This window comes from Salmo trutta, chromosome 6 (assembly GCF_901001165.1).
Source record: "Salmo trutta chromosome 6, fSalTru1.1, whole genome shotgun sequence".
Lineage (NCBI taxonomy): Eukaryota > Metazoa > Chordata > Actinopteri > Salmoniformes > Salmonidae > Salmo > Salmo trutta.
In genome coordinates this window covers 49,086,609-49,158,697 of record NC_042962.1, presented here as the reverse complement: position 1 = coordinate 49,158,697, position 72,089 = coordinate 49,086,609, and the positions used below count along the sequence as shown (strand labels likewise).

General features: G+C 43.5%; 1 protein-coding gene across 3 annotated transcripts; it reads left to right on the top strand.

The window, feature by feature from the left end:
* The first annotated feature begins 27,732 nt into the window (after window positions 1-27,732).
* Window positions 27,733-62,745, top strand: LOC115196102 (fidgetin-like). 3 transcript variants are annotated; one of them, XM_029756662.1, is made up of 4 exons: window positions 27,919-27,929; window positions 28,793-28,823; window positions 30,431-30,467; window positions 58,647-62,745. In XM_029756662.1, exons 2-4 carry the CDS (start codon window positions 28,821-28,823, stop codon window positions 60,833-60,835), a joined length of 2,229 nt encoding a protein of 742 aa, XP_029612522.1. In that variant the 5' UTR covers window positions 27,919-27,929; window positions 28,793-28,820; the 3' UTR covers window positions 60,836-62,745. The 3 variants fall into 3 exon arrangements, with proteins under 3 accessions (XP_029612524.1, XP_029612521.1, XP_029612522.1); XM_029756661.1 differs by lacking the exon at window positions 30,431-30,467 and having other exon boundaries at window positions 27,747-27,929; XM_029756664.1 differs by lacking the exons at window positions 28,793-28,823; window positions 30,431-30,467 and having other exon boundaries at window positions 27,733-27,929.
* Window positions 62,746-72,089: the final 9,344 nt, after the last annotated feature.

Here is a 72,089-nt window from a genome sequence, read left to right as displayed (position 1 = left end):
ACATAATGATATCAAGATACATGATTATTTAGCGGCAAAAACCACCTCTGGTTATCTATGTTTTTATTTAAAAAACGAAGAAAACATTTTCTCCATTACCATGGTATGCATGCAAGCACGCTCGCACACACAAGCACATCCACATGCACGCACCTACACACACAGTCACAAACACACGTACACACACACACGCGCTCCCGCACGCACGCACACACACACACAGCATCTTCGCTGCCATTCACTAAACTGCAGGTATAGCTCATCTCTGCTGAGCCAGAACTCAAACCAGGAAGTTATAAGCCAGTAGAAGAATCAGGGGGATCATGGGAGGAGTGGGTCTGAAAACACTCCAACACCACTGGAGACCGCCATTCCGTCAGTTAGGTCCACTCGCATTCCCTAATTCCAGTTGGAAACCCCTCACACATGCATGCACAAACACACAAACACACACACACCACCCCCACAATTCCTTTCTGTCAGTTTTTCAGACTAAAGATCATATGTGCCCCTAGGGACTTAACATTGGTGGTGATTGGGAGGAGAGGAAGGCTTGACACAAAGACAGACTGCAGTCCTTTACACCTGCTGAGTGCTCTAAATAAACTGTACCAGGAAGAAAGATCCACTGTCATTGTTGGTCTGTCTCTTGTTGATTCATGTGTGTGTTGTCTATGACTCTCTCTTTTGTTCCCTGCTCTCTCTCTCTCTGTCTCTCTGTCTCTCTGTCTCTCTCTGTCTCTCTCTCTGTCTCTCTCTCTGTCTCTCTGTCTCTGTCTCTCTCCTGGGTGCCATTCTCTGCTACATGTGGTGACGTGACACCTCCATGCCTGACCAGGAGAGCTCATGAGACATGGACCATAGACCATGCATGCGCACACCTCACACCCCTGCCCTCTGGAGTGTTCCTGAGAGGTTCCCTGCTGGGAGAGATGACAGGGAAACAGGGGTCTAGAGACCAGTGTCCGTCTGGTCCTGTAGCCAGTCATTTCACATTCACAACCTTTCAGGACATTCTAATACTTGGGAACTCGTACTTCCATCAGCATACTACACAACAGCCTGAATGTTACAGTAGTAGAAGATACACACCTGTTTTGTGTTAACCTTCAACGATTAAACCACTGGCATGCAACAAATTGCATCTCACTATTGTGTGTGTAGTGTATGTGTGTAAGTGTATGTGGGTATGTGTGTGTGTGTGTCCTTTTCCTGAAAACAATCAATGTTACCTTTCCGCTCATGGTCATTTAGAGAGAGAAAGACTTTGTGAATGAATTAATTACAAATTATTCTAAATGTCAAGTATAGATAAACCTTAATACCCTGGCTCCTCCTCGCTGCAGCAAAGAAGCTTTTAAATGGCTCGCTGCCAGTCTCTATCTGCCAAACGACACCAAGGTTACCGGCAAAAGCGGAAATATTCATAATATATGCAAAACCGTCCGGCGCTACCCATGGACAGTGTTCATTTGAATTCAAGAGCTGATCTCAAACCTTTGACAACTGCTTAAGTAATTAGTTGGGCGAAATATTATGCTGGAGACAAAAAAACAGACTAGAGAATATTTTTCACGTTTTATCTTTGGCTTTGATTCTAATTGAATGTGTTTAGGAACTTTCAGGTTTGATCTGGGTTTGATCTTATGGGCTGTACACATAGAGAGAGGATATGATATCATTTGTTTTTACTTTTAGCAGATAAATAGTGTATGAAGAAAGAGGGGCCGAAGGTCCGGCTGCCTTCTGAGAATTTGCAGGTGATCGAATAAACCCCCACTTCCCTCCATTCTGCTTGCAAACGGGCAATCTTTGGACATTAAAATCGACGAGTTACGCGGAAGATTAAACTACCAATGAGACATAAAAAACGGTAACATCTTATGCTTCACGGAGTCGTGGCTGAACGACGACAACATCAACATACAGCTGGCTAGTTATACGATGTACCGGCAGGATAGAACAGCGGCGTCTGGTAAGACAAGGGGCGCCGGTCTATGTATTTTTGTAAACAACAGCTGGTGCACAATATCTAAGGAAGTCTCGAGCTATTGCTCGCCTGAGGTAGAGTTTCTCATGATAAGCTGTAGACCACACTACCTACCAAGAGAGTTTTCATCTGTATTCTTTGTAGCTGTTTACATACCACCACAGTCAGAGGCTGGCACTAAGACAGCATTGAATGAGCTGTATTCCGCCATAAGCAAACAAGAAAACGCTCACCCAGAGGCGGTGCTCCTAGCAGCTGGGGACTTTAATGCAGGGAAACTTAAATCAGTTTTACCAAATTTCTATCAGCATGTTAAATGTGCAACCAGAGGTAAAAAAAATTCTGGACCACATCTACTGCACACACAGAGACGCTTACAAAATCTCCCTCGCCCTCCATTTCGCAAATCTGACCATAACTCTGTCCTCCTGATTCCTGCTTACAAGCAAAAATTAAAGCAGGAAGCACCAGTGACTCAGTCTATAAAAAAGTGGTCTTACCAGGATATGTACTCCGAGCATGTGCTGACCAACTGGCAAGTGTCATCACTGACATTTTCAGCTCATTTAGTGCGGTTTTAGTTCCAACTTCACTCTGTGGTGGTATACAGACAGCTTTGAAAAAAACTGATAACTCTCTGGGTAAATAGTGAGGTCTGCAGCTTATCATGAGATACTCCACCTCAGGTGAGCAAACTTTGAGACCTCCTTAGATATTGTGCACCAACTGTTGTTTACATAAATGCATAGGTCCCTGCCCTGTGTCTTACCAGAGGCTGCTGTTCTGTCTTGCCAATAGTGTGTATAACCCACCAGCTCTATGTTCTTAATGTTGTCGTTCATCCACGACTCAGTGAAGCATAAAATATTATAGTTTTTAATGTCCCGTTGGTAGGATAAATGCTTTCAGTTCGTCCCATTTATTTTCTAGCGATTGAACGTTAGCTAGCAGAACGGAGGGTAAGGGCAGATTAGCCACTCGTCGCCTGGTCCTCTTAAGGCACTCTGATCTTTTGCCTCGGAATTGCCGTTTCCTTCTCCTGCGAATCACGGGGATCGGGGCCTGGTTAGGTGTCAACAGTATATTCCTCGTGTCTGACTCATTGAAGAAAAACTTTTCGTCCAGTTTGAGCTGAGCAATCTCAGTTCTGATGTTTAGAAGCTCTTTTCGGTCATAGGAGACGGTAGCATAAACCTTATGTACAAAACATGTTACGAACAACGCAAAAAACAAACAAAATAGCATGATTGGTTGAGGGCTGATAAGACGGCAGACCAACCCACCGGCCTCATCATTTAAACAGGCAGGAAGCACCAGTGACTAGATCAATAAAAAAGTGGTCAGATGAAGCAGATGCTAAGCTACAGGACTGTTTTGCTAGCACAGACTGGAATATGTTCAGGGATTCCTCCGATGGCATTGAGGAGTACACCACATCAGTCATTGGCTTCATCAATAAGTGCATTGATGACGTTGTCCCCACAGTGACTGTACGTACATACCCTAACCAGAAGCCACGGATAGGTTAGAGCTGCCGCTTTCATGGAGCGGGACTCTAACCTGGAAGCTTACAAGAAATCCCGCTATGCCCTCTGACGAACCATCAAACAGGCAAAGAGTAGATACAGGACTAAGATCAAATCGTACTACACCAGCTCTGACGCTCGTCGGATATGGCAGGGCTTGCAAACCATTACAGATTACAAGGGGAAGCACAGCCGAGAGCTACCCAGTGACACAAGCCTACCAGATGAGCTAAACTACTTCTATACTCACTTGAGGCAAGTAACACTGAAACATGCATGAGAGCACCAGCTGTTTCGGAAATATGTGTGATCACGCTCTCCGCAGCCGATATGAGAAATACCATTAAACAGGTCAACATTCACAAGGCCGCAGGGCCAGACGGATTACCAGGACGTGTGCTGCGAGCATGCGCTGACCAACTGGCAAGTGTCTTCACTGACATTTTCAACTTCTCCCTGTCCGAGTCTGTAATACCAGCATGTTTCAAGCAGACCACCATAGTCCCTGTCCCTATGAACACTAAGGTAACCTGCCTAAACAACTACCAACTCGTAGCCATGAAGTGCTGTAGCCATGAAGTGCCTTGAAAGGCTGGTCATGGCTCACATCAACACCATCATCCCAGAAACCCTAGACCCACTCCAATTTTCATACTGCCCCAACAGATCCAGAGATGATGCAATTTCCATTGCACTCCACACGGCCCTTTCCCACCTGGACAAAAGGAACACCTACGTGAGAATGCTATTCATTGACTACAGCTCAGCGTTCAACACCATAGTGCAATCAAAGCTCACCAATAATGGGACTAAACACCTCCCTCTGCAACTGGATCCTTGACTTCCTGACGGGCCGCTCCCAGGTGGTAAGGGTAGGTAACAACACATCCGCCACGCTGATCCTCAACACAGGGGCCTCTCAGGGGTGCGTGCTCAGTCCCCTCCTGTACTCCCTGTTCACTCATAACTGCACGGCCAGGCACGACTCCAACACCATCATTAAATTTGCCGATGACACAACAGTGGTAGGCCTGATCCCCAACAACAACAAGACAGCCTATAGGGAGGAGGTCAGAGACCTGGCCATGTGGTGCCAGGACAATAACCTCTCCCTCAACGTGATCAAGACAAAGGAGATGATTGTGGACAACAGGAAATAAAGGACCGAGCACGCCCCCATTGTCATCGACGGGGCTGCAGTGGAGCAGGTTGAGAGGTCCTTGGTGCCCACATCACCAACAAACTAACATGGTCTAAGCACAACAAGACAATCGTAAAGAGGGCATGACAAAACCTATTCCCCCTCAGGAGACTGAAATGATTTGGCATGAGTCCTCAGATCCTCCAAAGGTTCTACAGCTGCACCATCGAGAGCATCCTGACTGGTTGTATCACTGCCTGGTATGGTAACTGCCCGGCCTCCGACCACAAGGCACTACAGAGGGTAGTGTGTACGGCCCAGTACATCACTGGGGCCATGCTTCCTGCCATCCAGGACCTCTATACCAGGCGGTGTCAGAGGAAGGCCCTAAAAATTGTCAAGACTCCAGCCAATCTAGTCATAAACTGTTCTTTCTGCTACCGCACGGCAAGCGGTACCGGAGCACCAAGTCTAGGTCCAAGAGGTTTCGAAACAGCTTCTACCCTCAAACCATAAGACTCCTGAACATCTAGTCAAGTGGCTACCCAGACTATTTGCAGTGCCCCCCCCACCCCCCCACCCCTCTTTACAGCACTGCTACTCTCTGTTGTCAACTATGCATAGTCACTTTAATAACTCTACCTACATGTACTTACTACCTCAAATAACCGATGCCCCTGCACATTGACTGTATCAGTACCGCCCTGTACATAGTTTTGCTATTGTTATTTTACTGCTGCTCTTTAATTACTTGTTACTTTTATCTCTTGTCTGTTTTTTTTAACAGCATTGTTGGTTAGGAGCTCCTAGGTAAGCATTTCACTTTAAGGTCTACACCTGTTGTATTCGGTGCAGGTGATTATTAAATTGGATTTGATTTGGTTGTGTGAGAAGACTTTCTTTATGCCTTTAACCCAGATAATTCAGCAAGTATTGCATTCCTCGTTTTTACATGTCTATTCTAATTCAGTAACGATCGATATTTGATCATCAACCACAGGAGGTTGGTGGCACCTTAATTGGGGAGGACGGGCTCGTGGTAATGACTGGAACGGAATAAGTGGAACGGTATCAAATACATGGTTTCCATGTATTTGATGCCATTCCGTTTGTGCCGTTCCAGCTGTTATTATGAGCCGTCCTCCCCTCAGCAGCCTCCACTGTAATCAACATAGAGTATGCAACAAACCAACATTGCTCTATGTTTCTCCATTTTCCTAGCAGGAGAAAAGCAGCTTTGAGTACAGTAGCATTGACTTGCAGATTTTGGCCAATGCATAATTAATATATGACAACACAACATCCTGTTTTGTTGTTAACAAAAGCCAAGCTCAGTGTCGGACACAGGATAGTGCTGTTATTCTATTGTTCTTTACTGTGCAGGCCTGTTCACAATGGTATTATTAGCGTCTGCCCATATCTCCCAGGTTGGGTGTCATAGTCCTATAATGAGAATCATACTCCAACTACTTGGAACTAGGCCAGAACCCATTGAAAGCCACCCTCCATGCCTAACACATTACCGCAGTGTATTAATCTAAAGAGACTCCGTGTTTGTGTTTACCGAGCTGGATTCACTTCCAATTAGAGGGAAATAATTACACTCCACAGGACAAGGGATGCAGCCGTGTGACAAAATGGGGAAGGGACGAGAGGTTGCTTGTGTCACATTGAGAGAGAAAAAACAGGAAGCAGGACTTTAACAATTCGATTCGATTTAAAGGGGAGCGTTTAAACATAAGAAAGATAAATGCGTTCTGGGAGTACGTCTTTCTTTGACACTTACATTTTCATTGATTACAAAAAAATATGATTATTTATTATTAGTTTGGAGATATCCAGGGGAATTGGTGGTTAGTTGTCCTTTTATGTATTCAATATATTAAAAACATATAATTCACATTTTAGTCCTTTAGTACACTCTTAGCGATTTACTGTAGTGAGTGGATATATTTTGATATTGGTCCCCCATGGGAATTGAACCCACATCACTGGCGTTGCAAGTGCCATGCGCTACCAACTGAGCTACACGGGACATCATCATTCTTGTTTATAAGAAACACACTTGAATAAACAAATATCAGCAGTTTTTATCGACAACACTGTGATACCAGTATTGCATTAAATTTGAATGCCCTTGGGAATACTCAGTTTAGAAAAGCACCATGGCTAACACATAACACAACCCCACAGGGACCCCAGCCACGAGCTGTTCACTCACTTACCATCGGGCAGACGCTATCGAAGCGTGAGGTCCAACAGGCTCAGAGACAGTTTCTATCTACAAGCCGTCAGACTGCTGAACACTTGAACTGGACTGACCACCTGCTCTGATTCTCCACATCTTATATATATATATATATATATATATATATATATATATATATATATATATATATATATATATATATATTATTGCTAAACACATATCACAACTACTGCTACCAGAGTCTAATTTATAATAATGCACAATTTAAACACGTGGCCCCCAATCCCCTCTTCCACGAAACATGTGTAAATATTGGACTATAAATTGTGCCTTCCTGTACTACACTTAAGCTAAAATGTTTATTCTATTCTACTGAGTCATTTACTTTAAGTTTTTATTCTTATCTCTTATTATTTATTGTTGTTGCATTGTCCAGAAGGAACCTGCAAGTAAGCATTTCTTTGGACGGTGTATACGATGTGCATCCTGTACGTATGACTATTAAAACGTGAACGTTTTTATTTTCAGACTGAATGTATGCTGGCTTCAACAGATAACTCTCTAAGGAGAGAACATACAGCAACTCAAGGTATATGGAATGTGCCTTGTTAACATTGCAAAGACATTACAATGTAAAAATGCATAAAACAGATAACTCACCAACAAAATATACAGTAGCTAAAAGTATGATAATGTGCTTGACCAACATGGGTCCAACAGGCACTATTTGTAAATATGTGCGTGATTGAACCAACCCTGTTAAGAGCTCAAGTGTCCTTGTCTTTGGGACACCAAGGGCATTGTGACCTCCCTCCACGCTAGCTCATCCTGGATGGCCGTTCATTCCTACGTTCCTCTATAATAACATCTCCATCACATTAAACCCAGCTAGGCTGGAAAAACCTCCGCATTTCTGCCTCTGCTTTTTAAACAGTGTATTGCAGCAAGCGCCATCCGAAAAGCCTTGTACAAGTCAGTGCAGAGAGCGGGAGAGACCAGATGTGTACGAATGGAACAAAAGCACACCGGATTTTCAAACTGGGACAGCTCAAGGGAAGTGGAGCGGTTAACGTATTCTGAATGGTCAGTAGCGAGGCCAGTGCTCCGATCCGTCTTTGGATCCACCCAGTGGAGGCTGACAAGGTTGGCTTCTATTTGATTCAGGGACGGCCGCGCGAAGATGAGGAGGCAACATACTGTAACATTCTTCTGGACTCACGTTTCCTCTAGAAAACCGGCTCTGGAAACCAGACAGCTGTAGAGTTAGATGGATCCACGTTTTGAAATAGAGAGCTGATGGCGAAAAAGATACGGACAGACAGACACACATACATCTATATTGGGATACTACACACGCATACACATGCGCAAGCACACACGCACACGCACACACACACGACGCTGATTGCCCTGTGTTGTGATAGCAGCCTTCTCTCTCCTCACACACACCTGGGGCTCCTACAAGGTTGCTACGGGGTTGCTACGGCGTAGCTGTCCCGGCCAGTCGCCATGGCGAGGGATTGATGACACCCATTGGCTGCTGAAGGTGTATACATCATGTCTGTCCAGGGCTGCAGTAACCAGATGGACCCTGACCATCCATTCTCTGTCAGGGACACAGCTGCCCTGCTCCGCCCAAACCCCCTCGCTCTTGGGGATCTAACAAGTCTTCATTGCTCCATAGGAAGGTGGCAGGGATATATAGTGTGGGATATAAGGGGGGAGGGGGATGAGGGGGCGAAAGAATGCAAACTCAATCACCAGGTTTTCTGGGGAAGATGAGGCACTGTGTATCAGAGTGGAGATTCTTTAGTACCAGGATTTTTGAAGTACAGCCTTTATTTGTGTTTTTTCCTTTTCAAACAGCAAATGTGGATAAACAGTACCAATTGTGTTATGTACTTTCCAAGGTTTTGGGCTTTTTGAGTGAATACTCAGAACAGAGAAAGTATCTGGTTAATTGTATACTATTTTGTCAGCTTCATCTTCCCCCAATGGCAGTTTTAAGAGAAAGCCCTTTCCCTTTGTTTGACAATGACAAACTGTAGTGTTCAGAGAAGGAATGCTTGCAGAAATATACTGCTCAAAAAAATAAAGGGAACACTAAAATAACACATCCTAGATCTGAATGAATGAAATAATCTTATTAAATACTTTTTTCTTTACATAGTTGAATGTGCTGACAACAAAATCACACAAAAATAATCAATGGAAATCCAATTTATCAACCCATGGAGGTCTGGATTTGGAGTCACACTCAAAATTAAAGTGGAAAACCACACTACAGGCTGATCCAACTTTGATGTAATGTCCTTGAAACAACTCAAAATGAGGCTCAGTAGTGTGTGTGGCTTCCACGTGCCTGTATGACCTCCCTACAACGCCTGGGCATGCTCCTGATGAGGTGGCGGATGGTCTCCTGAGGGATCTCCTCCCAGACCTGGACTAAAGCATCCGCCAACTCCTGGACAGTCTGTGGTGCAACGTGGCGTTGGTGGATGGAGCGAGACATGATGTCCCAGATGTGCTCAATTGGATTCAGGTCTGGGGAATGGGCGGGCCAGTCCATAGCATCAATGCCTTCCTCTTGCAGGAACTGCTGACACACTCCAGCCGCATGAGGTCTAGCATTGTCTTGCATTAAGAGGAACCCAGGGCCAACCACACCAGCATATGGTCTCACAAGGGGTCTGAGGACCTCATCTCGGTACCTAATGGCAGTCAGGCTACCTCTGGCGAGCACATGGAGGGCTGTGCGGCCCCCCAAAGAAATGCCACCCCACACCATGACTGACCCACCGCCAAACCGGTCATGCTGGAGAATGTTGCAGGCAGCAGAACGTTCTCCACGGCGTCTCCAGACTCTGTCACGTCTGTCACATGTGCTCAGTGTGAACATGCTTTCATCTGTGAAGAGCACAGGGCGCCAGTGGCGAATTTGCCAATCTTGGTGTTCTCTGGCAAATGCCAAACGTCCTGCACGGTGTTGGGCTGTAAGCACAACCCCCACCTGTGGACGTTGGGCCCTCATACCACCCTCATGGAATCTGTTTCTGACCGTTTGAGCAGACACATGCACACTTGTGGCCTGCTGGAGGTCATTTTGCAGGGCTCTGGCAGTGCTCCTCCTGCTCCTCCTTGCACAAAGGCGGAGGTAGCGGTCCTGCTGCTGGGTTGTTGCCCTCCTACGGCCTCCTCCACGTCTCCTGATGTACTGGCCTGTCTCCTGGTAGCGCCTCCATGCTCTGGACACTACGCTGACAGACACAGCAAACCTTCTTGCCACAGCTCGCATTGATGTGCCATCCTGGATGAGCTGCACTACCTGAGCCACTTGTGTGGGTTGTAGACTCCGTCTCATGCTACCACTAGAGTGAAAGCACTGCCAGCATTCAAAAGTGACCAAAACATCAGCCAGGAAGCATAGGAACTGAGAAGTGGTCTGCAGAACCACTCCTTTATTGGGGGTGTCTTGCTAATTGCCTATAATTTCCACCTGTTGTCTATTCCATTTGCACAACAGCATGTGAAATGTATTGTCAATCAGTGTTGCTTCCTAAGTGGACAGTTTGATTTCACAGAAGTGTGATTGACTTGGAGTTACATTGTGTTGTTTAAGTGTTCCCTTTATTTTTTTGAGCAGTGTATTATTCAATATCATAGTTTTTGTGTTATTTATATTTTGAATTAAAATGACACATTTTGTGATATACCTGATGTATTTGATGTATCATGATAAGTGCAAACAGATCATAATGTGGATGTATGAGTGTGTGTACATGTGTGTTGTTTTGTGTGTGTGTATGGGTCTATGCAGCTGTGTGTTTGTCTGTGTTTACGTCTGCCCCCCTGAGTATATGCGTGTGTACATATGTGAGTGTGTGTGTTTGAGTGTTCATGTCTTGCAGGTGAGGGTTAGCGCATCTCCCGCCCGAGTTCATTGGTGCACCCTGTGAGGAGCGGAACGAGATCTCTAGATCTCTTAACACAGAGGACCGTGTGGAGTTCTTCACTGTCTACCCACTCCATTATAATAGTCTGGCTCAGCGTGACTGACAGAGCCTCTCTGTGCTGTGATTGAGTGTATCGATCTCCACCGCCGGCCGCACTACTCCGGACGCCGGGGAGGAGGAGACCAACAATCAGATCCTTCACGCGCAGAAAAAGCCTTCCTCATCTGCCTTAATCATTCCATCAATGATTAGCGGCAGGCTACTGAGGGCTCTGACAAAGACATCTCCCACTGAAAGGGTTTCTTTTATTTTTTCTTCTATTCCTCGACTATGCCGCCTGCCCCTTTTTTTTCATTGGCCTTTTTTTTGGTTTGGATGGTGTGTGTGTGTGTGTGTGTGTGTGTGTGTGTGTGTGTGTGTGTGTGTGTGTGTGTGTGTGTGTGTGTGTGTGTGTGTGTGTGAAGGGAGGTTTACAGATGGGTTTAGGGGCTCCTCCTCCTCACTGAATAACCCCACCCAGTTGTCTGCCAATTGCCAATCCCACACTGCCCCTTCCTTCCGCCACACCCCATTGTGCGACACTCAATGAACTGGCAGCGGTCCAAGTCCATTCCCTCCACAGTGCTCAGTCAAAGCTGTTAATCAGACAATGATCCTCCCTTTTATCTGTAGTATTAGAGCTTATGTTTGTGGAAGCAAGATATTGTGACTGATTAAGAGATGTGGACGGGGTGGGATTTCGATGATATTGTTATAGGATTATTACAGATCTTGTGGGATCTTGTTTGGTGAATAAACAGGGCATACACACATGGACATGCAGTCAACCCTACAGTTAACTGCATGAATCCTATTGGAAATCTATCTCTTGCCCTCAGTCCTTCGCAAGGCCTGTGTTTACACTCCTTATTCAACAGGATAAAAATAGCATCACTTTCTCCTTTAGTTTACCAAATGTATTGACCATATGAATATCTCTCACTGGCCTTTTTGGTGACCTTTCATTTTACTCAGGAGTATGGTTCTACATTTTGTACCAGTATATTCATACCTTGATTTTTTATTTTTTGAAATGTCCACAAATACTTTTGGGGACATACTTTCCTTCAAGCTTATATGTTGCGGTTCCAAATGACAAAGCATTTATTCAATGCCTTATTGATTTGCCGGGATTTACGGTGCGGACATGCCATTGTACCACTGTTATGAAAAGCAGCAGAGAGGACTCCTATTGTGTGTCAACACAATCCCTCTCTCCTGAGTAGCTCTCCTACCACGACAATAGGCTCTTCTCGCTCCACATCAGCCCGGCCACTCCTCCACTTATTCACTTATTTTATTCACTCTTCACTGATAGAATTGGACATTTGTCTCACTTTGGGTGGAAACTCAAGGTTGCAGCTCCTCTTGCCCACCTAACTCAGGTTCGCAGAATACCCATTATCGCCCCACACTCTAACCACACGCTGTCTGAAGGCTGCGGAGGGGAGAAGATAAAAAGAAAGCAGAAAGGTTTAGCTATAGCTGCTACAGCACTTGTGAGATCTCGCTGCATCTTAATTCCTCTCTTCCCCCGAGTCTGTTGAATAGGGAGATTCAGAGGCAGCGACTACAGAGGGAAACGGAGACAGAGGAAGAGCACTGGTCGAGTTAATTAACTGATTGGTTAAGTCAGTGGCTCAGTGACCACAGTACGGTGCACTACTCGCTGTTCAATCCTTTATTAATCTTAGTTTATGGGCTGTAAGGTCCAAAGTTTTTCCTGGTCAGGCCCAATTATAATGACACCAACAGCTGTGTGGCCATAGCAGATTTGACCATGTGGATGACTACATGGTAATGATTAGTAGTCTAACACAAACACTCTACTGGAGACACACATAAATATGAAATGCTTTTGGATAATTCTTATTATCCAAGTCATATTCAAGAATAGTCTTTGTTCGGCTTCACTGTCTTTGTTTTGCCTTTTTTCTTTCCATATACAATTTTCCAGATAGGTGTGATATTATTATTTTCCAATTTGCATTGAGATCTAGACGTGGAATAAGAGCATTTGTTTGATTGACTGAGAAGCGTTCCCTGGTTCGTCACAATAGGAAGTCTAGCACATGATTATACCATGGCCCTTCATCCAGGAGGAGAACACTAGTCGACAGCCCAAATGTGCCCATTTTCAATTACCTCCTATTAGGAATTTCAATATCCACCCGCACTACAAGAGGCTTCTCAAACCCACCCTCTAACCTACACACACACTCAATACAGACCCCAAATGGGCCACTACGAGCCACTACGAGCCCGCAAAAACATGGCCGTCATTAGAGCGATGCAGTTATGTAATTCTGGAGACGGGTAATTGAGTGGTACTCTTCTCAGTGGAGGTCCCGCCTTCGTTCCCTCGCGAGGAGGAGTGGGAGAAGATACAGGAAGGTAATCACTGCTTTTACAAGCTCCACTTCTTACGGATGGAGGCTGGTCCTTGTCTTTGGTGAAAGCATCTCTTCAACTTCCTCCTTCAGAAACAATGTTTTACTAGCAAAGCCACAGGTATGTAGTCATGTTAGAGTCATCCTCCGTAGTTTCTATTTCGCTTCAACGGTGTGACCCTATAAGATGGTTTGGTTTGGTTTGGTTTTGGAGGGCTGAGGTGCAAGTGCATGATCAAATAAGAGGAAGGAACATATGTACAGTATATGTATTTTTAGGGCCTATATTTGCATGCATAATTTTGAGCAGATGAGTACAGTACTGTCAAGTATACTTTGTGTTTTGGACAAGCTACCATGATGAGCAGAAAATACTGCAAAATTACAAAATGGTTGTAGGACTAGGCTAACGTTATTAGGGGTTTTCCCTGGACATATTGAAAACACGTTGGGCTAACAAACCAACCAGGAACCAGACTGCGTGAGAGAGTAAACTGTGTAAGTAGTGGCATCAGTCTTCTCTAATGTCCTGCCGCCAGTCTGTTCAGAGTGACACCAGACAATGGCACCTTTCTCTGGGAAACCAAGGTGCATCACAAATACCACCCTATTCCCTATATAGTGCACGACGTTCGACCAGGGCCCATAGGGCTCTGGTCAAAAGTGGTGCACTATATAGGGAATAGGGTGCCATTTGGGACTCGTGCCAGGTTCTTCAGGAAGAAGAGTGGTCAAAGAGATGCTGATCGACAGAAATACAATCTTTCCTCATGACAAACAAGAGGCAAGGGATCCAATTAAATTCACATTTTTAAGATTCTCTCCTCAACCCTGGAGAGCGTAGCTTTTCCTCTAGGATGACTTGTGTTCAACTACGTTGCCTCTGTTTGTTTGTCAGTGGATTAATTAATGAATGGTTGTTGCAGTGGGTTGTCACTAGGGAGGGGTTTGTGGGAAGAATATTGTTGATGAATTAATATATTGTATGTAGTGTATATATGTACAGTGTGTGTGTGTGTGTCCTTTTGAGAAGTGTAACTTAAAAAATAAATGGTCGGATTTGACATCATTTTAACATTCTGTCATAAAGAGCACATGTTAAAACGAATAAAAAACATGTTTTCCCATCTCAAGCGGTTAAATAATAAAATGATTGTAGTAGGTGCCTATTAAGTGCCAAATAATGTAACAGTGTTGACTGTAACAGGGTTGACGGTTTCATCTGAAATCAGCCATAAATCCCCCTGTGACAGGGGGAATGGACACGTGTTGTGTACAACAGGGAGGGGAAAATGAATGGGAGCTTCACAACAAATGGAATTGTTAAAACATTTAGAGTCCGTCTATCTATGGGTAACAGGGCTGACGTGTTATGCTTGACCTGCTCAGTTCCCCACCACAAAACACAAGAAAACGACCGAAAAGAGTAGAACCAGCTCACCTGCGTTTACACTGTGATTTGACTGTTAGATGTTGAACGTTTCTTTTGAAAATAATATTTCAAAATGAATCATTTGCCCATATTAAAACGAGAGTTCAGTTCCAGTAACAGGGTTGACCTTAAAATGAGGGACAGACGTAAACCCCGAATCACATGAAATAAATAATAATGATCAGAAAAGACTTTGTCGAAGCAACAACAAAAAACTAGGACTTTGTGATGTTGGTGAAAACTTTGAGCCATTTTTGAGCTAAGTGGCTTAAGATCTTCCTAAAAGTCACGGAGGGACATGTCAGAATGCTACATTTTGGCACTTTAGCAAGCCTTTATTCATATAAAAAAATCAGAATTATTTAATTCTCCATGCGGTCTATATCAATGGGCACTTAATTTATTGTAACAGGCTTTTACAATTCGATATTTGTTGTAAATTTCTACTTAAACTATCACAGGTCGCAAAAGGCACTCATTTCGTGGAACGACACAGATATTTCTATCCTGCATGTATACATTTACAGCATGAAATACCAGGTCTAGTAATAGCTGTTAACTCAGGTCCAGAGCAGTTCATTTTTAATAAGAATATTACAGACTTGTTGGCAACATTGTTTAAATGGCACATCACATATGGTAGAGGAGCTAGGAGCTGTGAGACCCACTGTTGAATGTGATGGATAGTGAAAAGGCCTTTAGGCTAGCATCATTTTTCAGGCAGTGTCTCTACTTATCCATGACTCATCTCCCATCTCTCTCTCTCTCTCTCTCTCTCTCTCTCTCTTTCTCTCTTTCTCTCTTTCTCGCTCTCTCTCTCTCATATCTCTCTCATATCTCTCTCTCTCTCTCTCTCTCTCTCTCATATCTCTCTCTCGCTCTCTCTTTGCCTATCACTCTTTCTCTCTCTCTGCTTCTCTCTCTCTCCGTCTCTCTCTCTTTATATTAATGCAACAACTACATTGGTGGGGAATGAGATGTGATATAACAGGTAAAATATAGCTTAAAACATTCAGCTGCATTACAATATACTCTAACCCATTCTCTGATATTTCTATACAACCTGTGGACCAGCTGTGCATCTGCCATGTACATATACAGAACGAAACTCTCTGAACTTGGCCTGCTGGAAATGAATGGAGTCTCACAGTGTTCCAGAATACCTGAGAAGGAGGCAGGTTTCATGTTCCTGTCACGCAGGTTTCCTTCAGGACGTAGTCACGTCCACTCAGATTCCCCCCACGCTGATGACAGACCAGCACGCTGCTTCATGGGAATGAAAGGAAAAAGAGGAGGAGGGGGGTGGAGAGAAGAGGAGGGGAGAAGGAGGTGGAGAGTGATGGAAGGAGGAGGAGGGGAATGAGGTGGAGGATGAGAGGATGAAGAAAGTATATAAGTGAAGAGGAGGATGAGGATGAGTGAATGAACAGCAGCAAGAGGAGGGACAGGAGGAGGAATAGGAGGAGGGAGAAAAAGAGAGTGGGGTCTGGAGTTTTGATGGCGGTGCCTTCAGGCTCCTCCGGGCGATTAGAATCACTGTCTTCTGAGAAGTCCCCTACGTCCTCGCTTAGCCTGGGCCCCTGGAGCGGAGAGGAAGAGAGGGGGCCCGCAGGCTGCTCTGTGATCATTAGGATTCACACTGGCTTTGACAGCAGGTCTCCCTAGCCACGGACACTGCATATTTAGACCCAGGGATGGCTCCCTCTCCCCCTGCTTGTTGTGAGGGAGGGCTGGGGAGACGGTAGCCATGCAACAGGACTGAGGAGCAAAGGGCTCAGGCGGAGAGTTGGATTTGAACTACATTTACATCGACATTTACTATACTATTCACTTCTCTGTGTAAGAGAGCTGCTTGGAATGTGCTGTTGTTATTGCGTCGGACATTTGTTCTGTTGTTACTGTATGATTCATGTTGTTTTCTTAGAAGATGCCGTTGGTGATTCATTCTGTATGATTCAGCACTATTCAGATGAGTCCGAAGGCCTTTTATTGCCGTTTTGAATAATAAATATGCAGTGACCAGTAACTGGTTATCATTGTGTGTTGAAACAAATGGCATAAATACAGGATGGAATTCTTGTCTTCCACATGCTGTAAGTGGCTCAGGTGGTTAGAAAAGGACACCCCAAAACATCCCTTACCTCCCCCACCTTCCCCCCTCCACCTCCAGCTACACAGCTGTTGTGCTGGTATCGATTTCTCCGGCCCCACTCTTTCCCCAGCGTCGTTATATAGGCCAGGGGAACAACCATCGGGCCCAGCCAACAGCCTAGCAGATGGACAAACCTTTACCCGAGCTCCTTCAGAGCAGCAGTAGATGGATGGAACACTCCTTCTAGGCCCGGAGAGAGAGAGAGGCCCAGGGAGAGACTCAGAGAGACAGTGTAGTTGTTTTAATTGTTTGTGGTGTTAGTTGGCCTGGCGCTGTAGACTCCGCGCTGCAGGCTGGCTCTCAGGGGACCGGCACCTGGATGCAGGTCGTGACCCCGGTGCTAGCGATGGAGCCTGGCACACAGGAGGATCGAACTCAGGTACATATCAATTAACTACCCAATTAACAGACACAAACAGAGATGCTGGGCCCAGATTCTGAAGGGACAGGACAGGAACCTGGGTAGCAGGAGAACAACACTGAGCTGTTTGTCTATATGGAACCAGTATGTTATTAAGGGCTGTTCAGCTCTAGCCGAGGTGGCATTGATTGTGACTGGAGCATTGGTCTTGAGAGGGCAGGTACATGAAGGTTAAGAGAGAGACTCAATCTGGCCATTAGGAAATATATGCTACAGCTGGTGTTGAAGAAGCTTTTTTGTCAAAGAACGGCCAATAAATTTAGCCGACATATTGATCAGAGCTTGTGGAGTACAGCCTATAAAGGACAATGTTGCTACGCTAAAAGCTGAAACCTTGTTTACTACGTGAAGATGCTCCTTAAAATGCAATCTATGCACTTTATAGTCACTCTGTGACAGGAGGTTGAGTGCTCAGTTAAGGAGCGCTGCCATTTCTGTGGGACATTCAATGCCCACGTCTGTTGTTTGGAAAGGCCTGTCTGTCAGGGAAGCACAGCTCCTGGTACAGAGGAGAGGGTCATGTGGCTGACAGTGCTCAACTAGTAGTTATGGCAGCCCTGCCACGGCTCACTGACTCCACACAGTCACAAGGAAGGAGATGAGAATCATCAACGGTGTCCTCTTCTGCTCCACACACACAGGCACGGCCGTGAGTGGCACACACACACACACACACACACACACACACACACACACACACACACACACACACACACACACACACACACACACACACACAGAGAGAGAGAGACAGACATGCATGGACGGATGCACATCCCACCCAAACACACACGTACTAACCGACACGCACACACATATGCACACAAGAAACCCACAGGCAGAACTCGTACGCAAACACCTTTACTTTGTCTACCAAAATACAAATAAAAATGGCTTGAAATACCTCATCAATACGCCATAATGAATCAGAAGTATTTTAATTTTACTTTGGCCATATTTACAGTAAATCACTATGCTTTTAAGGCCTTTATATTAATTTAATTGTTTAAGCCAGGCTGTGGCGTAGTCGGCAGACTGCTATCAAACTGAAAATATGTCTCACCCCATGAGTGAATGCCCCAGTTATTAAGAAAAGCCAACAGTCCTTTAATCTCCTTTACTACTTAATGCTCCCAACTAAACGCTACAGTGTGGAAGGCAGCGAAGCCTTCAAGTATGAAACATGTATATCTGCACTCAGGGGCTGGCCAGTAAACTCTATTATAATGCATCAGGATCTATCTGGGGACCACTTTGTTCTAAATGTATCATATCATCGCTGTTCAAGACATGACTTCACAATCTTGTGATGTAAGTATTTTTACAATTCATGAAATTCAAATACTTATGTTGGGCCGTTAATTTGAACTATAAGCCGCAGGGGGAGAGATTTACAACTGGATGCTGTGTGGAGTTGAGGGTCGTTTTCATTTTCTTCCATTAAAAGGAGTCAGTAGAAAGAGGGAGAGAAAACGGGAGAGGACTGAGCCGGTGCGAGGTGAGACTGGCTGTCTTACTCGGAACTTCCCTATCCATGTCACTGAGGCATTTACTTACATCTGTTTGAATTGCAAAGGTCAAATTCCTACACATTTACATGTAGTTGTGATAATGCAGCTATCCTAGTTAAGACAGGCTTCTCCTGGCCTCCTGGCTTAGCGTGCTCTGTAGCAAAGCACTGCATTTTGCATGAGCATATAGCCCCTGGAATTCTACAGCATTGTTTACTGATGCTTCCTGAAGACAAAGTTCTCTGTTTCAAACTGGCATCAGCCACTAGATTAAAGTACCGACCGTGGAGGCTCATGGGTGTTGCGGCCAGCCTTTTACAAAACCACGTCTCCTCAAATCAACCAATCACAGATGATTTCACCCTTGTTTGTGGTACAAATGATTGTTTGATGGTTTTAGCCGCTGTTACTGTTGTATTCACAAAGTGCAACGTCGCCTTTGAAATTAATTTGTGCTGCAGAGGTTTTTACGGTGTCTTCTCACAGATCTGTGCTCTTTTGCGTAATGAAAAACGTCACCCTCGGTGATTGCTCCGCAGACAAATCAGCTCATTCTATACCTGTACTGCACCTCCACTCAAAGCCGTGCACATCCTCCAAAACATTGTCTGGACGGGGATTTCCCGACGGCCTCACCTTAACCCACAATAATCTCCCATAAGTGGCCTGTGGTCTCGCATTAGCAGTCATTTGTCAGACGACGCGGGCCAATGTTACGGGTTCAAACTGAAATTGGAAATGCCTCAGTGCACCCCAACAGCCCAGCTTTGCTTCTCTCTTTACTCTCTGTAACCCAGGCCAAGATACCATTATCTTCAAGGTATTCTAGAAGAAATGGCTTCTGAATCTTTTGGTCATTTCAACTGTTTTGGTGAGCTCTTTGTTATCTCGCCAAGGTTCTTTTATTAATGCTCATGCTCTGAGAGGAATGTTTTTAGCGAGCACAGATGCAATTCAGAAGTCATTTCGCAGAGAGATTGGAGAATTAAATCCAGTGTGGTTTTTGAATGTAGTCTCTGGTATCCAACAGCACCATGAAGTGAAAAGACGTAGCATCGACTGCATACAGTGTGTGCCTTGGGTCCTTTTCTACAGACAGCTTGATGACAGCATGATAATCACTATGAGAATGTGAGTCATTTAAAAATCAGAAACAAATGAAAATAGAATGAACTGGAACACTCTCCACTCATACAAGGAGCATATACGTTTCTGGTGGAATGTATCATCACTGATTATCACTATAGCAACATTATTTTTCTTTATTTAATCACATTGTATCTACTCCTATTGTTGGAACACCATTGTTGTTGTGGTTGTGTCTGTATACACATGGTACAGTGTGGACACAGTAGTAGGAAACTATCTGAAAACCAGGTACCTTCCCGCTGTGGACCTGCAGCACTGTTGAACAGCAGCCTTCATTGGGCCTCAGCTATCTGATTGAGTCCATCCAAGTGGAGCGCTATTGAATCAGGAGAGTAAACCTCAGGGACATGGTCTAGCACACCCAGCTACACACACACACACTCGCGCGCGCGCGCACACACGCACACGCTGAGCATACACAGCCTCCTGCTAATTGTGTAGACACATTGGTGACCATGAGATGTTGTGGAGTGCTGCTGTCTGTGCTGCACCAAGCAAAGTAAATATAATACCGTGCTCTCTGTGACCTGTAACCCCCGCACTGTAACAACAGGAGGTACACATTCCAATACTGTATGAGGTAGACCTGCAGTGCACCTGTAATAACCCATCACTGAAATACCATATCTCTAAGAACCAAGATGCACAAATCCACAAATCCTGTAATGTACTCAAACGTTACCTAAAAAAAATGTTGAAATTACACATACATTTGGGGCAAGTCAGGATTTGCCCCTAATTGAAAGATTTGAGTGTGATACTATCAGGACAATCATTCACTCATCATTGTTTTATTCCTTGAGATTTTGACCCATTACCAGACAGAGAATATACAAGATGCCTACTGTTTCAAAAGGACTGCACCACGTCTGCTAAATGGCATGTATTACTGTTATTATCATATGAAAAGGCCAGAGCAGGACTGCACCATGTGAAAAGGCCTAGGTAGGAGACAGAGAGCCATAGCGGTCAACGAAGCCAGCACTCTCCCACTCTCAATTAAGGGAGAACTCAAGAATAGACCTTTCAAGTAGTTAATTAGATGAAGCCAGGCGTTCATTCAGAGGAAGACTACGCCACAAACAATGAAGTGGTTACCAGTCATGGTAAAAAAAATATGGCGTATCACCATGGAGATGTGAGTTGGCTTCGATATCCCAACGTAAAAAAGTCATCAGGTTGAAATGCAGATAGGATGTCATTATCATTTTTTGGGGGCCTAATGACGGTCATTATGTGCCAACACTGATTGAATTCCATTTGTTAGTTCCACATTTGAGCCGAGTTGAAATAATTACCATTTAAGTGTCTCCATTAAAATTAATGTAAAATTGTTCATGGCCCAGACGTCTCTGGCTTTTTTTGAGACTAACATGTTATTCTTTGATTGAGAACTGTTAAGAGGATGTTCTTTAGTTGTGGTTCTGATATGGAACGAAGGGAGAATGTGAAATGGACAGGTGATTTTATGTTGATTTCATTTGAATACATTTAAATTATTGCAGTGTTAAATCAAATATCGTATGAATTAATGTCATTTAATCATTAAAGCATACCACATGGAAAACATTTGACTATTTAACGGTCTACAATGTACAGTGCATTCGGAAAGTATTCAGACCACTTGACTTTTTCCACATTTTATTATGTTACAGTCTTATTGTTAGTCTTATTTTTTTTATTCCCTCAATCTACACACAATACCCCATAATGACCAAGCAAAAACAGGTTTTTAGACATTTTTGCAAACGTTTTTTTTTTTTTTTACAGAAATATCACATTTACATAAGTATTCAAACCTTTTACCCTTTACTTTGTTGAAGCACCTTTGGCAGAAATTACAGCCTCTATTCTTCTTGGGTATGATGCTACAAGCTTGGCACACCTCTATTTGGGGGAGTTGAAAAACATCCCAACATCATGATGCTGCCACCAACATGCATCACCGTAGGGATGGTGCCAGGTTTCAATCTAGGTTTCATCAGACCGGAGAATCTGGTTTCTCATGGTCTGAGAGTCCTTTAGATGCCATTTGGTAATCAAAAAACAGGCTGTTATGTATCTTTTACTGAGGAGTGGCTTCCGTCTGGCCACTCTGCCATAAAGGCCTGATTGGTGGAGTGCTGCAGAGATGGTTGTTCTTCTGGAAGGTTCTCCCGTCTCCACAGAGTAACTCTGGAGCTTATGTAAATAAGGTATTTCTGTCAAAAATTGTGCACAATTTTGCACAATTTGTTGCTGTGTGCAGATTGATGAGGGAAAAAAGTAGTTGAATCCATTTTAGAATAAGGCTGGAAGGTAACAAAATGTGGAAAAAGGGAAGAGGTCTGGATACTTTCCGAATGCGTTGTGTTGACTTCACTATGCATGCTTAACAATTCTGACCTTATCGTGTATGGATTAGACTGCAATCTAATTGGCAAACACTTCTCAATGTGATCATCTTTCCAGTATGCTCTGAGTGATCCACTGTGCTGTATTGATATCATGTGCTGTATTATAAATAATCCAATCAACAGCAGTTGATACAATGACACTTATAGCTACCACCTGAAATCTGACTGACAGGACATGTCTGCATGTTCATGAAAAGGATATGCTTTGTCTGTCGTGTTTCGCAGGCCTAAAGCATGTTTCTATTGAGCAGCAACAACAAACAGCAGCATGTCTGGTGTCCTTGCCCGCTGCAGTGGGAGTCCTCTCATGAGCCTGTCCACCTGAGTGGCTGTAAGTGTGTGTTTGTGTAGCAGGCAGCGTTAACACACACGTACACGTACACACACACACACACACACACACACACACACACACACACGCACACACGCACACACGCACACACACACACACACACACACACACACACACACACACACACACACACACACACACACACACACACACACACACACACACTCCCCTAATACTGCCATTCCCTTGCACATTTACACAGCAGCAGCAGCGGGCGGCCAGCCTACCAATGCACTCGGTGAGGGGATTTGGCCAGCACCTAATCAATCAATGACAGATTACCTCGAAAGCCACTTCCACAGCCATTAAGGCAGGACAAATGCAGAAATGCAACTGAACAACTTGGAGTTTTAAGGCAACAGTGGGACTTCCTGGTTATTTGTCAAAGTCACTGCTGCTGAGCTGCATGACTGGGTGCACAGAGCGAGTGTGTGGGGCGACTCACGTAGCAGACAGAGGCAAACCAGCCAGGCGGGAGAGAGAGAGTGTGTGTGTGTGTGTGTGCCTGAATGTGTGTGTGCGTGCGTGTGTGTGTGTGTGCCAGTACATGCGCGTGTGTGTGTGTCCCTATGTGTTTGCGCCTCTAGCCGTGACTCAGTAGGCCCAGTGGCGTTTACAGTAAATCACTTTGCCTTTATTTCCAGATTTAGTAGCTTATTGTCAATAGGCTCCGTTCAATCTAAGCTCCGACCCATCAGGCTCTTAGTCTCAGTCCATAAAGGACAGCAGGCCACACACCAGCAGAGACACACAGGCCTTTCAGCCTGCCTACTCAGTCTATTTCCTTTCTGATTCTCTGAACATTAGGCATTATGGAACAGTGACTGAGTTTCATTGTAAATACTCTCATTTTTCTCCCTTAGGCTTTCATTGCTTTTGAGGGTGTTATATTTATATCAGTGTTCTCTATTCACTGGGGCTTTCTATGCAATGTAACTGTACTTGATAAGAGACGCCAACACAATCTTATTTCACATAGGTTCTATTACCAAGGGAACGTGTTGTGTTGCACATGTATTGTAGGGAATTTAGAAAGGAGAGATTTGTATGTTAGATTTCAGCTTCCTTCAAATTGTACTTGACATCTTTGTCTGTTAATAAATATTGCAGGTTAAATGTTTGCATAATGATTTATAAGCGAGGAGTACAATTATATCTGTGATTTGAGGATTATAGACATCAAGGAAGGAAAATAGATTTGTATTCTTAATGTATGTAAAACACATTCTCTCAATTTAAATGTTTGATCTGTGTGACAGTTGATAAAAGTACTTTGCCTTTATACAAAGCTACTTGTTTTGTTTTTAAGGACGAGACGCATCTCAAATTAAGCTTTTTAAGATGTTTTTGGATCCGGCACTTCAGTGGCCTACTAAATAATGCATATTCCAATCATAATGTGACACCAGACAATGTTTTTCTTTTCATTTTCATGATGACTGGAAAAGAAAACATCTATTTTTCCTGTAATTGCTGTAAAGCAAAAGTACAGCTTGTGGTCTTGAAGTGATGAAGGGGGACATCAAAGTCCTCGGACGGAGGGGCTGTAATCCAGACAGTCACGTGACTAGGAACCCCTTCTCTAAACCCTGTGAGTGTAGGGAAGGAAAAACGTTGTCAACGTCGAGGGTGTGTATGTGTGCGTGCGTCACCACATGTCACATGCATGTGTGTGTCTACAGTGTGTGTGTGTGTGTGTGTGTGTGTGTGTGTGTGTGTGTGTGTGTGTGTGTGTGTGTGTGTGTGTGTGTGTGTGTGTGTGTGTGTGTGTGTGTGTGTGTGTGTGTGTGGTAGGATGGAAACGAGGAGGGTGGAGTGAACATCTACTGTGGGTTTAGCATCACTGTACACCCCCTCCTATTCAATTAAGAGCTAAAGCTCATTAGTGGTAGCACCACATCATTACCTCTGAAATGGTTAATGACTTCAAATCTATTTAGATTAATGTAGCAGTTAAATCACGGCTAGGCCTGCTCAAATTCAACAAGGCCATGCTTACACATACAGTATTCACACACACACACACACACACACACACACACGCACGCACGCACCCACGCACACACACACACACAGTCTATCTAGCCTATCCATTACTCTTAGCAAATAATATTGGTGGTGGCGGACTGAGCTCTCTTGCAAATTCACTTTCAAATTGGACTTGTGGTTAATTTGAAAACTAAATCCGAATGATAGATGACTTTGGGGGATTCGTACACTAGGTGGTATTTTACAGATTAGTGTCAAATATTTCATGCTACCGTTGAATATTCAGTGTCACCTGAATTGCTGTCTTTACTGCAATTTGCAAATTAGATGCAAATATTCTGCCTACCACAGGAGGGTAATTTATGTGTGGAGCCTACACAGTACTTTCTACATCAAGTCTGAAATAATCTAGGTACTCCACCATTTCCTACAAAAAATTATAATGTGGTAGATCCAACAGAAAGGGACAAAAATATTACAGAAATAGAGAGGAACCAACAAAATTCTGAAGAAATTCGGAGTGTATGTGACGTGTGGATATTATACGGGAAGAAAAGGAGACGTCAAATAATTCCATTTGTCCTGCCTGCTGACACAAGGACAAAAGGCCGGACACAAGGTGTGTGTATCCTTGCGTGCATGTTTGCATGTGTGTGTGTGTGTGTGTGTGTGTGTGTGTGTGTGTGTGTGTGTGTGTGTGTGTGTGTGTGTGTGTGTGTGTGTGCGCTGCATGTGCATGCATGTGTTTGTGTATATTTGTGTGTACGCATGTGTGTTTGTATATGTGTGCATTTGTGTGGGTGTGAGTGTGTGTTTACACACCCATGGCACCATCAAGAATCACAGCAAGGCTGTATCTCAGAATGACCTCCAAGCCAGTCAGCAGCTGTGTGGACCTCACAGCCACGTAGGTACACCATCCCAGTGGCTGGCACACACAAAGGCGAGCCAAAACCCCCTCCATTCTCAGCCCCCAAACCCTCCTACTGATTCAACCCTCTGTCTCTGTTGCATCACTTTCTATCACCACAGCAGTACCACTCCTAGTAGTGTGACTCACATTCAGCTGTGGTCTCCTATCAGCCGCAGTCCAGTTTAGAGTCCGGATTTCAACAGAATGGGGAGGGGGAAATTCTCTCAATCTGTCAAATACTTTTTTTTGCAACAAAATAAAGGTGAGATTTACTCAACATGTGGACAAAACATGCAAATACGGTGAGTGCACAAAACATTAGGAACATCTACCTAATATTGAGTTGCACCTTCCCTTCTGCCCTCAGAACAGACTCAGTTCATCGGGACATACAAAGGTGTGGAAAGCGTTCCACAGGGATGCTGGCCCATGTTGACTCCAATGCTTCCCACAGTTGTGGCAAGTTGGTTGGATGTCCTTTGGGTGATGGACCATTCTTGAAACACACGTGAAACTGTTGAGCTTGAAAAATCCAGCAGCGTTACAGTTCTTGACACACTCAAACCTGTGTGCCTGGCACCTACTACCATACCCCATTCAAAGGCACTTATATATTTTGACTTGCCCATTCAACCTCTGAATGGCAAACATACACACTCCATGTCTCAATTGTCTCAAGGCTTAAAGATAATTTTTTACCTGTCTCCTCCCCTTCAGCTACACTGATTGAAGTGGATTTAACAGGTGACATTAATAAGGGATCATAGCTTTCACCTGGATTCACCTGGTCAGTCTATGTCATGGAAGAGCAGGTGTTCTTAATGTTTTGTACACTCTGTACATATCTGCTTGTCTGCTTGTCTGTCGGTCTGTTGGTCTATCTGTCTGCTTGTCTGTCTGCTTGTCTGTCTGTTGGTCTGTCTGTTGGTCTGTCTGTCTATCTGTCTGTCTAACTGTCTGTCTGTTGGTCTGTCTCACTGTCTGGAGGTGTACCTGGGGACCACAAGGTGGTAGACCTACATTGGAACCTGTTTTGGGAGGTGTGATGGGAACTGGAGCACTGGGATTTGGAATAGCTCCATGCTGAACTGATGATGTCCAAACCAGAGGTCCCCGTAAAAGGCCAGTGAAACCCTACAGTATAGAGCCGGCCCTAGCCAGTCAGTCAGCCAGCCAGGCCATGTGTGATCAGGGGTTAAATTGAAAGGGAACAGAGTGGAACAGATGGGAGCATACAGTGAGAATTGAAGTGATTCTCTGTTCAAAATGGTCATCGAAAGAGCAATCCCTTATGGGGACAGTTTTATAGCACTTTAAAAAAAAGAATTCCCAATTGAACCTCTTTGTGTGTCTAGGTGTGTGCGCGCTCACACATGCGCACCTGTGGACGTTTGATTGCGTTGTGCATGTGCGTGTGTGCGTGCGTGCGCGCGGGTAAGTGTAGACAATCTCAGACTTCTCACTATTTTTTTTTATTAACCTATTCCCTTTATTTCAACTGTATACAAATAAAATGCCAGTCTCTCATTAACAGGACTTTGATTGTGTAAATAAATACATGCAATCAGCCATGACTATTGGGATATTTCAATTGAGCCTTTATTTGACACACTGAACTTCATCTGACAGTTGTTCCATCTTTGATGTCTTGTTTAAATGTGATCTCCCTGCTGATGCTCTGATAGTGTGTTAACTGGGACAGTTCAGCTCTAATTAGGACTCAGATAGATAATTCGACATCGGTGCTATAATTATCATTGGGAAATACAGAACTAGGACTAGTGGAATGAGTGCGTGTGTCTGTGTGTGCGCGCGTGTGTCACACAGCAATCACACAATAGGCTACGTTCCCAGATTGTTCTCTAAATATGGGACAATGGTTATTGATTTCTTATTTGCAATTGTTTCAACAAAAATGATCAGCGCGCTATTATATATAATCCAAAGATTAAAAGTATATTTTTAGACAGATCCAATCTCGTAGCCTACAATAGTCTACTGTCGCTTTTACTTGAACACAATCACGAGCTTCTGCTTATTTCCCAATACAATGTTGCCTCGATGTCTGTTGGTATAACAAGATAATAACCTTGCATAAGTACCCCTTTACGCGGGACTTTGAATTTCTGGTCTTTACAGCTAGACGCATGCGCATTGCGAGGCATACTGGTCAGTCTCCGAAGCAGCTGTTTTAGGGTTTGAAATTCCAACATGGCAGTGGCTGTGGTCAGTGTTGCCTGCGCTAACTTGGAATGGTTTTAAATCCCACGCAGCCTCGCTTAACCCACCGCACAGTCATTCATCAGCAAGCTCTACCGTGGATCGATGTTACTCTAACCCCCGAGGTCGACCTGTCGCACATACAGGTAAGCCTTTCCAGAACTGGATTCGAGATGTCCGCAATTAAAGTAGCCGATATTAGGCGAGTCTTGCCTTAGCAGGGAACCCAAGCGCTTTATCCGTAAAGACACCACCACCCACCGAGACATAATGAATCATACGGGATTTAAGCATTCGCTGTTAAAAACAAGTTTTATTGCTTTTGCAATGCATTTATCAACGAGTTTGTTCGTTTTAGGATCGTAAAGTAGCGCATTTGCGTTTTGGATTAGTGTCACTTAAAACCGCATGGGTATGTTGTGTTCTTATGTAGGCTATCCAATTGCTATTGCTCGGTTCGAATGACAGTGCTTGTGTGTGGGGGGGTTGCTGGGCCGATATTTGAATTGTTTCAAAGTAGCCAACTTTTATACATGCATACGGTGATTACAACAAGTATCCCTATGCATCATATCGTTCGCATCAGCGGATGCAATATCACAGTCCTTGTGACACGCCGTCTATTGTTAAAGCACGAGAGTAGCCTATGCTAGAGCTTGTGTATTTTTTTATCGGGCGAGAGCGATATCGCATGGAACTTTCTCGATAACATAATAACAGCAATCAATGAGCAAATGATCTGGCGTGAACCAAGTGGGTGCACCATCATGTGATTTGCTCCCGCCTCTACAGCGCTATACGACAGCGTTGTGCTGCCAGGGTCCACTTTCCCTGTAATAGTATGCGTGTAGGTTAGATGAGTATTTAGTAGCCCTGACTAGAACGACTCACGTTAAACTGATACGTGAGAGTGGAGAGAAGTGCTTCTGATGTAAAACAACCGTTGGAATTCCTCCTCGTCCAAATTCCAATTCCAATGCTCTCCCCTCTTCTTCCCCGTTATTCGCAGCGAGACATGATCAGTAGCAGCAGCGTCTATGGTAGGTTCTTTTTGTTCCAATATTTCATTTGATTAACTGTTGTTATTTTGTATTTTTTAAAATTGTGTTTGTTTTGACCGTGCTTGTTTTCAAGCATGCGTTTTGTGTCAGTTTCTTTCAAATAATGACAGGAAATATGACTGACGTATGATGAGATATGTTGCATGCGTGCACATTGTTTGGGGAGAGTTTAGCAACGAAGGCCTCTACATGTTGATTTTTCCATGCTATCATCCTCAGGCTTGTGTCCAAATTAAAACAATTAAAAAATCACAAAAAAAAAATCATTTTGCATCATACTCTATCTAGGCCGAATTGTTGCCACTCTCGGAAAACAAATGATTACTATAGTATACATCATGGGATATTCCTGGCATCAGATGGTCGCCGTGAATGCAAACGGACCCTTGACGTTTGTCTGTGCTGCCTTTAAATGCACATAAATATGTTGCCGATATGTTTTCGGGAATTGCTGCACCCAGAACCCCTTTCACAGTAGGCTAACAGGAATGTCTCCCAGGTCCACTTGTTATGTAGGCTATATTCAGAATATATTAGTCTGCTTAAATTATGACTAATATACCGGTAAACGTGTTATACTAATCTTCAAACGTTGTCATTACGGATATAGTACTAGTAAATTAGTATAATCAAATTATTAGGAGAATAGACTGCAAGGTTAGCTTTTGTTAGTCTCAGGTGTGGCAAACAAACTGTAATGTAATCAAAATATATCAGTCATTGATCAGTAATTTGTTTTAATATAATGTTTATCTTAAACCAGAAGCCTACCCTACAAATAAGAATTATAGATAGTAATTATTTATTAACCTCATCAGAAATGGCAAACAGCAGTAATTAAGCAGCTATTAATAGCACATTAAGAGGCCATCTTTGTCACCATTAGCCCTTTATCAACATTGAACACTGAAATATGTAGCCTAGTTAGGCTATTAGACACATATTTCAAATTGATAAAAGGATATTGATATATTTTGCATCAAAACCAAAATATCCCGAATGAGCATGACAATAATTCCACTGAATATGTGAACATAGAAGATTTAGGCCTATCCCATTTCTGGACTGGCTTTGTGACGTTGATCCGTATGCGTCGTACAAACTATTATATGAGGTGTTCATTCCAAAAGGGACAAGAATGAACTTTTATGAAGCCACAAAAAAAGAATGTTTGTTGTTTAGGTAATGTAGTATAACATTCATGGCAAGCTAGGCCAGATAGAATGTTATGCACCAACTCTAATTTGTATTTCTCTGTATGTTCAAGTTAAGCTACCTAGAAATAACAAATAGGACTTAGGCCTACTTTCTTCAACATCAACATGTTGTTCATTTGTCGTGTTAATTTGTCACTATGTTTTCACTTGTTGTTTTATACGTTAGTATAGAGATGAATGTTAATATTAGCCTCTCTCTCTCTCTCTCCCCTCTCTCTCTCTCTCCCTCTCTCCCCCCTCTCTCTCTCTCTCTCTCTCTCTCTCTCTCTCTCTCTCTTTCTCTCTCTCTCTCTCTCCCTCTCTCTCTCTCTCTCCCTCTCTCCCCCTCTCTCTCTCTCTCTCTCTCTCTCTCTCCTCTCTCTCTCTTAGAAACGCATCACAGTTCGGGGTGTAGTTAGTCACATATGTTGGTTGACTATCCTTTTCCACCCCCTTACTTTACTAATTCATTCATTTCATGTAAATCCACTATATATGATAGAATAGATTTGTTTTCATTAGATTAGCCCACATAATGCAGCTTGTTATAGTGTAGGCTAATACAGCCAAGAACTTCTCTGGAATGAAGATAAAGACTGTTTCAGATCGAGATATTCCGTTGCGTTGCAAAAATGTCCCTTGCTGTAAGGCTGTTGCTTGATTCGTTCTCAAATGTATTTTGCTTGATATATACAGCACATCTGTATTCCTGTTTTCGATTCTATTACGCACATCATGGAGCCTGTTTGCAAATCCAAATATCTCAGTTTGGGCCCCTACAGCTGAGCGGTCTCTTGTCGCATAAGTCAAGGCATTAAACACGATTTATTCCTTTTTTTTTTTTTGTCAGCCCAACTATCTGTACTGATATTTACTGGATTTAATTTGGTTATTTCCTAAATAAGGAAGTTGACATTCTACGCTGTTTAGTGTAGTGATGGATAGTTGGTATGCACTGAGCAGTCCCCTAACGGTGTGTTTCTACCCGGTGGTTCTGCTGATAAATTGATAGGGTGAGGGAAGTTGTGGAGGCTACAGTCACAGAGAGTGACTTATACCCCGTGTCATTTATACTGGCTGTTGCTGATGTAATGAGAGTCGTGTGTGTGTGTGGGACGGGGGGTGGAGTGTGTGTAGGTGTGTTGGGTGTGTGTGTGCGTGTGTGTGTGTGTGTGCGTGTGTGTGTGCGTGTGTGTGTGGGGGACGGGGGTGGAGTGTGTGTAGGTGTGTTGGACGTGTGTGTGTGTGTGTGTGTGTGTGTGTGGGACGGGGGGTGGAGTGTGTGTAGGTGTGTTGGACGTGTGTGTGTGTGTGTGTGTGTGTGTGTGTGTGTGTGTGTGTGTGTGTGTGTGTGTGTGTGGGACGGGGGGTGGAGTGTGTGTAGGTGTGTTGGATGTGTGTGCGCGTGTGTGCGTGCGTGTGTGTGTGCATTCACTCTCACATGGTATTATAATGTTATAAGATCTAAACACTAAAGTTCACTATCCACTACACATCCCTACTATATTAGAAACTGAACTGACAGCACCACTGATTCCCCTCATTGTGTACGTAGTGCCTCATTTTATGTCTATGTCAGAAGCGTCGTGGTAGTCGCTCAAAGAGATAATGAAGGGGATAGTAGAGATATTAGAGAGGGTTAAAGAAAACGGTCTTCGCAAACAGAGACACTAATATACAACAGTCTCCTCTCGAGTACTTTGTTTATCTAGCTAGTGATTTTCCCTCTGACTCAGAGTGAATACAGAGAGCGGTTCGGCGTTAAGGCTAGCTGGACTATTCCCTGTGGGACTAAAGACAGGAATTAGCCTGACAGTTTCAAAACATCTGTAATGTTTACCATTAAAGAAGCCCTCTCTCTTCCAAAATGACTCCCTTGCATATACTGAACCCTGGGGAATTACTGCTGTGGAAGATGTATGTAGATGGAGTCCTTGTAATGTTAAAGAAAGAGACACTTGTCAGACGCTCTCTCTCGCAAATATCAGTGGACTTCTCTGCCGCTCCTAACAAAGGCCGGCTTCAAATGAGATCTAGGCAGGGTTGTCATCTTTTAGCAAATATGTTAAGTGTTGTCTTTTGTGCTCTCCCCGTTTCAGCGAGCGAGGAATGACCCCAAGGGAGCCTGGCTCGTGCAAATCCCTCTCCGAGTCTCTCTCTCTCTCTCTGTGTCCCCAAAAACTAGTCCCTGGACTTGTGGCAGCTGGCTATGTTGTCTTTGTGCGTGTCTCTCTGTGTGTGCTGACAACTCTCTCAGTGATCTAAGTTAGAGAGGCACACAGCGCTGGAAACGGGAGGCAGCTGTCTGTTGCTACGCTGTCTGTGAGACGGAGGAGCGTTCGTTCTGCCGCTGCAGAGATGAACGGCCGCCAATCCGTAAATCCTTGACATCCAGCCTGCCCCTCCCCGCTCCCCTCCTCCACCCCCTCCTCCTCTTACTCCTCCTCCTTCATTTCTTTTGGATCAGTCTGTCAGCTCTGGCTGTCTGTTTAGATGTTTTTTTGTGTGTGTTTGGTGTTCCTCTGACTGACAGTGTATGGGCAAAGGCATTCATTTGGAAGGTATGATAGTCCCAGAGACAAACGCCTAAATCCTTCCTCTAGCCATTTGAACAGCGATCTGTTTGTTCTTCCCCTCCCTCAGACTGTCATCATGCTGTTATCATTCTGAATGCTGACAGCCCTGTGTCTTGTGGGGGTTTAGGAGAGAAAGAGGTCTCCTGATGTACAGTATCTGGTTTAGCACAGCAATACTTTTACTGTATCTGGGCTAAGAGCAGATATACATTGCATTGCCTTCAGAAAGTATTCACACCCCTTTACTTGTTCTACCCCATAATGTCAAAGGGGAATTATGTTTTCTGTCATTTTTACAAATGAATAAAAAATGAAAAGCTGAAATGCTTTGAGTCAATAAGTATTCAACACCTTTGATATGGCAAGCCTAAATAAGTCCATGAGTAAACATGTGCTTAAGAAGTCACATAATAAAACCTAAAAAATAACCTCTTTAAGGAATACCTGGGATAGGATAAAGTAATCCTTCTAACCCCCCCCCTTAAAAGATTTAGATGCACTATTGTAAAGTGGTTGTTCCACTGGATATCATAAGGTGAATGCACCAATTTGTAAGTCGCTCTGGATAAGAGCGTCTGCTAAATGACTTAAATGTAAATGTAATGTAAAACAAGCAGACATTTGATACACACTTTGGATGTGTGTATCAATATTAGAGGTTGACCGATTAGGATTTTTCAACGCCGATACCGATTATTGGAGGACCAAAAATATATATTTGTAATAATGACAATTACAACAATACTGAATGAACAATGAACACTTTTATTTTAACTTAATATAATACATAAATAAAATCAATTTAGTCTCAAATAAATAATGAAACATGTTCAATTTGGTTTAAATAATGCAAAAACACAGTGTTGGAGAAGGAAGTAAAAGTGCAATATGTGCCATGTAAAAAAGCTAACGTTTAAGTTCCTTGCTCAGAACATGAGAACATATAAAAGCTGGTGGTTCCTTTTAACATGAGTCTTCAATATTCCCAGGTAAGAAGTTTTAGGTTGTAGTTATTATAGGAATTATAGGACTATTTCTCTCTATACCATATGTATTTCATATACCTTTGACTATTGGATGTTCTTATAGGCACTAGGTATTGCCAGCCTAATCTCGGGAGTTGATAGGCTTGAAGTCATAAACAGCGCTGTGCTTCAAGCATTGCGAAAAGCTGCTGGCAAATGGAGGAAAGTGTGGTTTGAATTAATGCTTACGAGCCTGCTGCTGCCTACCACCGCTCAGTCAGACTGCTCTATCAACTGTCAAATCATAGATTTAATTATAATATAATAAACACAGAAATACAAGCCTTAGGTCATTAATATGGTCAAATCCGGAAACTAATGTTCATTTAGAAAACAAAATGTTTATCCTTTCAGTGAAATACGGAACCGTTCTGTATTTTATCGAATGGGTGGCAACCCTAAGTCTAAAGATTGCTGTTACATTGCACAACCTTCAATTTTATGTCATAATTATGTACAATTCTGGCAAATTAATTACGGTCTTTGTTAGGAAGAAATGGGTCTTCACACAGTTTGCAACGAGCCAGGCGACCCAAACGGCTGCATATACCCTGACTCTGCTTACACTGAACGCAAGAGAAGTGACACAATTCCAGGCACCGCATTGATTATATGCAAAGCAGGACAAGCTAGTTAAACTAGTAATATCATCAACCATGTGTAGTTAACTAGTGATTATGTTAATATTGTTTTTTATAAGATAACTTTAATGCTAGCTAGCAACTTACCATGACTCCTTGCTGCCTGCACTCGCGTAACAGGTGGTCAGGCTGCCACGCAGTTTCCTCGTGGATTGCAATATAATCGGCCATAATCGGCGTCCAAAAATGGTGATTACTGATTGTTATGAAAACTTGAAATCCGCCCTAATTAATCGGCCATTCTGATTAATCAGTCGACCTCTAATCAATATACCCAGTCACTACAAAGACACAGCTGTACTTCCAAACTCAGTTGCCGGAGAGGAAGGAAACTGCTCAGGAATTTCAGCATGAGGCCAATGGTGATTTTAAAATAGTTACAGAGTTGAATGGCTGTTATAGGAGAAAACTGAGGATGGAACATTGTATTTACTCAACAACCCCAACGTAATTGACAGAGTAAAAAGAAGGAAGTGCGTGCAGAATAAAATATTCTAAAACATGCATCCTGTTTGCAATAAGGCTCTAAAGTAATGTTGCAAAAAATGTGGCAATTCATTTTTTGTGTTAATACAACACATTACATTTACATTTAAGTCATTTAGCAGACGCTCTTATCCAGAGCGACTTACAAATTGGTGCATTCACATTATGATATCCAGTGGAACAACCACTTTACAATAGTGCATCTAAATCTTTTAAGAGGGGGGGGGGGGGTTAGAAGGATTACTTTATCCTATCCTAGGTATTCCTTAAAGAGGTGGGGTTTCAGGTGTCTCCGGAAGGTGGTGATTGACTCCGCTGTCCTGGCGTCGTGAGGGAGCTTGTTCCACCATTGGGGTGCCAGAGCAGCGAACAGTTTTGACTGGGCTGAGCGGGAACTGTGCTTCCTCAGAGGTAGGGAGGCGAGCAGGCCAGAGGTGGATGAACGCAGTGCCCTTGTTTGGGTGTAGGGCCTGATCAGAGCCTGAAGGTACGGAGGTGCCGTTCCCCTCACAGCTGAGTACACTCCATATTTTCAAGCATAGTGGTTGCTGCATCATGTCATTCGTATGCTTGTAATCGTTAAGGACTGGGGAGTTTTTCAGGATAAAAAATAAAAGGAATGGAGCTAAACACAGGCAAAATCCTAGAGGATAAACTGGTTCAGTCTGCTTTCCACCAGACATTGAGAGATGAATTCACCTTTCAGAAGGACAATAACCTAAAACTCAAGGCCAAATCTACACTGGAGTTGCTTACCAAGATAACAGTGGATATTCCTGAGTGCCCAAGTTACAGTTCTGACTTAAATCTACTTGACAATCAATGGCAAGACCTAAACATGGTTGTCTAGCAATGACCAACAACCAATTTGACAGAGCTTGAATAATTTTGAAAAGAATAATGGGCAAATGCTGCACAATCCAGGTGTGCAACGCTCTTAGACTTAACTATAAAGATTCACAACTGTAATCTTTGCAGGTGCTTCTACAAAACATTGACTCAGGGGTGTGAATACTTATGTAAATCAGACATTTCTGTATTTAATTTTCAATACATTTGCAAAAAATGTCTAAAAACATGTTTTCACTTTGTCATTATGGGGTATTGTGTATAAATGAAAATAAATAAATGTAATACATTTTGAATTCAGGCTGTTACACAACAGAATGTGGAATAAGTCAAGAGGTATGAATACTTTCTGAAGGCACAGTACTTTAGGTATCACCATATACCCAGTAATAAGGGGAGGGATGTATTTTTTGTATGTATGTATGTATGTATGTATGTATGTATGTATGTATGTATGTATGTATGTATGTTTTCATTATGGTGACGATAGTCAGCACTTTGTATTCATTTAGTATTTTGAGTATGGTATTTTGAGTGGGCCCCATTATTGTAAAATCTATTATTATTCATTTTAACGTAAAATACATTCAACATGTTCGCATAGTGGTGGATCCATTACAAGTGGGTTTCAGGGACTTTTTTTTCTGACGTTGTAATTGTGTATGGTGCAGAAAGACAAGTGTGAGAGCTCAGGTGTGTGTTGAGATTTGTGGTCGTAAATTAGTGGACAAGTAAAGGAATCAGTGTGTGGCCTGGAAGGGGAAGCAGTGTCAGACAACAGTCCACTAGTGACCATATACCGTTTAAAACACTTTACCCATCATGCAACTATACCCATCTGTGAACACTGAGACAGAGAGCACACATCTCGGGAACATCGCACTGTTTCTTCATCCGGAGTTCAGCGAAATTCACCTTGGTGTGAATACAGGAATTAAAATAATATCTTCCCTGTGCATGGCAAGTGCTCAAAGTGTTTGAAGTTCCCCTGTTTTTTTATGTAATGCTCAATTTTCATAGGTTTAATCAAATCGAAGCTATGGATTTTTTCCCCTCTCTTTTTTTCACTGCCCATTTGGAATTTTAATCAGTCATTTCTCACCCCGCGTGGCTCTCTCCTGCTCAATCTCTCCATACTACCCATGGCTAAGATTCTCTCTTAGATATTAACACATTCTACCGAGATGATGGGAAAAGTTAAATATGCTAAAGACTTATTAAAGCTAACGTCCTGCTACCGGATATTCGGCTTCGTTAGATCCACAATAGACCACGGCTTATCCTGTACATTGTATTTTCAAATGAGACCTGCAATTCTAATTAAGTTATTGATATGGACATCTGAGTTAAACGGTGCATTGATATGCGAAGCGGCCTCGCGTTCATTTGCCTGATGAGGGAACCAGTTATTAAACGATGACTGCTTTTTTCAGGGCTGCTGGGGGGGAGAGAAAAAGACAGCAGCAGAGAGAGCGAGAGAGGGAATTGAGTCATCTCTCATCTCTCTTCTGCCTGTGATCTGATCCTATATCTTACTCTGTGCGTCTCGGCTGGTGTACAGCTTGATTAGGCAGACGATCATTGGAGAATCGCGCAATCTCTCTCTCTTTCTCTTGTCAGCCACGGTCAAGTAAGTCCCTGTCTGGCATTTTCATTCACCCAGCCCCTCTCTCCGCAGAGCTGTGTATATGTGTGTGTGTGTGTGTGTGTGTGTGTGTGTGTGTGTGTCTGACAGCTTGGCAGGCTGCCAGGGGGTGGCACAAAGGACCTTGAGTGGCTGGGCTGGGTGTGTTGTGTGTGTGTGTGTGTGTGCGGCACGGCCAGCACGGCAGCCTGTGGCCTGTCTCCGGGAGGGAAGGGTGAGAATCAGACAGGGAGGACGGAGGAGAAAAGGGTTTTGTAAAGTGCCGCGTCCAGCAGAAGCGTGTGCATAATCAGGTTGATCTGCGGGGGACCTGTGGAGAAGGGTGTGTGTCTGTGTGTGGCAATGTGTATGCAAGCATGTTTGTATCTTTGTGGGTGTGCATGCCTATTTGTGTGTTAGAGTCTCTATCAGGTTTTGTGTGTTTTGTGTCGGGTGAAGGGTTTGGCTGCATGGATAATGTAGGATGGTACTGTATGCGCTGGGTAATGAGATGCAGCTCCGAGCTCCTCAACCTGGTTTCATACATTATCCATACCGGCAGATACACGTGTGGTTTTGACTTTTGAGTGGGTGTGCGTCAGTCATGGGAGTTGTTTTGCGTCAAAGAGGGCAGAATCTTTTTTTTTAAGACACCCGATTCAATTGCTTCCATTATTTTAAAAAGGTTTTGTTCGACGTGTAGGAAATATATCCTCTTATACTTTTAACTCACCACTCGCTTGTTTTAGTCTTATTAGATAGAAAACATGCAAAAATCCGTGTGTGTTCTTCTTGTATGTGTTTCTGTTCTTAGAGTGTGTATGGCAAAAGAACCTCATCACATTTAGACAGTGTTGAATTGAGAGACTTGGCCAACTTCCATCCTCCACCCGGTCGACACATTAATCCTGTTCTCCACACTCCTCTGGGCCAATGAGAACCCTGGGGGGTCTCAATGACATGATTACTAATGTGTGCTTTGGAAAAAAGACTGCCATTGTGTTCTGCAAAGCTCATAAACCACTGTATGATTTGTCCATTGTTGTCAAATCACTTTGCTTTCGCCAGGAACTAGGCATTTCACTGAAGGCTTAATGCTTTTGAAACCATCAGCGACGTATTCGAGTTCATCTTTTGTTACTTTGGCCGGGAAACTGCCAAGAGCGCTACTCTGAATATTGTTGTCAGGAAAGAAAAGGGGGGTTTTTCCAGAAGAGTCCATTGAGCAGACTGAATGGACCATTCATATTTAAGAAGAATTACCCAGACGCCATATTGTTGGCGCAACAAGGCTAAACGCTCTCCAACAAGGGCGACATTGTGGGTATTTTGGCGAGGTGTGAAAGTGTAGAAAGCATGGGTCCTTAAAAAAGTTTTAAAAAGAACTGCGGTGGGCCGTATGAACGGAATAAAATCATTTTTGCAATATGAAAAGGGGTGTGAGTATTTTTAAAGTGGTAGTGGATAGGACTGGTAATTGGCAGGGACCTCACGGTACAAAATTATCACCATACTTAGGTGTCGATACAATATGGATTGTGATTCTCACGATTCTATATGTATTGCGATTCGAAGATGGAAAGAGACGGAGAACAAGCTATAAAGGACCTTTTTTTTTTAGTGCAGGTACAGCCAAATAATATTGCAATATTGTCAAAACGATACGACACGGAATATCGTCCAAAATAATATCCCGATATCTACAGTAACTATCGATTTTTTTCCCCCCATCACTAACTGGTAACTGTAGATTTATCTTAGGGTCAAACATATTTGTCATTTTAGAGATGGCTAGAGGTGATCGTTTTATGGTTGATCTTCAAAGCACCACATTCAATTCACAATGTATTGTTACGTAAGCAAAGGTTCACTTACTGTTCGCTGCTCCAGAATGGGTTTTATTGAAGCTAGTGATACAGCAACATTTTAACTGACCCATATTTGTCCTGTGCCAATGTCAGTTATCCCTCTCTTTTCATGAATTTTACAATGTAACCCAGATATTTGCTACAGAACACCTTCCCCCAGCACTCTCCACTGATAATTCTAATAGCAGAATATTCTTAACAACCTTTAGAAGGTACTACCCAGCTAACACATTTTGGTTCCAAGAACGTTGTAGGAAAACCAAAGGAGAACCTTTAGGGAATGTTACGGGAATATTCTGTGCTAGCTGGGTACAGTACCACACCTTTGAATTTGTTCTGTAAGCACTAGAATCCCTGCTCCCTTGGAAGGCAGTCCAGTCCCGTTTACAGTACGCTATTAGCTCGCTAGGCTATAGGCCTTAGCATAATGTCATCTAGTCTAGGGCCTCTATGTCACCCTGGCCATGCATTCACCCGGGTATTAATCACCACTGTGGATCTGCGTCTTAGAGGATTATCAAATTTATTGTTTGGCTGCCCGGTACTGTAATGGGTGTTTAATTACTCAATAAAAGCGCTTTTATGGATTCCAGTCCTCCCGTGTATCGAGCAAATGGTATTGATCTGGCTCTCCGCTGCAACATGATCGCCTGTGAAGGAGAATCAGAGCCGCCCGCCCGCCTGCCAATGGGCCTGCTCGTTCATTAGTAGCACATTACATACTGGGTTGGTTCAGACATAACATTGGTAAGATCAGGGTCGAGACAAGACAAACCGTTAGCTTCTGTACCTTAAACGTGTAGATTTCCTGATATTACACATTCGTCATAAGGTAGCCTGATTTCAATAGAATCATTATCAATATGGCTATGTGGTGTTCTGTTAGCACAATTAAGACTCTCTCCGTTGACTTGCTACGGCCTAGCTGAGATAGAGTTCAACTCTGAGACGTCTACCTGCTAAACGGCTTGTTTCTGTAATCTGTATGCCCATTGTGGTCTCCCAGGCACGACGCTCATCACGCCGTATTTCTCCAGCCCTCCCCCTAGCGATTACAGGGGTGTGAAATCATCCTAACATGAGGGAAAATGCACGTGTATTAGGAGATTATAGTAGTTGAGTGCTATCTTTAAGTAGGTATTTAATTGTGTGTGCGTGCATACGCACGTGCGTGATATGACAGTACCGAATATCTGTTTTGCGATCTCTTGATTTTTAGGCCACACCTGAATAACTCGATAAAGACTACATCTAATCCTTAATACTGTAATTTGGTATTCACCGGTGAAATCATTGGAGAGTAAGCTTATAGGTCACCTAAGGCAAATCAATCTTAGTCTCTCTAATATCTTCAAGCATTTCAAGTGAATGTTTCCCCACTTAACAGTGAGACAGAGGAGTCAGTGTGGAGATGTTAGTGAAAAAACTGGGTAGCGTGGGGGGAGACGGACCTCGACAGACCATAATAGCAGCATTGTCCAATATGGACTACAGTGCCTTTGTAGATAAAGGGATTTTCATGGCGATTCACTTGAACACAGACATGAGCGAAATGTGCTCGGACTGTGGATAATATGAAATTGTCCTCACCTCTCGCAACTATAGTTGAAGTCCTGTTTACTGTGCTGCTGGTCAGGGAGAGATCTTTTGCGGTTGTATTTAACAGATATTAGATTTAGAGCTTAGTGTCTGTGTACGGCCACATCGATCATCAACCACACTCCATCACTTGTAAATAACCTGAGATGATCATTACTTCAGTCCCGGGGTCGTTGTTTTCCACCATTTTCACATTGAGGACCACAAAAAATCTTTCAGACTGTCAAATATCCCTAGCTTCCATTAAATATCATATAGATTGCTATATGGTTAGCAGTCAAATCATTATTTTGATTAAAAGAAAAAGGAGGCTCAGTTGACGTTGAATGGGTTCCTACATACTTGTGTGCACTTGCATTCGTCTATGTCTGATTAATGTACATGAGCAATCTGTAAACATAAAGATATGCATATTCCCTCCCCTTTTACCCTCATGTACCCTCCCAGTACCACCTCTGTGGTCAGAGTGAGTGTTGGAGAAGACTATTCATTCCGTGCTGAACCAGTGAACTAAGTAATCTGAATGTGCAAGAGGGACAGGCCTATTGGTTTACAAATCAATTGGCTGCATGTCCATGCCATTAGGTTGACATGTTACGGATGCAGTAAGAAGTGGTCGTAGAGGCAGGCTGTGGTTTGTTCCCCTGCTCCCCTGGACTTAGTCAGCTACTAGACTCGCTTATCTCTTTTTCCATTCATTCTCTCTGCCTTTTCTTCGCTCCACCACTGTTTGGCTATTCTCAGTGGATGAGTGCTTCAGGGGATATTGCTTACGGGAAAGTGTTTGTGTGTGTGGTGTGTGTGTGTGTGTGTGGAGAGAGGAGATATTTTGGCCAATGAACCCTTGTTTAGCTCCATCCTCGAGCTCTGCTTTCTTGGAGTGAGTAAGTGCTCCCCAGGGAGAGAGGGCTGTAGTTTACCCAGGCTTAATGCACACACACACACACACACACACACACACACACACACACACACACACACACACACACACACACACACACACACACACACACACACACACACACATACACACATACACACACACACACACACACACACACACACTGGCTCAGTGATGTGTGGTGCTGTGGGATAGAAAACAAAAGTAATCGTAACAGATTCCCATGTTGGACACGGACTCATAGCCTCATTTTACTTGGCTGAAGTCAATTTAGGAATATGTTTGAATAGCTAATTTAATACACAGTTCAAAATTGCCCCCGCCCCTATAATAAGGCCCGTAAAAAAATGTTATATGTAATTCACTACAGGTTCCTGTGTGAGCTAGTCTAGCTGGGCTAGGATGTTGTAATTCACTACAGGTTGTCATGTACAAATCTTCCCAGCGTGAAATAGTTCCCAATCGTTCTGATTGTGAAGTCAAGTTGTAAACATTTTCACAGCAGTCAATAATTGCACGCGCATCTGTGTGGGTGGCTGAGATCGTGCATATGTTTCTCTCACACCTCCTCGCGCTTGATTTAGCTAGCTAACTAGCATAATTATCTGTAAGCTGGTCAAGATGACTTGTTCTCAGAGATGTGCAGTTTTAATTTGTTTGTATAGCTAACTAACTAACTAACTAACTAACTAACAAACAAATATATGCACTGTCAATCGAAAACGTAGCGCCCAAGTCTTTGGAATCGCAAAAAATCTCTCCTCACATCAACCCTCAGCACTTTGACATGTGAATCCGGGTATTTATATGCTGACCTCACGCCTCAACAAGCATCTGATTGGTCAGAGTCAATACTCCTGGCCACCATTGACTGGCAGATGTGTGAAGCAAATGCGCATGCCCACAGAACAGCTTTTCGAGGTCGAGGCAGGGTGTGAGAGAAACATCCACATGAGCTCAGCCATCCACATAAAGAGATGAGCTCAGCCATCCACATAAAGAGATGAGCTCAGCCATCCACATAAAGAGATGCGCTCAGCCATCCACATAAAGAGATGCGCTCAGCCATCCACAAAAAGAGATGAGCTCAGCCATCCACATAAAGAGATGAGCTCAGCCATCCACATAAAGATATGAGCTCAGCCATCCACATAAAGAGATGAGCTCAGCCATCCACAAAAAGAGATGAGCTCAGCCATCCACATAAAGAGATGTGCTCAGCCATCCACAAAAAGAGATGAGCTCAGCCATCCACATAAAGAGATGAGCTCAGCCATCCACATAAAGAGATGAGCTCAGCCATCCACAAAAAGAGATGTGCTCAGCCATCCACAAAAAGAAATGCGCTCAGCCATCCACATAAAGAGATGAGCTCAGCCATCCACATAAAGAAATGCGCTCAGCCATCCACATAAAGAGATGAGCTCAGCCATCCACAAAAAGAGATGTGCTCAGCCATCCACAAAAAGAAATGCACTCAGCCATCCACATAAAGAGATGAGCTCAGCCATCCACATAAAGAGATGAGCTCAGCCATCCACAAAAAGAGATGTGCTCAGCCATCCACAAAAAGAGATGCGCTCAGCCATCCACATAAAGAGATGCGCTCAGCCATCCACATAAAGAGATGCGCTCAGCCATCCACATAAAGAGATGAGCTCAGCCATCCACATAAAGAGATGCGCATGCAATTATTTAACTGGGAACATTTTCGCGCTGGGAGAAATTTTACAGCATGACGTCACAATCAGGACACAATCAAAACGATTGAGAACTATTTCACACTGGGAAGATTATTACATGACACAGGTACCGGTGTGAGCTAGGCTAGCTGGGCCACATGCTAGCCCAGCGAGCCTTGCTCAGCTGGTACTCTACCCTGCACCTTAGAGACCTCTGCCCTATGCACATGGTCATTGAACACTGGTCACTTTAATCATGTTTACGTAATGTTTTACCCACTTCCTATCTATATACTGTATTCTAATCAAGGCTCATCCTATATAACTACTGCCGTACACACCTTTGCTATTCATATACTGTCCATACTGTCTATACACAACACTATATACACTGTATATATTTATACTCCCGACTCTGACATTGCTCGTTCTTTTTCTTAATTTCTTAATTTTTATTTTGGGGATTTTTATTATTGTTTTATATTGTTACGTATATTGCACTGTTGGAGCATGAGCATTTTACTGCACCTGCGATAGCATCTGCAAAATATGTCTAGCAACCAATAACATTTCATTTGATTTGTAATTGGGTGTGAGCTAGGCTAGCATGGCTATCATGTTGTAATTGGGTTAATGTGTACCTGGTCTTGGAGGGTCAGTCAAGTGAGCGTGTCAGTGTGGTGTGTCGCATTTCCTTTCCTTTATTTTCCTTTCCTCTCTCATGCTCTCTCTTTCTGTTAGCCTCCCCCATCTCTATCTCTCTCTCTCTCTCACTGATTGTCTGAAAGTGTGGTCACAGTAAGGTAGGAGATGACTGACTTATTGCAGTACTGTGTTGTCCAGAGGAAGGGGGTAGACGTTGCCCATAGCAACTGATTTTGGGTCAGTTATTTTCACCAAATCTAATGATGTCATCTCCTCAGCACCGTTAAGGTTCATTGCACTCTTTCACTTTGACCCTTGCGAAGCCATTTTAGTCGTTCTCATTCAAATCAATGTTCTTGTTTTTTGAAGTGAGATACTGGTGAAATGTTTGATGGTGCACACAAGAAAAGTGTGTTTCTAATATCCGCTTTATACTGGTTTATCTGTAGTACAGCTTCGACCACTCTAACACCTATTGGGTACATTAACGGTGAATGTGATTAAAGCCAGAGATCGATAGAGACTGACACACTGCTGGGGGGTGTCACCAGAGGTGTGTGTGTTTATGTGTGTGTGTGTGTGTGTGTGTGTGTGTGTGTGTGTGTGTGTGTGTGTGTGTGTGTGTGTGTGTGTGTGTATGCGTGTGTGTGTGTGTGTGTGTGTGTGTGTATGCGTGTGTGTGTGTGTGTGTTTATGTGTGTGTGTGTGTGTGTGTGTGTGTGTGTGTGTGTGTGTGTGTGTGTGTGTGTGTGTGTGTGTGTGTGTGTGTGTCATGGTGCACCCACCCCAGTAATGGGAGAGCAGACGCTGCCTGTTAACAGGCCTACAGCTGCTGTCAGGCACTCTCTCTAACTCTGTTAGGGCCCTTATTGATTGCTCATTATTACTGTTCCCTGAAAGATGAGCTTCCCTTATGATTACATTAAATCTGCTCTCTCTTATTCCTCTGAGACACCGTCTGGCTTATTGCTACCCCCCATCACGTTCCAACCTCCAAGATGCCATATTAAGGAGGAGGTAGGCATTTTGTAATCGCCGCGGTTTTGACTGTTTAGTTCGATGCTTCCAAATACCTGTCTGGAAATTGTTTGAGGAATTGACTAGCCTGGTCTCTCTGTGAAATGGAAATAAGCGATGATTGATATTCTTTTTTGTCAATTGTAATTATACTTTTTGCCAAACTTACAATAATGTTTTTTTTTAGATTTCCTCCCCACTAATTTGATGTAATACTAAAACAGTCATTGTAAAACAAAAGGGAAAATAGAGGATAGGAGATGAAATAATGACTAATGACACATTGACACTAAGAAAATAGTTTTCAAATGAAGCAAGTATCTGTGTTTTTCCTCTTTCTGTGGTGTGATATCATGAGTGAGTTGTCTGAAATATTGATCAGTCAGTCACGGGCTGGTTCTTTTAAAGTTTGGACTTTTCCAAATCTACCCCTCAGTCTCAGAGCTGCATCAGAGGCCATCTTATCACTCAGTCCCGATGAATTATTCAAAGGAATCGACTGCGTCAGTTCAGTCTGAGGACCTGTGATGATGTTACGCTGACTGCCTAGCTGGCTTGATATTCACTCAGAGAACCGTAATGGATGTCCTCATAGAGTCAAACTAACAGCTCATTCCAACTTCCAAAGACACAAATGTCTCGGGAGCAAAGAGACTGAAATATGTGTTCTGTAGTTTGGTTGGTGTTATTTATATTTTGAGTGTGTGTGTGTGTGTGTGTGTGTGTGTGTGTGTGTGTGTGTGTGTGTGTGTGTGTGTGTGTGTTGCGGCTCCTCAGCGGTAGACTGGGGAACGCTAGTGAGAATCTCTTGCCCCCTCGACACGTCTGGCTCAGTCTCAATGCCACAGATCGATGGCCATATTGATCCACTGTTTGAGTGTTTAGACAACCTGTGTGAATTCCACCAGAATGAAATCCACATTGAATTCAAAGTAGAGGTATTTTAGACTACAAAGGAGTCTGGAATTAACCAATGGTTTCGTCACGTTTTACAAAATTGTTAAATATTATGAGCAATATTGAAGTAAACGCATTTTTCTTATTCCGTATAATTTCAGATATGAAAGAATTGCAAACTGTCAATAATGTCCTTTTATTAGGTGTGTCTGTATCCCTTCATGTAGATTTTTGTTGGATGAAAAACCCGCCTGAGCTGGCAGTGCCTGATGTGAAGTGTGAAAGACTTGACACCTTTGACTTCCAAACTGATCCCATGCGTTTACAGTTCAATATGGAGGTTGGGGTTATTTCAGAATGGTGCTGTTCAGTAGTAGAGACGGGCTGTGCTCTGCTGACAGCAGTTTTTAATCTGAGCCAACTCCTGTTTGGAGCGGGCCTCTCTGACCCCCATCTCACCAACACGCGGTCGCCCGCCTTTTCCTCTTTTGGAGGATTGTCAGGGTGGCTATCATCAGATAATTAGCAGCAGCAGAACTCTTAACTGGTGACTCCTGTCTCTGTTGGAGGGGTTTGCACGGTTGGCTATGGCAGTGTAGAATTTATTCTGACACAAACAACTATCAAGAAGTGCATGCGTTTGATGCACGCACGCACGCACACACACTCATTCACAAACAGTGTCACTTTGACAGCCACGGCTGGCTCGTCTGTCAAAAGCTTAACGTTACCGTGCCTGCCGCAGCACACACACACAGACAGAAAGCCAGTGACAACAGACAAAGTGAAATATTGTTGGGAATCTGCTTGCGTTTTCTAACATTCAGGAGGAAATCAGTGGCTGGTGTTAAATAACCATTCAAGAGGAAACTCTGGTTCCACTGTTGTCCGAAGTTTAAAAGTTATGTGACAAAACTATTTCAAATGAAGATAATAGGAATTGTAGATATTTCTTGTACGTTAAATGTACCAAATTGGCTTTAATTGACATTGGATTTCGCTGAAAAATATTTTTCAAAAGCTTTAGTGTTTACGATGTTGATGGATTATCTAATGAGAGATCACTGCTGTTTGTGTCATGGCTGTGCACCCCCCAAGTCGACACCACACTGGCACTCAAGGAATTACACAGGAATATGAACAAATTGGAAACAGCAAACAGCATATCTTGAGGCCACATTCGTTGTAGCCGGGGACTTGAACAAAATAAATCGAAGGAAAGTTCTCCCAAAATTCCACCAACACATCTCTTGCCTCTTGCAGGAAAAATAAGTTGGACCATTGTTATTCTCCATTCCGAGATGGATACAAAGCCTACCTTCGACCCCCTTCGGAAAATCAGACCACACCTTTATCCTGCTCCTGCAAGTCTACAAGCAAAAATTAAAGCAGGAAAAAGCCATGGTAAGATTTGTTAAATGCTGGTCTGACCAATCAGAATTTATGCTACAAGACTGGGAAATGTTCAGGGTTTCCTCTGACAATAACATCAATAAGTATACAGACTCAGTCACAGGGTTCATCAGGAAATGCATAGAGGATGTTATCCCAACAATAACTATTCACACACATCCCAAACAGAAACTGTAGTTCAATAGCAACATCCGTGCAAAACTGAGAGCGCGGACCAACGCATTCAAATTGGATTTCTGGGAATATGGATGAATACAATAAGACCAGCTACGACCTCCAGAAATAAATCAAAAGACGAAAAAAGACAGTACAGGGATTGTATTTCGACAACTCTGACGCTAGACGCATGTGGCAAGGACTACAAACCATTACGGACTACAAGGGAATAACTAGCAGAACTGCGAACACAGATGCCTTTCTCCCAGACAAGCTAAACAACTTCTACTGTATGCTCGTTTCGAGGCAATCAACACTGATCCTTCTACGAGGCCCCCCGCTGCTGTAGAGGACTGAGCTCTCAATCTCTGTGACTGACGTGAGTAGGACCTTCAAGCATGTGAATACTCGCAGAGCAGCTGGCCCAGACGGCATCCCCGGCCACGTCCTCAGAGCATGTGCAGACCAGCTGGCTGGAGTGTTAAACCTCTCCCTGTCCCAGTCTGCGGTGCCCACATGCTTCAAGATGTCCATCATAGTCCCTTTACCCAAGCAAACTAAGGTAACCCGCCTAAATTACTATCGCCCTTGAAGAATATTCAACGATAAATACACAACGCAGAGAACTAGAGATCAACGGAACGAGTTGTTTTTCAGTTCAACATCTGTTTAGAATCTGTGTATGGGTTCCAGTTCGGGACTCATAGCTACGTGTGGAAAATTATTATTGGTACAAACTATCTATACATTGAAGCCTGAAACGGGGTGCTTTGTTTTTGGCCATTGGCCCAATTTTACTATAGTGAATTCTAGTTGGTCAACCACAGGCTAGGCGTCGGTATAAACTACATCTTGTCTCTTTGTTCAGCGGAGAAACAACGAGAACACGAAAGAACGAACATCAAACATCCACTTTCAAGCATAACAACAATGATTTGTTCTCTGTGAATAAATATATTTTTCTCCCCCTGATTTGCTTTGGGGTCTGTGTTGTTGAAGAATAACATCAACTGCTAAAACCCTGTAGTACTCATTTCTGTCATCATGAAGTGCTTCGAGAGGCTGGTCAAGGACCATATCCCCTCTACCTTACCTGACACCCTGGACAGGAGGAACACCTATGTGAGAATGCTATTCATTGACAGCATTCAACACCATAGTCCCCTTCAAGCTTGACACTTAAGTTCAAGGCCCTGGCTTTGAGGTCCATCTGCAACTGGATCCTGGACTTCCTGACAGGCAGACCCCAGGTGGTGAGGGTAGGCAACAACACCTCTGCCACACTGACCCTCAACAAGGAGGCCACCCCATGGGTGCATCCTCAGCCCTCTCCTGTACTCCCACAACTGCTTGGCTACGCATGACTCCAACACCATCATTAAGTTTGCCGACGACACGACGGTGGTGGGAGGAGGTTAGAGCCCTGGCACTGTGGTGACAGAGAAACAGCCTCTCCCTCTCCCTCAGCCAAACCAAGGAGCTGATCGTGGACTACAGGAAACAGGGGGAGGAGCACGCCCCTATTGTCATTGACAGGGCTGCAATGGAGAGGGTCAAAAGCTTCAAGTTCCTCAGAGAACCTGACATGGTCCAACTACACTGCCACCATAGGCGCCTGAAGAAATTTAGCATGGGCCCTCAGATCCTAATGAAGTTCTACAGCTGCACAATCAACAGCCTGGTACGGCAACTGCTTCGCCAAAAATCAGAAGGCCCTACAGAGGACCTACTACATCCCTGGGGGCGTCCTTCCTGCCTTCCAGGACATCTACACCAGGCGGTGCCTGAGGAAGGCCCAAAAGATCATTAAGGACTCCAGTCACCCGAGCCACAGACTTTTCACTCTGTTACCATCTGGCAAGCGGTATCGGAATATTGGTTCCCCAACCAACAGGCTCCAAGACAGCTTCTACCACCAGGCCATCAGACTGCTGAAAAACCCAACCTAGCTGTCTCCCTGGACAGACCTGCACCTTAGAGACTATTTGCACCGGAGAGACTATATATGGAACATAGTAATTATTTGCACTGACTACCCACATATCCAACCCTTAAACACAAACACATACACATACACACAAACACCCATAAACACACACACAGAAGCACACACACACACACACACACACACACACACACACACACACACACACACACACACACACACACACACACACACACACACACACACACACACACAGTCAACCCTGCTGTTCTATTAAATTCTATTGATCTCACTACCCACTTTATATTAGTAAATACAGTGTAAATCCATTCCATTATTACTATGCAACTACCTCTTCTATTACTTCTGCTCTTTCGGACTCTGCTGATTGTCACTGGTTAATGTACTGCATTGTTATTATTGATCACTGGTTAATGTACTGCATTGTTATTATTGATCACTGGTTAATGTACTGCATTGTTATTATTGATCGCTGGTTAATGTACTGCATTGTTATTATTGATCGCTGGTTAATGTACTGCATTGTTATTATTGATCACTGGTTAATGTACTGCATTGTTATTATTGATCACTGGTTAATGTACTGCATTGTTATTATTGATCACTGGTTACTGTACTGGATTGTTATTATTGATCGCTGGTTAATGTACTGCATTGTTATTATTGATCGCTGGTTAATGGACTGCATTGTTATTACTGATCACTGGTTAATGTACTGCATTGTTATTATTGATCACTGGTTAATGTACTGCATTGTTATTATTGATCACTGGTTACTGTACTGCATTGTTATTATTGATCGCTGGTTAATGTACTGCATTGTTATTATTGATCGCTGGTTAATGGACTGCATTGTTATTACTGATCACTGGTTAATGTACTGCATTGTTATTATTGATCACTGGTTACTGTACTGCATTGTTATTATTGATCACTGGTTAATGTACTGCATTGTTATTATTGATCGCTGGTTAATGTACTGCATTGTTGAGGGAGCTAGGACATAAGCATTTCGCTGCACCTTTTATACCTGTAAATTGCGTTTGGGACAAATACATTTGATTTGATTTGACCATGAGATGCATGCATATGTTGATATTCTGTCTCATTTAGTACCTACGGGCCGTGAATCTAATGGCCTGTTCTGTGATTTCGTTGTGTTTGTACGCGTCGTCATGTGGATTATTCTCTGACTACTACATTAGAATAATGAGCGGGGAAAGAGCCTTTCTCTTCTCGTGTCTCTTTGTGCTGCCGCGGTAACGACCCCGTGAATAGTTCTTTTGGATGACCTATCAAAGTCTTCTCTCCCCAAGCACCCAATAGATGGTACTTCCAGAAATGAGTCACTTGAAAATGATCACCGTCCAACACCGTATAAGGTAATGGATAACCATCACACTCCATTTCCCTGCCTCCTCACCCACACAAACGCAGCGCTCTTGAAATATGATGCATCTTCTGTGCTTAGCAGGCACTTAATGTCTGAAAGAAACCTGTTCGCGTTGATTTACTGACCGCAACGGTAAAAAAAAAAAGAGTGCGCCTCGCAACGTTCAGTGTCTCGCCGCTTGTTCACTCAATAATTATCTCATTTTATTTACGCAGACAGACAGCTTTAGACGAGGTGAGAGGCTTCCCCTCCATTATCTGTCGGTGGGCCTCTCTCCCTGTCTTTCTACTACACCCCCTCATAGTCCACAGTCCCTTAACGACGTCCTCCACTTCGAGGATTTCGATTTCACGAGGCACACACAGTGCACATAGACATGTAGGCACGGATGTGTGCGCACACACACACTACACCTGTGTTAAAAAAATAAACGTTGAACTAAATGACACAATGACTCTCCTCTGCCGGTTGTCCAATCAATGTGGTTTCTAAAAGGATTAGGGCCTTCAGTCTGAAATCTATTTTAATTACTTAACCAACAGGTAAACAAAGTCGCGGTGGCACCGCCGGTATAGATCCAGGCGTCTGGGGTGTATCAATACCACCTAGCCCTGTGTTAACCCCGCAGGCCCCCCAAAGAAAGGAGATCTTGGGCCCCTCCCAAATGGTACCTTATTACCTATAAAGTGCACTATGTTTGACCAGGGCCCATATGGCACTGGTGGAAAGTAGTGCACTGTATAGGGAATAGGGTGCCATTTGGAACAATGTCCTGGACTACGCCACCAGAAGGATCCCATCACCTCTAACAGGTTTAGAATATATGTAGATGAGGTCCCTCAGCAGTGGCTTACTGTTTTCTACCGTCCTGAGAATGTCAGCACATACTGGGGATGTATTAGGACATGTCCATGCTTGTTAAGATGAATCTGCAGTATTGCAGTTTGTGTGTGTTCGTGTGTGGTGTGTGTTGGAGATGAGGGAGGAGTAAGATTATGTTGGCTAACAGCGGTGAAAGGCGTCGTCGGCGTTAACGCTGGGTTAAAAATGATCTGGTGTCTTGTCTCAGTGTGCTACAGGCCCGGTGTGTGTTTATGTGTGTGCGCGCTGCGTCTTTGAGAATGCCATCGTGGGTATAACCGGGTGATTAGGCACGGTGCGCCAGTCACAGGAAATGGACTGTCTGAATGACGGGCCCGACTGCATTAAAGATGAATGGCGAGGCGCTAGGGCGTTAACGTCCCCGTGTCGCCGTCGCGGCTTAGAGCTCACTCTGAATATCTCTCAATTTCCCCCCTGACTGACACGTGAAGCCATGCACAATTTCCTTGATCCGGAGTATTTGTTTAACTGCGCTCTCCGTTTAACCCAGAGCTCGGATAGTACGTCTAGTAAAAGGCAATTTATCCAGTGTCAATTTATTATACAGCTCAGGGGAAAGTGTCACTATATTTGCCTAGGTAGATTTGTTAGTGCTCAATGGAGTAATCAAAAGTGTCTGTAATGTCATGGGACATGGACTCTTCGTAACGTTAGATCACTTTTAAGGTCTGAAACATCTGGCAAACTTTTACTGGAGAATGAACTATCACTTTAACTATCCCTGAAAGCCGGCGGGTTATAGTTTGTAGAGCAAATCCATACGTGAGGGAGAAAACTTGGTCCAAGTGTTATGAGTAGGGATGAGGGATCACCAAATTACTAGGAATATTTAAAGGATATCTGTCGGATTTCCTAATATTACCTGTCACTCTGAATTTCCTGAATTCCAGTTGGTTTATCCGTTTTTTAATATAAAATCGCATTTTCGTTGATGACAGCTTATCTTTTGTGTCTGTGTTGGAAGTGGAAAGTCACTGGCTTGCTGTCTGCGCTTTTAACTTGCTCTGTTTTTGTTGTTGTTTTCCCTCAGTCGAGTTGTTGTCATGGTAAGCCACTGAACAGCGGTTGGGCTTCAAAATGCATGCTTCAAAGACTGCAACGCTTGGTTTTTGTTTATCTTTACAGTTTCAGAAGAAATGGGGGGATGCTTGGTCTTTGCTTGGTCTGTGGGGGTTCGTAACTAATTTGTCAGGCTTTGGGTTCAAGCTATTTTATTTTAACTTTGTTTTATATATATTTCTGTTTTGGAAGTGATCTGTGAAGTGACAGATAATATTTTTGGGGATGAAATGATCTAATCCTCAGACATTGGAACTTAAACTTTCACGCGAGGCGTTTCAGCTCCATCTTCTCAGACACAAAGTACCTATTTAAATCTGCATTTACATACCAACAGAAGAGAAACAAATACTTCAAATATAACTTCATTTGTTCTGTTGTCTTTGAGGTTGAACCCCAGACTCCAAAGTCCTCGCTTTCTCTTCTGTTTCAAGCTTTATAACAGGCAGCTTGATTCTAAGTGGAGTTTTTTGCCTGACAATCTATTGTATACAGCTACCCGCATTTCTGAACAGAACTATGAGTATTAGCGGGCCACCACACAATAGTTACCTTCATTAGAAATACACAAGCGTTTATGAATCCAGATGACAACATTGATGCAATGTTATAGCTGGGTCATACGCTAAGAGTCAAACTGTAACTTCTTAGCTTAGGGACCTGACATCAGTATTTGTAAGTGCAGAGGTTCAATCAATTAACCAAAACACTGAAGCAATTTTGATTGCAGTGTCTGACACTCATTCACGACTAATTACTTAATTAATTGCATTTTAGAGGGCTTAATCACATTATTTTACACGGCAGGTAGTGTGTGCCAATACGCCATCGCCACTGGCTTAGGAACAGTGTCAATGTGGCAGCCTCATTAACAAGGTGACACACACACCCCGGCACGCACGCGCACACACACGCACGCACGTTACACACACAATATCTCGCTGAATTCGAGGTTAAATGATGCCCTCTGCTCTATCTGACGAGGATATCAGTAATTGCTTTGACCATTTCCTCGCGAAATTGAATTGGTCTCTTATTCTCATTTGATGAAGTCAGATCACTTGTCAATCAGTCGCTGCCACAAATTCAGTCTTTCACCACATTTCATTTCAAAACCCCGCTGCCGAACATGTTCTGAATATATTGCGGCATAACTTGTTTTGCGTGCATAATGCGAGACGACTCGTCGAAAGAGGATCTTTGATGTGTGTTTGTTCACGTGTCTGTCTCTGTAAACGCACGGATCTTAATTATGACAGGGCTGAAATAGGTAGTCCGCTCAAACACGCTCTGTGCAGAATCACACTGCAGACGGACTTCAAAGAGCTCATTAGTGCTTTCTGAAGAGCTGTTTACTCCACGCACACACACACACACACACAGAGACACACACACACCCCCCTTTCTAATATGCAGCCAATGTCCAGAAGCAGATATGAGTTTGCTTGGACCTTCTATATGACGGACAGAAAAGACACAAACGTGCCTTGATGCTCTTAGAACGCATCCAAATGTTGCTGGATGTTGTTGCAGCTGAGTGCGTTGATGCTCGGCCAGACTCACACACTCTCACTCTCTCTCACTCTCACTCTCACTCTCTCTCAGAGCACACACACACACACACACACATAGTTTGTGATCAAAGTCTAGTTGCTCTTGACAATTTTGCTACATGGACATTCATGGTGATCCAAATTCAATCTTACATTAGATGTTAATATTTAGAGTGTTTTCAATTCGAGAGGCATAATCGTTTTTTTTTATAAGATTCGAGATTTGTGTATTCCGTGTTTTAACCATCACATAGACTACAATGTACGATTCAAGTGCCAGTCTCAGGGCCTTATTCCATGTGTTTGTGGAAGTGCATGAGGTTCAAAGCCTTGAGTTCAAACTCATATGCCCTCATCTGAATAACGGGAGAGTAATCAGTGTTACCTGATTTAAATAGTGCAAGTTATCATTTGGCCCTCATTTGCATAGTGGAGGTAATCACTGTGGGTGCGTCTCAAATGGCACCCTATCCCCTATATATTGCACCTCTGGACCAGGGCCTATAGAGCTATGGTCAAAAGTAGTGCACTATGTAGGGAATAGGGTACCATTGAGACGCATGCTGTGGCTTTACATTAACCCCCTGATTGGAGAGATGAAGGCACTGATGGAGCCTGACACGTCTCTTAGAAGTGTTGGGTTTATTGAGGATGGAATTATAAAGATTCCATGTTTTCTAAATGGATTTAAATAAGATAGGAGTGATTGAGGTTTTCTATGTTAATATTACAGTGATAAAAGGGAGGGTAGGTGGTTGTTTTAAGTAGGCTGGAATTTGGAAGATTTGGAAGATGTGTTTTTTTTGGGCCGCGTAGAAGGTCGTGTGTGTGTGTGTTTATGTGTGTGTGTGTGTTTATCTGTGTGTGTGTGTGTGTGTTTATCTGTGTGTGTGTGTGTGTGTGTGTGTGTGTGGGTGTGTGTGTGTGTGTGTGTGCGTGTGTGCGTGTGTGCTTGTATCTGTTGTTTTCTTGCCAAGTTGCCAGACTGGCACTGCATACCCTCTCTCTCACCCTCTATTTCTCCTATAGCTTCTCTCTCTCCCTTTGTCCCTCTCCCCCTCTCTCATCCCCCCTCTCTTTCCCTCCTTCCCTCCTGTGTGTTTCTCTCCATTGACATGCTGGCAGCTGAACCGTGGTCCCCAGAGCAAGGCCCAGTACACAGTACTAGGAGTCAGACTGTGAATTCTCCAACACAGGCAGGGAGGAGGGAGGGAGGGAGGCATCTCTAGTTAATAATAACACTGTGAAGAGAGAGACTACCTAGCATGCTGCTGTGAAGAGAGAGAGAAATGCTGTTAGGGTAGACCAGGGTATTGTGAGAGAGATACAAGAAGATATACTGTTGTGTTGAAATATTGACGAGAGATACAATATTTTTAAGAGAGTAAAGAGGCTGTGCTGTTAGAAGGATATTTTTCTCTCCCAAACTGTTACTACCATAACCTCTGAACTACTTAATACTCTGCTATCTACAATTGAAATGATCATTCTTCCAATAAATGACATTTAGCCCCAAAATTGAAATGCCATCGAAGTATTTTAGAACTTTGTACAAATATTGCAGCTATCGTATAATGGCGAAATAGGGAGGTTTCAGAACCTCACAATTAGTATAAATGATGTGAGAAATACTGCAATAACCACCCACATAGCTATCGGGTGTAATGTCTTCCTGGGTACAAATATTATTATCAACCGGAAAGTTGCAGAGTTTAGAACAATATTTGCTGCTGATGCTTTTTTTTTTTTTTTAAATGTGTTTAAAACTGGATGCATTATGTTTTAGAGTTCTCAAAGGAGCTGCATTGGCAAATGAATACCCTTTTGTTGTTAACTCCCATCCTTACCTAAACTTCAACTTTTTGAAATTTCGGCAATTAGTTTACTTCTGTGTTTAACCTCTAAGCCAAAAATATACATTGTGTAAACATTCTAGTTGTATATTCAAACACAGAAATATAATTGTTTTACAAAACAAGAAAAGAATACAGATGCTATGTGAATAATTATCAATAGCAACAATTATTCCCATCATGCAGCAGTGTCAATGAAACGTCATGTCATGAAACACACCACACTGCTCCACTCTTTTAGCCGATTGCCGTTTATTGAACAATTTGATCCAGGTTGAAGTATTTCCAAGCTCTTTCTCTCCGTCGAGTTTCATATAGTCATTACATAAAGGAGCGTGACATGCGTGCCAGCCCTGGCAAGACTCCCCTTGGCTTAAACCTTGTAAATGAACACAATTAGCACATCGTCATCCTGCTAATTAGCTGCTGGTGTCTGGGTGAGACGTCTGGGAGAGAGAATCAGAGAGGAGTCTGGGGAATTCCCCCGCTCTATTACCAAACAAACACTGTGCTACGTTGACACGCCGAACCTACTGGAGAAGTGTGTTTGTGAATATGTGTGTTAGTGAATGTGTATGTGTGTGTTCACGCCAGTTCCACTTATAAAAAACCCCCCCAAGAGGTACGTCGGTGGTAAGGTAATTGTAAGACATGCAGTGCTTAAAGGGCCTCCGACGGTGGATTCATAAGACATGCTACTGAGACTGAAGAAAGAATGGTCACAAATGATCCTCATAATCCGCTGTGTGTTAAATCAAATCAAACAGAGTCCGATCTTAGAGGAGGCTCCTACGATGATGTGGGTCTGGCCTTTGATAGCACCATGCTTTGATAGTGAGATGTGTGTGTGTGTGTGTGTGTGTGTGTGTGTGTGTGTGTGTGTGCGTGTGCGTGCGCGTGCGTGTGCGCGTGTGTTAGTATTTGCAGATAGTCTTTGGGGATTATATAAAATAGTGGCTCTTGAGCCTCAGAGGCAACAAAGGGAGCTAGGTGACTGAAGTGTGTGTGTGAGACGGAGCAAACGAGCCAGAGGCGGGGGGGGGGAGAAAAAGGGATGAGGACAAAGATGGGAGGGGGTAATGAGAGAGGGTGGACAGGGAAAAAGAGCAAGAGAGAAAGGTAGGAGGCGAATGGAGATGGAAAGGCAGAGAGAGAGAGAGAGAGAGGTGGCGGGTTGGAGGTGCAGTCCGGCACTGTGCGCTGTATGGCGGAGGCCTCATACACAGGGTGTTGTAATTCATAGCCAGCTGTGGCTCTGGTGTGTGTGTGTGTGTGTGTGTGTATTGATGAAAGCAGCAGAACACTGCCGGCGGGGGGAGATTGCTTTGCTGCACTAGGCGAGGCGCGTTCTGAAACCATCTCTGGCCGCCTGAGATGAGAGAGGGATTATGGAGTGACCTGCCATGTCTGTGTCATATTGTTATGTGCAGGGTGCATTATTTTGTCCTAACCTGGCAGCGGCCAGCCCGGTCCCAAGGCAGAGAGGCGGTGTCCTTCATGTGATCTGTCAGTACTCGTGTCATATTTACCATCCGTGTTCCAAGAAACAAAAGAAACGCGAGAGGCAAAAAGAATCAGACGACTTAAATGTCAAGAATTTTCGTTAGTTAGTCATTTTCATGGATATAATATTTACATTTATTTAAAGATGCACTTTGCAGAAATCGCTCTGCCGTTTCCTGGCTGCAAAAATTATAATAGTTAGGGTTAGGGTTAATTTCAGTTTATGTGACAAAACAAGCATGTATAGTATAGAGAATCATTGTACCATCTAAACCGCTGTGTAATATATTTTCCATAACCAAAATATAGTATTTTTAGCTGTTTGAAGCTGGTGTACAAAACCGAAAGTAAAAGACACAAAAACTAATCTTAAGAACAGAAGGCATGAAAACAGTGCACATAGAACAGATCTACCGCTTCTTAAACTTGCTTTCAATGAGAATGACAGATCTATAAAACAAATTTCTATGTGAATTTGGTCGGGTCGCCCAAAAAGTGACATATTGCATCTTTAAGCCATTCACTAAATGAAACTGATGGACGTCAAATATAAAATTATTATTCACAGTAGTTATACAATATACAGTAGCAGGTAATGTAAAATTTAATTCAACTAGAACACATTTTGCTCAGTATTACCTCAGTCATCATGGATGTTAATTATTGATCATGATGTGTGAATCACGTCATAAATGACCCACTGTATAACCTCCGAGCTCAGATTCATATACATATTCATGAGTTGTATTCTCGATTTTATATTGAAGAAATGGCAGCAGTGAATCTCCATGATTAAGCAAAATACAGTGCGTACTATCATAAGCATGACAGTGTTTGATCACACTCAATAAACTGTCATCACATCACAGCCATTAAAATCAATCTGTTGACAGCATAACGAAGACCAATTGACAGAGAGCCTAAGTGAAGAGATGCTGAATTTTGAGTGGCTGTACCTTGTCTTATAAATAAGACCAACCTAACTGTCCTGTCTGTCTCTATGCTCTTGCCATTGCAGGCCTAAAGATGCAGTGGACCCCAGAGCACGCACAGTGGGCGGAGCAGCACTTTGACATCACCTCCACCACGCGCTCGCCGGCCCACAAGGCCGATGCTTACCGGGGCCACCTGCAGCGCGGCGGCAGCACCTACCAGTACGCCTGGGCCAACGACGACATCTCTGCGCTCACCGCCTCCAACCTGCTCAAGAAGTACGCAGAGAAGTACTCTGGCATCCTGGAGATGCCCAGTGAGAGGGCCCTGCTGAACTCCTACGCCGAGGCCGGGATAAACGGCAGGAAGGCAGAGGGCGAGGCCTGGCAGGAGGGGGTATACTGCGTCCCCGAGGGGATGTCCATGAGGAAAGGAGGGGTGGCGGCGGAGGTGGCTGGTATGTGCAGCTCTCCGTCCCCGGGCCTGGCCTCCAGCGGCCTGACAGAGCCTGGTTACTCCAGCGGCAGCTGTGGTAGTCACACCGCCACAGCCCTCCACTCCTCTGCAGGCTCCTCTCAGGAATACGGCCCCAGCTACAGTGGCTCCTACCTGGGCTACAGCTCCCAGGTCACCACCTCCCCGCTGCACAGCTCCGGCCTCTTGCAGCCCCCTCCTCCACCCCCCCACCCCTCCCTGGTCCCGACCTACAATGGGGGATCCTCCAACCTCTCGGGCTACAATTACCCCCATGCCGGGTACCCCTCCCAGAGCACTGTGGGGCCAGGCTACAGCCCCGGGGGAGCCCCCCCTCCATCCTCCTACCTAACGTCAGGGATCGCCGCTCCCACCCCCCTGCCCCCCTCCTCCACACTCCCCGGGTACCCCTACCAGTCGCACAACCTTGGCCCCATCGCGCCCACGCCTCTGAACGGCAGCTCGTCCAACTCTCTGAAGAGAAAAGCCTTCTACATGACAGGGCAAGGAGAGATGGACTCCACTTATGGAAATTTTGTCTACGGCCAGGCGCGCAGCTCCGCAGAGAGCCCCATGTACAGGGTACCGGACAGCAGCATCTCAAATGCGGGCGGAGGGAACGGTTTTGACAGGAACGCTGACAAGTCATCTTTGCCGTTTAATACCCAAAAGCAGCCCATGGCCTCTGAGCATTCTGCGGGTGGAGCACTCACCCCTCCGTCATATGCCTCCACCCGGGGTGGCTCGCGCTCGGCCGACTCCCTGGGCAGCTTCACCTCTCCCTCCCTGAGCGACCAAGGGGACGAGCACCGCCTGCACCTCTCCCACCTCTCCCTGACGGGGGAGACCTCATCCTCCCGGCCCGCTGAGGAGCAGCTGAAGAGCAGCGACCCCCACCTCCTGGACATGGTGACCTCTGAGATCCTACAGCAGGGACCCCCGGTGGACTGGAGTGACATTGCAGGCCTGGAGCTGGCCAAGGCCACTCTGAAGGAGGAGGTTCTCTGGCCCATGCTACGTCCGGACATGTTCAGCGGCCTAGGTTCGGCCCCGAGGTGCGTTCTACTGTTCGGCCCCAGAGGGACGGGCCGGACGTTGCTGGGCCGCTGCATGGCCAGCCAGCTGGGGGCACCCTTCCTGCAGCTCAGAGGCTCCACCTTGGCCACCAAGTGGCTGGCAGAGGGTGACAAGATCCTGCGGGCCTCCTTCCTGGTGGCGCGCTGCCGCCAGCCCTCAGTGCTGTTCATCAGCGACGTGGACATGCTGCTGTCAGCCCAGCTGAGCAACGAGAGCCCCATTCACCGGCTCAAGGCCGAGCTCCTGGCCCAGCTTGATGCGCTGCTCCTTGGGCCGGCCGATGACTCCAGCAACCACGTCCTGGTGGTCTGCTCCACCAGCAAGCCCCAGGACATGGACGAGGGGCTGCGACGGTACTTTGGCCGGCGGGTCCTGGTGCCGCTGCCGGACGGTTCGTCCCGCCACCACATGCTGAGCCAGCTGCTGTCCCAGTCCCAGCGCAAGTACTGCCTCAGTGAGGAGGAGCTGGTGCTGCTGGTCCAGCGCACCGAGGGCTTCTCCGGCCTGGACGTGGCAAGGCTGTGCCAGGAGGCCCTGGTGGGCATGCTGCACACCTCCTCCCAAGGCCTGGACCTCTCGGTGAGCATCATGCCCACGGGCCAGATGCGACCCCTCACCTACCAGGACTTTGACAGTGTTTTTTGCAAATTCCAGCCCAGCATATCGCAGAAAGAGATCGACACGTACACCGAGTGGAACAAAATGTTTGGGTGCGGTCAGTGAACCTCAGGGGGGAAAGTCCTCAAGAAAGAGGCTTTGGGAATTCTTTGACCTGGCTGTGGTGCTAACCAGAAAGGAAGGCACACAAGAGGGGCGACGTAACCCCCCCCCCCACACACACACACACGTGAGACCTGACACCAGAGGTGGAGAAACATCAAGAGACTTGGTTGGAGTGATACCTGATGGTTTTGCAGGTAACGAGCAGAGATTTCATTAGGATGCTTGACGCTGCTAAAGCCAGGCATAGTTATACACATTAAGAAGGGGTCAACTTGAGAAGAGACAGAGGAGGACCCTGTGTGTATATATACCTTTGTTGTTGTCCCCTAAAATGTAGTTGGCTAACCAAGTGCCTGTAGTGGTGCTTTCTTAATTCTAATATCTTTTTATGTATTATGATTTTCTTTGCCTCATAATCTACATTAATGGCATGTGCTGATATTATGAGCTTTAAACTTCAACAGCAAAATTAAAATTAGAGTGGCGGTTGCCATTTTGTCCTGCCATTTCACCAAGTATCAACAGTATTCCTCAGGGGGTGACAGTAATCTGGACCCCCGATCCATGCACTTCATCTCTTTTGATCCTCTGTCTGCAAAAAACTCAGGAAAGTGTTTGTGAATTGTACAGTACCTCAACGTCATCACCACACAAAAGCACTACAATCCTCTGAGAGTATTAAAGACCAAGATTTTTGTCATTTATATAATATCTAGAGAAACAGTGTTAGGTTTACCTCGAACCTTCTAGGGGAGACGGTCGAGGAGATGAAAATGAATGTAACCAGATTTAGTTGTGGAACGACGGGACAAATAAGTCAATATGGAGATTTCTCTTTTCTTAAATGAAGAATTTGGTGATGAGTTCAGTTTCCATTTTAAGGTTTTTAGAAAATGCGATGCCCGAGTGTGTTTTTCTGATCCTGAGTTGTGTATTGATTGAATCAAGAGAGTTGTTCACCTGATGTTTTAAGGGGGCACTGATGACCACGTGTAGTGGGTTATATGAATGTTAGGGGAATGTTGTCAACAACGAACAACTCTTTAGATGGAACGATGGACTTCAGTCGCTATTGTGTTATCACAGGAAGCTATAGAATTACTGTAATTGACGATGAAGCAGAAACGCCACCAAATGAAAAAAAGCGAACGGTGCCGTGACACAGTGTGTGATTCCGTATTTCCCAGAATACTTTCTGTTCTACCTCAGTTGGTTTCAACTCATCTTGGAGGCAGCAGAGCAGTCGGGGACAGCCTCAGATCCAAAATGGCCAATTGCTAATTACTGCTATATGTCAGCCAGTTGAGTCAATTTGAATGAGAAAAGGCTGCCAGCTTTATTCATCACCAAGGTCAAAGGTTCAGCACCAGGGCTCAATTCCAAACCTGTTTTCAGTTCCTTACCAGAGGTCCTCATTGGCTTATCCAGGTACAGATCTGACATGATTAGATTGTCCACAGCACTATGGCTATAATGATTGATCTCTGGAGATTTTCGGTCATATTGCTAACACCTATCCAGTTGTGTCATATCTGCAAGGAGACTCAACAAGGGCTTGCGGGTAGGAGCTAGGTATTGTTAAAGGTATTTGGCCAATCGTATCCTCATTGTATAGTATGTACACACATTACCCCAAGCACATGGTCAGGGTGGATATACCACTAATTGGACACTCGTCCTGGCTATTAAAGGCCCAGTACAGTCAAAAACGTGATTTTCCTGCGTTTTATATATATTTCCACACTATGAGGTTGAAATAATACTGGGAAATTGTGAACATTTTCGTGTACGAGCTGTTTGAAAAGACTGCCTGAAATTTCTGCCTGTTTTGGTAGGATGGAGTTTTGGCCATTCATGGTGATATCACCATGCGGTAAATTAGTTAATAGACCAATAAGAAAGAGAGTCCCAAACCTCTCTGCCAATAACAGCACACCACTCAGACCACTCCCAGAACGTCCTAGCAAAATTCTTGCTTTAGAAATTGCCCTTTGCTGAGAAGCTATATTTGTTTTTGTTTTTTTAAAGCATTTTAATTGAAAGCAATCACAGTGAGGTACTTCAATGTTTCCCAGAAACGATTTGATATTGAGATCAAACCAGCTGCACTGGACCTATGAGAAACCTTCAGTCAATCTACTGTGGTCAGTTCCAAAAGACCCACAGAACAGTGATTCATATCTCATTGTGTTGCATTTCAATGCATTTTGTTGCTCTTCTTTTGTTCTCTGCACGTGACTGTTGCTATGCACAACCATGGTGGTGTTGATGTACCGTAGGTGTAATATCATTGTACAACAGCTGCACTATAGCGTTCCGTTGTGTGTATTTTTGTTTCGGCGTTCATAATCACTGGCTTGCAATCCCCGAGCACTGAGATTGCCAGTACCATGTTGCTTGCCTTTACGTTTTTGTTTGTTTTGTCAGCTTGTGACTAGTGTAACGTTTATCTCTTCCTATGATTGGTATTATTCCCAATTCTAGTTTGCATACCTTTTCCATTTTAGCACTCAATGGAATTTAGATGGAACTTGCTGTGACTGCACATTGCACTAGTCTACCACGATGTCTCGGCTATTTAAGATTGAACACTTCTTCAATTTCTCTCGCTTGGGTAGATAAAACGGTAGATCCACTGAAGTAACATGACCATAATATAACCGCTTACACGGCCTTTGAAAACTTCGACTCAAATTATACTTCACTCATATAAAATATCGGTAGGTGGGTGAAATGTACAATGTTTTATTGATGTACTACAACACAGACAAACCTTAAAACACAAAACATCCACGTCGACCTCTCAGATTTAGTTTACCTCTGGAGTTACTTAAGGATTACCTGAATGCACTCTCACAAAAGTTTAATTCATCGGAATGTTCAAATGTTTCACAAACTTGATACAGTGTCAACAGACTGATTCTCACAGCCTGAGTGTACTGTATGTGTAAAAGCTCATTACTAGAAGGCTTGTTCTGGAAATAGAAAATGGAGTCTCGCTCCCTACTCCTTGACCTACAGCCCAGGCGTGTGAATCTCACTTCTCCACTCACTCTCACTGAGGAGAGGAAAGGACACGCTGAGGTGTGTTTATTTGTGTGTGTGTGTGTGTGTGCGTGTGTGTGTGTGTGTGTGTGTGTGTGTGTGTGTGTGTGTGTGTGTGTGTGTGTGTGTGTGTGTGTGTGTGTGTGTGTGTGTGTGTGTGTGTGTGACAGCGCGTCAACAGCACATGGAAACTGCAGTGCAGTCTGTCAACAGACTGACCACAACGCGGTCTATCCCATAATTCAGTCTGCCCTCTCTAAACTGAAACCTACTGATGTACATGAGAGCACAAAAAGCCCATTCCTTCACATATACAGTACTTTCGAAACAACCAAATCACTTGAATTGTACTATCCAACCAATCTTCTTGTCTTTTTTTCCTTGCTATGTACCTTTCTCTTGGCTTCTTTTTTTCTTTGTACCAGAACTGGCAAACAATGTTATTGGTGGTTTCTGTGTTTGTTTATTTTTCCCGCTTTCTATTCAATCATTTTATTATAGTGTTTTTTGAGACATTTCTACCTCATGGCTACATATTATACATGTAGTATTTCATTTATGTCTTTTGAATGTCCTACATTTGTTGACAAACCGAACAAAAGAAAAACAAAAAGGAAGTGGGTGGGAGCAGGAAATCACAGGTCCTTGAGCTTGAGTCTACCTCAGAGGCACTGAGCAGAGGAGATGGTGGTATAGTCTAACGTGTGTCTGACAAAACTGGATGCACACTCACTCAAGACACCGAGCGACATACAGACACACAACACCCGCAAGGGAACATTTCTGGTGGACGGGAGGAAACTGCTGGACTTTGCAGGTCCTCTCCGAGGTTTCTCTTGATGCATAATCCAATGCGTTGCTTTAATCTTTGGTGAGCTGTAGTTGTGTGATTGTGTATATTACGTGGGCACACATGAATATGATTTGGTTTGTGTGGGATTTTATATATAATTAGTATATATAAAACACACTTGCACAAAACTTTAACTGAGTGTAACGTGTTTCTGTTGTACATATTTATATGCATAATACAAACAAAATGCACCACATACATGTTTATATGTGTGAATATGTTGCCATACTTGCAGTCGACTTAAATGTATTTTCATGTAATCTGTCTGAGGTACAAAAGACAACAACTGATTCATTAAAGATGTTTTCTTGAAATTATATTTTCTTTTTGTATTTTTTAAGATCTAAGGTCTTCAATTGAGTTTTTGTGTTCCTTGAAAATAAAGCTTGTTTTCATGACATCCTCTCACTTTGTTGAATGATGCTGGCCCATGTTGATTCCAGTGCTTCCCACAGTTGTTAGCTGGATGCCCTTTGGGTGGTGGACTATTCTTGATACACACAGGAAGCTGTTGAGCGTGATACACCCAGCAGCGTTGCAGTTCTTGACACACTCAAACCCGTGTGCCTGGCACCTACTACCATACCCCGTTCGAACGCACTGAATGGCACACATACACATTCCATGTCTCAATTGTCTCAAGGCTTAAAAATCCCCTCCCCTTGAAGTGGTTTTAACTGTTGACATCAATAAGGGATCATAGCCTTCACCTGGTCAGTCTATGTCACGGAAAGAGCAGGTGTTCCTAATGCTTTGTACACTCAGAGTTAGGATATCCAACAAGTGGAATTTGTATCACCCACAACCTGCCTTCAGAATGACTGCCAGCGTAGGGAAGATTGAATACTGAGACTACCTCAATCATCTAAACTGGAATAACCATCTCTTTAACGGGTGCGATAAGTCCAACTACTAACATATTGGTTTAGTTAAAAAATATATGTTATTAATCTTTGTGTAGCATAAAATGTATCAACCAATCAATGCTTAATTTTAAAACAATTCTAAAAATTCACCCTACAATAGAGCATGCTGGGAAATATCATATATGGTTCTATGTTAAATCCCTCTTGCCTTCCAAAGATCCCTTCTTGCCTTCCGAAGAATCATCAAAGAACCTTTCTTCAAAAAACGGTTCTTAGGATGTTAAAATTCTAGGTACAACTCTTTGCCTTACAAAGAAACATTGTCTTCCAGAAGGGGTTCTTCAGATCAAAACAGTTCTTGGTAGAACCCCATCTCTCCGCAAAGAACCCTTTTGGAACCCTTTTTTGTAAGGGTGTAGTTTAGATTTAAATCAAGGCCGTACTTTAGAAAAAACAGTGCTCTGCGAGATCTTTGTAATATTATTTTTTTTTTTTGGGGGGGGGGTAATTTAATTGTTTAAATGTACTTTAATGTTAAATGTGTTGTTTTTACACAATGTACATTTCCTGTAGTGCAAATTATTTGATATCAAACACAGATAATATGGAATATCTTCACAGCAAGATGCACTGTGTATGCAATATACAGTAGATAATGCACATTTTTTAACAAACCTTGTGCCACCTCAACCTACAACGTGTGCAATTAAAATATATCTCTGTATGTTGCAGTGCACCAAAAGTTTAGTCATACATTTCTCTCATTAAAATGTAACAATTCATTTATTTTGGGGGGAAAAGTGTCAAGTAAAAACACTAAAACCTTACCTCACACAAAGAATTCACATAAAGTGACTACTATGAATGTAAATTAAGTGCTTTTATCCCTACCATTTTTGAAAGCATCATTATATGGTTGATGGTAAGCGTAGGAAGCTAGCTACAGTGTAATTAGCTGTGCAAAGCAGACTGAGATTTCAGGTTGCTGAGCAATGGAGTTTCTGCTTGGTCTTTGTCCATTGTACTTTGCTTTATGAGGTCTGTGAGATTTGAGGTTCATCCGCTGTTCTTTTTTCTTACCTTGTTTTTAAAACAAAACATGAAATATTAAGTTGATTTGAAAAGCTACAACCAGTCCCATCCTTACTGCGTGCATGTACATTCTATTACAGTTTGGCCCTGAGAGTCTACATAGCAACAATATGTTGCAGGTCCAAGGTCTTCGCATTACAATACAAACCTTGGATGGGTTTATAGATACACTACATAATGTGAGTCAATTCAGGTTTCATTGAAACAGTTACATATGTATGTATTGTTATGGTAATCTTATGAGTAGCGGTAGATCATTAGCCGAGTGCTGTTAAATCAATGTGTTGTCATTTTGTTGATATCAAAGAGGCACTTACTCCTGTGCTCTTCATTTGCATTGCAAATATTGGTGTGTGCGTGCCTGCGTGCGTGCGTGTGTTTGTGTACGTGTATGTGTGAACTTGGAGGGTTACTCTGGTCACCACTGCACACCTAGAATCACCTGGCCAGAGCCAGACTCAACAGGATACACCTAACATACTTCTCCCCACACAACAATTCAAATATGCAAAGTGATCATTCCCTTTAAGTAGCCTTCAATGTGCAATCGATTCAAATTGTGAGAGGAAATTGCCCAAAGCTCTAGAAGAGGTGGATGGAAAGAATACATTATGCAAATAACACAAAGGACTGGAGCACTTGAAAGCCTAATTCCTCTATAATCAGCATACTGTGTCGTTTAATATGTTTTCACCTCTTATTAAAAGAGACTGTTCTTCTGCACTGTCAGCCGGCTGGATCTGACATTGGACTGAGACCACGGACAGACCTTGATGCTAACGCATTCCGCCGCCACAGCTTTTAGGTGATGGTTCCATATTACACCCCCCCCCCCCCCCCCCACAAGTAATTATGCGCCGGAGAGTCCAGAAATAAGGTTTAATTACACAGTAATCGCTTCTGATGGACACTAGGAAGTGGTGAGCACTGCCAGACTGCAATCCATCAATGACAAACCTCTATCCACTTTTAATTCCTCCTCATTTGCATCATAACCTCCGCACCAAGTTGCACAAACGCTGTTAAATGTCAATGGGACCTGTCTCTCCACTCAAAATGAATGCTTAAGCCCCATTTCACTCCCTCACTCTTTTATCCCACTCTATCCTTTCTCTCCCTCTCTCTCTTTTTTTCTCTCTCACTGTCCATCGCTTCTCCCTTTCTCTCCTCTTTCTCTCCCCTATCTCTCCCTCCCTGCTCATCCCCCTCCCTCCCTCTCTCAGCCAGCGTTAACGGGTGAAGAGAACCCACAGCTTGGTCAGTGATGCGCTAATTGGGAGCAACACTTACAGTTTTATCTCTCCAGCACTAATAGTGGCCCTGCACCGACAACCCTCAGCATGGGTGGTGGAGGGTGTGAGAGGGGGATGGAGAGAAGAGGAGAGGAGGAGAGTAGTGGGCATGTCCTGCATAGGAAATGTAGACCACAGCACGGATCTAAGTATGATTGGCCCCTCCAGTCATAGTTAATGCGAGTCTGGAGGGACCCAGCACACAATTTCCAGCTTCATTAATTGAAAATTGTGGCTTTTTCCTTTTTGGGGGGGGATGTGAATAAAATAAAACACCTTGGCCATTTATTAAGCATTTTGTCTGTTTTATTCCCGCCACTCCTTGACGATGAAGTGGGGGACGATCTCATTATCGGTGCCGTCTTGAAGAGTCGCTATAATCCAAGCCTTGATTGTTTCACCGTGCTAAGAGAGAGATAAATACCCACAATGTTTTGTCGTGTTGATGCAGACACTCTGTGGAAGGGAATCATTTGAAGTCTCATCACAACACACATCATGGAAATAAATCTGATATTAAATATTCCACACTGGCTCTTGATAGCGCACACAAACACCTTCTTTTTTCATCATTAGCACATCTTGTTCATTGCTTTTTACCGTAATTGGAATCAACATGCATTGTTCTAATTCGTGACCTCCTACTTGTTTTCCCTTAGACGCACAAAAACAATATATTAATGTTGAGAGGGACTGATAGCAAAGAACACAAGGTACTATATTTTTTTTAAATTATCATTTGTTTTATTAGAAAAGTGTTTCATTTAGCAAAGTGTTGTTGAAAGTGGTCCTTACTGAGTGTTTCAAAGTTCCTATTTGAATCAATTTCAGTATTTTAGAATAAGAATTTTGCAAAGAAAATACATTCTACTACTTCAAACAGGTAATATTTTGAAGCAAATTCTTTGGGATGTAGGTTTTTAGAACAAAACTTAAGACAAATTCGTAAGTATAATCTTGAACAGTGCACAGACTTTGATTTCTCAACAATGTCTGTTTTCCTAGTGCTGGTCTCTTCCGAACACTGTCACTCCTCAGGCAGCTAGTCAGCCTTCATGCCTCCCTGCCTGCCTCTCAGAAGACATGACATTCATTTGTGCCCTTTCAAAACAACGTGCTTGGAGGTTTCAGAGAGACACCGCAAAAAAAAGATATATCTTACAATGTTTTTAAAGGGATAGTTCACCCAAATTGCAAAATGACAATTTGCTTTTTTTTGTCATTTGAGTGAACAATCCCTTTAAGGTTGTAAGGACTGGATATTTTTTGCTGATGCTTAATATGTAACTCTGGTTTATTAGTCGTTTCCCTATGCAAATGATAAATTATTAATAAAGTATTATTTTTATGATAATACATGATTATGATAATGAGAGACATCTTTAATGCATGACATTGAGATATTGATAACACGTTGCATTTTGTCATGCAAATTGTATGTCTGGAACTTATGGAGTAAGCCTAATTGACACTTACTTCAGGTTGTCAATAAATACATGCAGATAACCGCCATTTGTTATACTGAAGATACCCTTATAATTCAAGCCAATACACCATTCACTTATTCAGTTTCATTCATGATGCCTTATCATATCCGATAGAGACAAGATCAAATGTCCTCTCTTCACTATAGCATTGCTATTCATAGATGTACAGTATCTTCATCGACTATCATCACAAGTCATCGGAGATGTAGCCTATCCATATCCCTGCCCATACATTTTAGATTAGAGTTGATAGAGCTAATAGAAAATATGGCGGGTTTGACGTCCCTTATCAGTGCGGCGCTCCGTCTGTTACTGAGCCCCAAACGTCCGCTAATGACTCAAACGAGCGGAGATCCGTTTTGTCCCCCTCAATGACGGGGAGTCAGATGCCGACGTCTTCATTTCATCTCCCTTCTCCCACCTTTAGAGTTTAAAAGGAACGCTCAGTTGAGTCGGTCGTCACAGGAGAGTAGAGCTTTATTAAAACAACGGTTATAGAGTAGAGCTTTATTAAAAACAATGGTTACAGAGTAGAGCTTTATTAAAAACAATGGTTATAGAGTAGAGCTTTATTAAAACAATGGTTATAGAGTAGAGCTTTATTAAAACAATGGTTATAGAGTAGAGCTTTATTAAAACAATGTTTATAGAGTAGAGCTTTATTAAAACAATGGTTATAGAGTAGAGCTTTATTAAAACAACGGTTATAGAGTAGAGCTTTAGTAAAAACAATGGTTATAGAGTAGAGCTTTATTAAAAACAATGGTTATAGAGTAGAGGTTTATTAAAACAATGGTTATAGATTAGAGCTTTATTAAAACAATGGTTATAGAGTAGAGCATTCATTGTTTTTTTAGAGCTCTTACTGCTTTGTGTTGTCAGATTCCACTGTGCTTTAACGCTCTCAGACACACAGGCAGAGGCTGACAGATGGACAGGCAGACAGATATGCAGCAGAGGCCTACTGAGGGGCATCAGCGTGCGTTCACATAGTGTGATAGCAGTGCTAGATAGCCTGACAAAAGACAGACTGTGAAGTTCTGAAGGGATTTTTCTGTGGTTTTCTCCTCAAAGATATCTTCTGGCGTGTGTGTGTGTGTGTTTTTGTCAGATTGACTGCTTGACTGCTTTTTGTTAAGATCATTTAACAATAGTCTTTCCATCGTTTCTTCCTTTCTGTAGACAGTGGAGTAAAACATTGTTGGGAGAAAGACAAAGAAAACCTATCACATGGAATTGAAGCCGAAGCAAAGGACATTCCTTATCCTTCACCATCAACCTGGTCTCAGAGCATTTCGTATTATTTTGTATGTAAATCCCAGATTTACATTTACAATGTTACGTGAGATCAGGCTGTCAACATAGGCGGTTTGGTGTCACTTTCTATGAGGACCTCTGTTCATAGCAGTGGAGGCTGGTGACTTGAATAATTGAGGAGGATGGGAGACCCATGGAATAGGCACGGAATGCACAGAGACGACAAAATGTGTTTCAAAATTAGTCAAAAGACTAATTATTGTAACTTAAAGCCTTTAATAAAGACATTTCTAGTACAATATTATGGGGAATGGGAATGAGAGGGCTACTTACACAGTGTTGGAAAGGGATCACGGCAGTGATTGAATGAGGGTATGAGGCATGAGTTGAGGTGTTCCGAGGCTTGATTTCAGTGCAGGACAGGATTTGACTGGGAAGACAAAAAAACAATAACACAACACACTACACAGTCAGACAAAAGAGCTAATAATGAGTTAGTCGAAGCAAGGAGTAAAATCATTGATGTGTAATGATGTGATTGTGTTAGTGTATGTGATTGAGTCTACATACAGTAGTGGGAGAAAATTGATATGGGTACTCACAGTGCTTGGAGGGGAAGTATTCAATGTGCCAGTGTATGAGCGGGCACATGAGAAGGGGCTTCAGTTAATGTCAGGAGAAAGTTGACAATGGTAGTGGAGTGGAGTAGTCACCACCTCTTAATCAGGGAACAGGAGGGGAATTAGCTGTACATAGAAATAGCAGATACATTCCATTACAGCTGTGCCATCGTAGGTTTGGACAACAAGTTGCTCTACGAAGTCTCAAAATTCATAAAGTCATACACGGGCTACGCATTTCGCCCACTTGACACATCAAAGTAGCCCAAGAAATGTTCCTGAACAAAGCCCTGATCATCAACATACCAAATGATAACTGACAACTGCAAGCAGACTGGTGGCACCATCGGTCCCAGAGCGGTGGGGCAATTCTTACCCACTGGGGCCTGGAGTTTTCCCTTATATAACTAGGACAACTCTATGACAGTGTATGACAGTGATTAATCAGTTGTAAAAAGGTTTTATATGGGCTATGATGTGACCAGTCACATGGTTTTAAAAAACTGCTGTCACCGTGGGGTATGAAAACCCTGTCAAACTGTAGCTACCTTATATTTGTTCATATTCATTATCAGTAGACTAGATTAGGAGGGGGATTTCCTCTACCCAGACACATAGACAACAATTGATAGACAATAGAACTCACAGGGCTGAGCTTGCTTTATGCATGCTTGCATCATGCAGGCCTATGCAACTGTAGGCCTTATAAAACAAATTCTCACATCTGTCATCACTTTTATGT

Coding starts and splice junctions, on each gene's coding strand:
- LOC115196102 (XM_029756661.1), top strand. CDS start 27,816: ATGGTTTTAAATCCCACGCAGCCTCGCTTAACCCACCGCACAGTCATT. Junction 27,930..28,792: donor TCGACCTGTCGCACATACAG/GTAAGCCTTTCC, acceptor CGTTATTCGCAG/CGAGACATGATCAGTAGCAG. Junction 28,824..58,646: donor CAGTAGCAGCAGCGTCTATG/GTAGGTTCTTTT, acceptor TTGCCATTGCAG/GCCTAAAGATGCAGTGGACC.